Here is a 72,089-nt window from a genome sequence, read left to right on the forward strand (position 1 = left end):
CGAGATGTACCATATCTTGTTTTACAATTGAACTTGACATGACTTACCTGTTTGGGATTTAATTGTTAAACTTGAAAGAATGCCTACATTTCTGTATTGTAAGCCTGTAATTGAACTGTACCTGTAAAGCTCGTCACTACTTTCAGCCCAATAGATAGACTTGTTACTTACTGAGTTGGTTGTACTCACTCTACACCCTACACTTCGTGTGCAGATCCAAGTGTATCCGGACATGGTGGTTGCTGATTCTCAAAGTTTACTGTCATTCGAAGATATTCGAGGTAGCTGCCCTAGCGTTCGTAGACCTTGACTCTCATCCCCTTACCCTCGGTCTTATTTATTTAATTTCAGTTTTCTTAGACAGTATTTAAAACTTATATTGTATAGATGCTCATGTACTCATGACACCTTATTTTTGGGAACTTCTGTATTGAGTTGCGACTGTTTTATCAGTTTTATGAGATTTTTATTTATTTAAACCTATTTTAGCATATCTTAAATTTGAAAGTATTGGAATTGTCTGAGTAGTCGGTTTGCCTAGTACAATGAAAGGTGCCATCATGAGAGGTTGAATTTTAGGGTCGTGACATATACACATTGTGTTTGAGCCGCGGGCTATGTGATATGGTGATATTTGTATCATTGTTCGGGAAAGTTTGTGGCCTATGGGCACTTGTGGTATGAGTTAATATATCATGTTGTTGTGATGTTAGCATATGTGAATTGTGGTGTGGATTGGTTGATGTTATTCTGAGCATAAGGGTGGCATCTCACTGTTGTTGATTGTGCGGAGTAATACGAGTGACTATTGTGTTATTGTCCGAGCGGAGCGATAAAGGTGACTATTATGCGGAGTGATATGGGTGGCTATAAAAGTGATATGGGTGGCTAATGATATTGTCAGGGCGGAGTGATACAGGTGGCTATCGGAGAGATAAGGGTGGCAATGCCAGGGATGATGATATTCGTGTGATGGTGTGATTTTCCTTATGTATGTTATACACCTTACGTGACCTGTTGTGTTGATTCAATTAGCAACTCGATGTCTGTGATATCACTTGTTGATTTGGGCTGTAATATTACACTCGCACAAGCATACACCGTAGTATGCCATTTATACTAGTTCAGGAGTATGAAACTTGACATTTACTGATCATGCCCATGTATTATTTCATTATCTGCTTTCATTGTGATATTGGACCTATGATCATGCCGGGAGGATTGTGATTGTGAGCCTGTGATCATTCTTGGCGAATTCTGATATTGGCACGTGAGTTATTCGTTCAGTGGTGATTAGAAATGTGGGCACAAGGTGTCGTCAACATATGATTGTGGTTTGAGACTCGTGAATTTTGATTATTAGATGAGGTATCTCGGAGTAATTCGTTGTAAGACTTGTGTCAGAACGTCTTGATTAGTTGATTGTCATTTGTTCCCTTATATGTTCTCGGGGGTACTTTAACGGTGTTTTTATTTCTTTAATGCTTATATCATATGTTGATTCTTATTGCCATCCCTTGATTTCTGTTTTCATTATTATCTTTATACTTTTATATTGCACATGTTTTTTTTACTAGTAGGTGTCTTGACTTGTACCTCGTCACTACTCCACCGAGGTTAATCTTGATACTTATTGGGTACCGACCGTGGTGTACTCATACTACACTTCTGCATTTTTATTTGTGCAAATCCAGGTATTTGTGATATCGGACTCAGGCAGAGTTAGCTTATCTGTCGCGAGGGTTCAAGGTAGAGTTACTTGGCCGTCGCAGTTTCTTGGAGTCCTTTCCTTTTATCGTACTGTGAGCTTACAGTATTGTATTCTAAGTTTTGAGATCTTTCCATGTATTCAGCTAGAGTTCGTGACTCTTATTTTATATTCGGACAATATTGTCGCATAGGCTTATTTCATATTTATTTCGGTATTTATATAAATCTCTTATTTAAAATATCATGGTTAAATTGGCTTAATTATTGTAAGTAATTGGCTTACCTAGTCATAGAGACTAGGTTCCATCACGACGCCTAAAGCGGGATTTTGGGTCGTGATAACAACTTCGTAATTTTCTTTGATAGTCTCTTCAATGAACTCATTCAGTCGATTGATTGGAATCATCTCTTCCGAAGAGACTGGTATTTCCTTGGTGGATGTTACTTGTCTTGTGGGAGGATCAATCTCTTGAACCTTTGGGTGCTTAGCAGGTGCATGGTTGTATTCTCTTTCTATCAAGACTTCTACCCTATATGTTAACTTGTAAATTCTAGCATTCTGATTTTGCATGCACTTGGTCAAGCCAACAATTGCTTTTGTCAAGTTTGCTAGTTGCTCCTCCATAGATGAAGCGCTCGTCATTATTGCTTGCATGATTGTCGTGGACGACGTATAGTAGCATAGATTCTCACATTGATTGATCCTTGATTGACTCACGTTATGCAGTGTAAGTGGGGAGGATCTGCCACTTGAAGTACCATCATCTTCCTTCATATCAGAGTTCTTAGATCTAGAGAGGTTAAGCAGAACTAGAGACTCCTTAATATTTTTAGAAACATTTCTTCCTCCTTTCGATACATTGGTAAAGAATATTGCTCCCTTTGAGGATGAAGATCTAAAAATAGGAGTTGATGCGGATGACACTTGGACTGATTGTTGTCCAAGCAACCTTGCTTTGCTCCTTATAACTGGTCCAAGGCTTCCAAAGATAACACCGATGATGTTTTCCACATTAGCATAGAACTTGAAATTAGTAGCCTTAGAGAAAGTTTATTTGAAGTTGATATTCTTTGAAGTAATTTTGATGTTCTTGTCCTTTGATAATGATATGAGGTCCCATTGTGCGTGCCAAAATTTGTAGATAATAAAATTCATATGAAAAAAATAATTAAAACTGAAAAATATATTAAAATAATTGTAGTATTTTATTTCAAATAATTCGAGTGTTACAATCTTTATGATTCCTCTAATTCTTCTTTCCAACAGTAAACAAAATAAATTCAAGGACCTTAGAATATTGATCCTGAATTTGAATTTGATAGATCCATCAGGAATGCCTTGATGGTCGTCATGAATAGTGATTTGGCTATGAACAAGTGGCCTTGATCTTGAACGCTTTGTATTTTATTTGACTTCGTTCTTAATCTTGAATACATAAAATTTGTGTTGAAGTTCCTGGGTGCTTGAAGACTTGCAGTTTGTAGAGAAATATAGCATTTGATCCACGAGCTCCTTGTGTCTTTTTGTTTGACCTTAGCTTCTTCTTCTTAAATGAGAGAAGTAACCCTTCATATAAGTCTGGTTGGAGTGGCCTTCAAGAAAGGCCTTTGGACCATAAGCTTGGTCTTCATGGGCCGACTAGTGAGTAGAAGATATTAGCACTGAAATTGAATATATAAAGTGAAAAGAATTAATTCACAAAACAATAAACAATTTGTTCTGTATTGAATTTTATTTATAGTCAGAATTACATAATTTAAAGCTTGTAGTCACACCTCACATGCTATATGATGAGTGTCTGGCGTGTATAAAATTTAAACTCGTACTCTGTCAAATTATAGTATAGAAAGATGTCGAAACCACAGAGATTGGTTTATCTATTCTACAGACGTTTCTTGTTTTAATTACTATTTGAGAAAATCAGGAAGAGTTGAGTTGTGAATTAACTAACTAAAAATGCATGAATAGAGCAATAAAAAATATTTTATTTTTCACAAATATAATAAAAAGGTGTTGGGATCATGACTTCACTTAATATTTCTATTATATAATAGATAAAATTATCCTTCAATTTCTAATCTCATAAATGTGTAAATGTCTCTCACGATTATATTTATATATTATTACTTAAGTTGAACAATTAATTGCAATCCTCTCGGTTATACAAATTAATCGTCAAAATAGTAATATTAAAGAGCCAGAAATATATGCTTAAACTAAAACTGGCTCTTTTTAGTAAGTCCCTTTCGGTTACCCTACTTGTTATAACTGATTACTACAATATTCGCCTCTTTCGATTACAAATAAGTGTAGAATAAATTTTAACATTTAAGAGTTAGATGTCACTAAATAAAAGTTAACATCTATCAATACCAAAATTAACTATATTAGTCTTCCGCCTCTTTTGATTACAGAATTAGTAAGAAGTTAATATGTAGTACGAAATAGATAGATGTTAACAAATTAAATAACACCTAGCTATAAAGCAGATAAAATTTAAATGGAAAAAAAATTCAGCTCAAACATGTGAAATTGAGGGATAATATCTACTATTATATAGAAATATTAAGATCCGTCATTCTCCAAACATAAGAAAAGTTACTCCATAATGGAGTTAGTACTGACAACGGAAATATTCTTGCCCATTAAATAAGAAAATGGAAAGAAATATTCAAGAGAATAATTCCCCCTATTTAATTAAAAATAGGTTCTAGAATAATTTCCAATATTATAATTTATTCGAAACTAGAAATGAATACATTGTAATAGCTAAAAGAAGAAAAAAAAGTACTGAAAGAAGCAAGGAAAAGAAGAAGCTCTCCTCTTCTGTTTTGTGAGAAGCTCAATGTAGCTCTCCTTTTCTCAAGTTGGCAACTTGCATGTGCTTGTAGTTGTAAAGTTTGCTGAAATTTAATACTCCAAATCGGCAAGTGAGCCATTTGCTTGGATTTTTTCATGTGCACAAATACTTTCATCATTTGTAAAGCTGCATACATCACTTTACTTTTAACTTTTCATCATTATAGTTCTTCTTTGCAAATTTGAAAAGTTAATTTTTTCTTCTCATTGTTCCTTTTTGTTGTTAGTTTAATTATTTCCTGCAAAGAAAAAAAATATATTAGTACTGAAAATTAGATTCCAGCTCAACTTTTGCATGATATTTTTCTCTTATCACTATAATGTAGGTGTAAGTTGCAAGATGATTGACTTAGTCTGATTATTGTAAGGTTTTCTCTTCGTCTCCAAAGTAGAGACTTAATTTAAGTATATGAAAATTGATTAGTTAAAAAATAGAAAATTAGTAAATTAAATAATGAAATATATTTGAATGTATATATTGATTTAGTTAAACTTAAGAAGATATGTAAAATTTTTAATAATAGATATCTCCACCAAAAACTAGATTAATAGGTTAAAGTCAAAATATATATATATTACTGTAGCATTATAAATGTACAAGAGCTAGAAGTAAAAATATGACATATTGAAAATAAAGTATTGCTAACAATTTGAAATAGTAAGATAATTTGCATATTTGTTGTTTAGAATTTAATACCTTTGTTATCTTTGACATATTAATTTTTTATTTGATTACTGATTTACTTAAGATTTAAGTCTAAAGGATGGATTTTATTTATAAAGTAAAAATACGACTCAACTAAGCCAACCAAGTGCATTGACCAACTTGGCCGAGCCTAAGCTTTAGCAGCACGAAACTTTGCTAGGAATAGAACCAAACTCGGCTTGGTTATTCTTAAAGTAAGGTGAGCCACACCGAGCTAAATAAGAAGAAACAAGTTGGGGTGAGCTGCCACGAATAAGTGGCTACCCTTTGTGGGTTTTAAGATTTAGTTATTAACTTAATTTCATCTTGCATTTTAGGAGTATTTTACTCTAACTAAAAACTTGTATATTTGTGATTGAAATATGTAAAAAAAATCCAAAAAGAATCTATTATGAGTAGACTATAGCCTTAGTATTTAGCTCAACCTTAACACTTCACCAATTTCTTTCAACTCCAACAAAAAGAATAATCTTTTATCAGTTTCCATAAACTCAACCAAAAAATTTAATTCTTCTCCTATATTTGTTTGTTATTTTGTGACTTGGGATGGTTGGTTTGGTTTTGAGAAGGTTCAGGAGTCATTTGGAAAACTTAGTGTCATTTTTAGAAGCCTAAGTTATAAGAGTTGACCAAGGTTTGACTTGTAAGTGAAAGACCTCGTATTGGTAATTTGAGGATTTCAATAGATTCATATGGTGATTTTGGACTTGGACGTATGTTCGAATTCGGATTTGGAAGTTCCTAGGAAGTTTTGGTGCTATTTGCCAAACGTTGGCAATTTGGAGGTTTGGAAGGTTCCTAAGTGTGACTGAGGGTTGACTTTGAGGTTATCAGATTCAGATTATTATTTCGGAAGTTGGAATATGTTCATTTTCTCATTTGGGACTTGTGTGCAAAGTTTGGATATAATCTGAATTGGTTAGGCTAGAATCAGACGTGTGGTTTGAAGTTTTAAAGTTAATGAACTTAAGAGAAGTTCAACTTGTATTTTGGACGTCGATTCTTGGCTTTGATATTAATTTCAGTGTTTTGAACCTTTGGATATTTTTGGAGAAGGTATTAGGACTTGTTGTCATGATTGAATGGGGTCTCGGTGAGCCCAGGTGTGATTCGGGGTTGTTTCGGACCATTTTCTCTTTGTTTGAAGTTCCTTGTTTTCGGATGTCTAGCAGTGCTTCGCAATCGCGGAGCTTGACTCGTGATCATGGAGAAGGGGGAGATGGCAAGTGCTTTTTCTTCTTTGCGTTCGCGAGGAAAGTATCATGTTCGCGAAGGGATGGAAGTAGAATCTTCGCGTTCGCGTTCAGAGATCGCGCTCACGGTAGGGATGCGCCAACTAGTAGATTACCTTACTTATTCGAGGAATGAGTCCCACATTCGCGTAGGCTTAACGGGGTAGTGCAACATGTTCGCAGAGTGGGATTCACGTTTGCAGAGAGTAGTTTTCAGCTGGGCAGGTTTTGGCCCTCGCGATCGCGATGAGTCTACCTGGGCAGAGTACTTAACCTGAGATTTCGGGACTTTTGCCTACTTTATCATATTTAGAGCCCAAGATTTCGAGAGTGGGAGATTTTAAAGAAAAAATTCACTACATCATTGGAGCTAAGCAATTTACACTTGAATTTGACTTGATATCACGTTTTTATATAGATTTCTACACCTAAAAGCTTGGATATTAAAGTAAATTTGGAGGGTTTGGCAAAATTTTTGAAAAGTGAATAATTGAGATTTGAACCTCGATTTGTAGTTGATATTGGATGAAACATGCATATTTTGGAATGGTTGTTCGGAATTTGTGAGTTCTATCGGATTTCAAGGTGCGAACCAAGGTTGATTTTGTATGTTTGACTAAAGATTCGAACTTTATCATTTGGGATTTATTTCTATGGCTTCTTTTGGGCATTATTGAGTTGTATTTGACTATATTCGAGTCGTTTGGAGTCAGATTTTTGACGATTTGGCGTTTGGGTGATGTTTAGCTTGTCGGACGGAGGTAAGTCTCTTGGCTAACCTTTTTAAGAGGAAAACCCCTAGGATTTGACTTGATTGCTATATGTTTTAGGTATTCGGGGTTGTGTGCGGGGTGTCGAGTGTATTTGCATTTACCATGTTTTTATCATAAACGGGGTTGTATTTTGGTACTTTATACCTTGCTTTTGTGTAATGACTCGACCGGTCATTTTGAGCTTTAGTACTTAGTTTAGCGGTTTGAGACCTTGAATAGCTTCACATTATGCATTACGGATCGCATACATGGTTGGTTTCGATTTTTGAACGGTTCGGAGTTGATTTGGGAGAGTAATTCTCAATTCGGAAGCTTTAAGTTGGAAGAGTTGACCAAGATTTGACTTTTGAGTAAACAATCTCGGATTCATATTTTGATGGTTCCAGTAGGTTTGTATGGTGATTTTGAACTTTGTCATGTGATCGAATTTGGATTTGGAGGTCTCTAGGTTGATTTGGATCTAATTGTCGGAATTTAGAAATTTGAAGGTTTGGAAAGTTCATAAGTTATATCGGGAGTTGACATTGATTCTATCGGTGTTAGATTATTATTCTAGGAATTAGAATAGGTTCATTTTGGTATTTGGGAGTTGTGTGAAAAGTTCGGGTTCATTCCGGATCTGTTAGGCTTGAATCAGACGCTTGGTTTGAAGTTGGAAGTTTATGAACATAAGACATTGATCTTCATCGATGATTCTTGGTTTTGATCTTAATTATGGTGTTTGGAGACTTTAGATAGGTTTGGGTGACATATTTGGACTTGCTGGTATGATTGGTCGGGGTCCCGCAGGGCTCAAGTGTTACACCCCATATTTTCGTACGTGAGAGTACATCATAAGTCAATTGATGTAAGCTCAGAAATGAGATCGTCTTTGAAAGTACATAAAGTAAGTTAATCATACTACCTTGGAGGTTACAAATCTTTAAGATAATGGATAACAACTACCAAGAGGGTTGAAAGGCTTAGGAGCTAAGCACATTAAAGAAAATAAGTTTCGTCGAATGTCGACAAGTTGGGAATGTTATAACATGTACTTTTGGGGTGATACTAGGGTTCTTAACATGATAAGGAGGTTATGTTATGGGTTATTTTAGTCGTATGATAGTCGTGTGTTACATTTTGAAGTCAAGCAAGTTTTGGAACAAAAGTTGGCAAAGGTCATCACAAGTTACATTCATAATATGCTGAATATTAGAACAAATGTAGCAGAATGTTTCTCCTAATATTCTTGGAATTATAGAATGATCCATATATCAAATTGAATATCTACGAGTCTAGTTTCTAACGCATTAAACCGTTCATCGATACGACATCGGAGCAGAGATATATTTGCAGTTTTGCGAGACTGCGCAGACTGCATAGATGACAAGTAGGTGGGTCACTAAAGCTTTTTGAGAAATACCTTTCGTGTGTTATATGAGGTCTTTTTGGGACATATTATATACCCAATTGAAGTTCTTGGAATTTAGTTTCCAACTCTTATATCTGTTTGTTCATTCGACATCCGAATAAAAAAGTATAAGCGTTGGAAGAAGGGCCAATGCTAGTGTGCCAAGTAGCACCTTTTTTATATTTATATCCCTTGTGTCGTTTCTTTCTTCATTCTTCCAGAGACCACGACCAAATAAGACCCATAAACTTACCCTTAAGCTCTCTACAAGGGTTTCAAAGAAGATTAACATCCCGGGTATGAAATCAAAAAGTGATAACATTAGAACGATCCCTACGGCGTAAGTATCGCTATATCGCCTCTCTTTTTCTTTGTAGTTTGAGTTTTGGAAGGTATTTAATAGTTAAGAAAATTCCTACTTTCTGTATTTAAGATTTTAAATATCAAGGAAGGTTGATAAATTCGTTTCCTAATAGTTAGAGCTCATGGAACGGTGATCGAAAGCCATGAGTTCGAGTTATTCGACTTGTAGTGGACTGTTTTGTGGGCTGTTTCGTGTTGTTTTTGGTCTGTCTATTTTGCTATTATTTAATGGAGTTTTGGAGTAGAAATGGTGTGGAGAAACACCACATAATGGAGAAATGGTGGATTAGTCGTTATTTGTAATATGTTCGTCTTTGTAACATTTTTGGGGTGTTTGACACAATTATAGTTGTCGTTTTAGGTATGAAGTGATTGGGGTGTGTTAGGCTGTTATAAGCTAAATATAACATGGATTTCGACTTGAATCCACTGTAGGAGGTAATTATATTATGTTCTTGTATGTGCTTAAGGTTATCTTAATGTTGATTAAGTTAAATGGATAGGCTAGACAGGAACTAGTGAATAAAGTTGCTAATTGAGGATAGTTGGAATTATGGATTATTTTCTTTGTTATAAATATATGGTATAAGGCTGGAGTTCTTGATGAATGACTTCATTATCATGTTAATGATACTGTTAAGTTAAATTAAGAAGTCTATAAGGGGTGATATGGGGTATATAGGTTTCAATCAGAGCTTGTCGCTCGTCGTGATGTAGTTGTAACTTGTTGTTGTTATATGGTATCTTGTTATTGATAATTATGTATTACTGGATTGCTCTGGTAATTGTTGTTGGTATATGGTATTGGAGGAGGCTCTTATTACAGTGGAGATGCTGCCCAAATTTACATAAGCGAGCTACTAGTTTAAGTTGCAGACTTAGCCTTTACTCAACACTGATTTTGAATCTCTTTATGCTATGGTAGATTGAGTTGAGTTGTTTGAAGAATTCCTTGGAAGGTATTAAGGACTCAATGGAGTTAAGGTATGTTAAGTCTATCCCTTCTTTTCTTTTGTCATGATCCATATGATGCAACGAAATGAGCAAGCATGCAACTTTCACAAATGATTCTATTCCTAGAAGTACTAGGGTTGCCTATGTTCTTGATTCCCCATATGTCCTACTATCATATCATCTATTCATGGGTCTTATGATATTTCAAGAGATCTTATTCACTTACTTTCTTATGCATTGCATTCATTTATACATGTACATTGGCCCATGACCAGATGGCATTATATACGCATATATTATATGTATATGGGGTATAGGGAAAGGTTATGGCGTTATATACGCACCTCCACCTGATCAGTTGGCATACGTTAATGATTTCGCCCACAGAGGCCGAGATGATATGATGGGTTGCCCTCAGAGGCTTGATGATGTTATGTACACATATACCTATGTATGATATGATATTTATATGCATATGCATGATGTTATAAATGTTTCATGATTCACAAAGTTATTCAGACTTACAGGTTGAGTTCTTTACTCCATGTTTCTTTCATGTCTTTTATATACTGCTTTCATGCCTTATATACTCGGTACTTTATTTGTACTGAAGTCCCTTTTGCCTGGGGACACTGCGTTTCATGCCCGCAGGTCCCGATAGACAAGTTGAGAGTCCTCCTAGAAGGCTATCAGCTCAGCGGAAGGTGTTGGTGCACTCCACTTGCTCCAGAGTTGCCTATTTGGTCAGTATGATTTGGACATGTATTGATTAGTATGGCGGGGCCCAGTCCCAACCTTTATGACGTTTAAGCACTCTTAGAGGCTTGTAGACATATCTCATGTATATGGATACTTGTATGGCCTTGTCGGCCTATGTTTTGAGTATACAAATGATCATGTCGGCCTTATAGGCCCGTATGTCACATGTATAAGTTTGTATTCCATGTTGGTTCATCCTATGTCAAGTATTCCCTTATGCTTTATTCTGGTTATATCATGACGGCCCTGGCCCATTTACCCATGATGGTATGATAAAAAAGATACGTTACGTTGGTGCTCGGTTAGGTAAGGCATCGGGTGCCCGTCGCGGCCCATCAGTTTTGGTCAGCAACTTTAACAAATGATTCTATTCCTAGAAGTACTAGGGTTGCCTATGTTCTTGATTCCCCATATGTCCTACTATCATATCGTATGTTCATGGGTCTTATGACATTCCAAGAGATCTTATTCACTTACTTCCTTATGCGTTTCATTTATTTATACATGTACATTGATCCATGACTAAATGGCATTATATACGCATATGTTATATGTATATAGGGTATGGGGAAAGGTTATGGCGTTATATACGCACCTCCACCTAATCAGCTCGCATACGTTAATGATTTCGCCCAGAGAGGCTGAGATGATATGATGGGTTCCCTTAGAGGCTTGATGATGTTATGTACCCATATATATATGTATGTTATGACATTTATACGCATATGCATGATGTTATAAATATTTCATGATTCACAGAGTTATTCAGACTTACAAGTTGAGTTCTTTACTCCATATTTCTTTCATGTCTTTTATATACGACTTTCATGCCTTACATACTCGATACTTTATTTGTACTAATGTCTCTTTTACTTGGGGATGCTGAATTTCATGCCCGCGGGTCCCGATAGACAGGTTGAGAGTCTTCCTAGAAGGCTATCAGCTCAGCGGAAGGTGTTGGTGCACTCCACCTGCTTCGGAGTTGCCTATTTGGTTAGTGTGATTTGGACATATATTGATTAGTATGGCAGGGCCCTGTCCCGACTTTTATGACGTTTATGCATTCTTAGAGGCTTTTAGACATATCTTATGTATATGGATACTTGTATGGCCTTATCAGGCTATATTTTGAGTGTACAAATGATCATGTTGGCCTTATAGGCCCGTATGTCACATGTATAAGTTTGTATTCCATGTTGGGTCATCCTATGTAGAGTATTCCCTTATGTTTTATTCTGGTTATATCATGACGGACCTTCTAGCCCATTTACCCATAATGGTATGATTAGAAAGATACGTTATGTTGGTGCTCGGTTAGGTAAGGCATTGGGTGCCCATCGCAGCCCATTAGTTTGGATCGTGACATCAGGTGAGCTTCTAGGTGGTTTCGGACCATTTTTGGTTGAGTTTTCCATACTTGATATTCTGGTGTTATGATATTCTTCGCATTCACGTCTTGGCTCACTGGTGATTTTTACATCGCATTCGCGATGAAATGGTCACGTTCTCTTAGTTTTGTTGCCAGGCAAGGTTTGGCCTTCGCATTCGCGTGGGTGGCATCGTGTCTGTGTAGGCCTAAGCAGTGTGGTTTATCACGTTTACATAGGAGGCTTTGCATTCGCAAAGCGTAGCTGGAGGCAGTTTGATCTTCGCAGTCACGAGAATACTACCGCGATCACGTAAGGTAGTGTCAGGCAGTGCATTTAAGTTTCCATTTTCGGGCTTTTACCCATTATTTCATATTTTGAGCTCTAGACTTCGAGAATAAGAGATTTTTAAGAGCAATTTTACTACTACATTGAAGGTAAGCCACTTTCACTTGGATTTGGTTTTATATAGTGATTACCCATGGATTTCTACACCTAAAACTTGGAATTTTGAAAGGAAATTTGGGGGTTTATCTACACTTTAAGAGTGTATTTTGTGGATTTGAGTACCGACTTAGACTCAATTTTGGGAACTAATTACATATTTTGACTCGGTAGGTTATGGGTCATCGAATTTTTGTATTGGTTTCGTATTTCGGGGACGTGGGGATTAGTTAACGTTTGTTTACTTTTTGGGAATTTCTTCAAAGATAGAAGATTTATAGAGTGGGATCGCTTCACATGGCATTTTTGACTTCCTTGGATGATGTGGCTTGGATTTGCACAATTGGAGGGTTTGATTAAAGTTTTGACGCGATTCGAGGTTGAAGACTCGCCTGAATGAGGTAAGTAACTTGTTTACATTTGGTTTGATTGTAATTGCCCCATTGGCTATAATATTTAATGCATGTTGGGGGTGACACACGTGCTAGGTGACGGGTGTATGTGCATACACCATGGCTATGCATGATTCGGGTAGACCTTAGGCTATTATGTGCCTTGTTTTGCTATCATGTCCCATTACTTCTGTGTTTTCTCTAATTGTATGACTACTTGAGCTATTCTTGTTACTAGAAATTATGTCTAGGCTATGTGCGTATATGTTTGAGATATGATAGGGATATTCTTGTTATATTGAGATGTTTGCCTTAATTATAGTCATATTCTCAGTCATAATGTTACATCCGCATATTATATCTCCTGTCTCCGTGCATTCTTTATATATTATCTCATATGCAGTTGATTCCCTTATATGTGTGACACAGTTTGAGCTGCGTGTTGTGAGAAGTGAGCATTCGAGACTTGAGCGGCTGATGACTGATCTTGGGCAACATAACCTATTTGATATCGTTAGTGAAGTGACTCGTAGGCCAGGCCCCATGTTGGGATGAGTGGTATTGATTATGAGGTAACATGCACGCCAGTCCCCTTATTGGGCTAAGTGAAATTGACCGTTGACTTAGATCTGATCAGCACTTGGGCAAGGACCCTCCCCTCCAGAGTCAGGTATTAACCGTGGGCGCAGGCACACAAGTCATATATATGTTTGATAAGGAACTTGTGTCAGGCACCCGTACAGTGTTGAGTGTGTATATATGTGTGTGTAAGGGTCCATGCGCTTTGAGTCAGGCACCGTGGGCGTGCCGAGAATACAATTAAAGGGTACTTTGTGCCAGGAACTATGAATATGCTGAGATTATGTACTACTTGATATTAAAAATGTAATTCTTTGTTAATTTGGAATATATAACTGACACACAGACGTAGAGTTGTATTAACCCTCGTGCTAATTGGTAAATTGATGTCTCTACTTGATGTTTAAAGCTTGATATCACAATTTTCTCTTGTTAAATAACTTCTAAGTGAATTATGTGGAAGTTGATGCCTTGACTGTTATATCTAAAAAGCATGCATATTTCTCGTCTTGTTGTGTTAAGTTGAGCTTGTTGTTTTTCTCTATATGCTATTATTATGTTGTTATTGATGATGTTGGCTATGGAAAGTGAGCATCGGACCTTGCTAAGATCGTCACTACTTTCATCGGTGCTACTTATTGAGTATATCGGGTCGGTTGTACTCATACTGCACTCTGCACTTTATGTACATATCCAGGTCTTGTTGTGAGAAGTGATTGCTAAGGAGTGGCACAGGTACCAGTCTTGGAGATTTTTAGGTAGCTACTATTTCCATCCGCGGGCCTTGAAGTCTGCTTTCTCTTAGTTCATGTTATTATTGTTTTATCTTTCAGATAGTGTTGTATTTTAAGATCTGACTCTGTATTTAAATTCTGTAGCGCTTATGTATTCAGTGAAACCAGATCTTGGAATGGTTTTTAGTTGTATTTTTTGTATTAATTTTAGATATTTATGATTACTCTACTATTGCGACTATTACTTACTGTTTTTGAAGTTTATTTTCACATGTTTGTTGATGGCTTGCCTAGCAAGCAGTGTTAGGCGATGTCACGGCTCCAATGGTATTTTTGGGTTGTGACAAGTTGGTATTAGAGCACTAGGTTGCAGAGGTCTCATGAGTCATAAGCATGCCTAGTAGAGTCTTGCAGATCGGTGCAAAGATGTCTGTACTTATCTTCGAGAAGGTATAAGACTTTAGAAAACATTCCCTTCTTTGATTCCTTGTCATACGATATTATCTCGGATTGAAGCATATTTTCTGTTCTTTCCTACTCATTTTTACGCGATATTCAGTACTCGATATCAGTTGGGCACCGATGAGCTTTGATGATGATACATGCATGGTGCAGGATGTTTTTACCTTGTGTATGAGGTCATACGACTATTTCGCTTTATAGATGAGTTGTCATTTACTATAGCCCTAGTATTGTGACAATATATTATGATAACTCGTGCATTGGTCTTGATGTGATATCGATGCAGAAGGGTAGGGTAATCACTTGTGCTTGTAGCATTCCCAGCCCCGAGAGAAGGACTATCTGGTTCATGGTAGGAGCTTGGCATTTGTTCCATCGAAGGCGGGGCAACTGGGCCATGGATGTTCAGGCCTTGAACGATAGATTTGCGAGAATGGGCATTTCTGATTTTAGCAGAGATCTCGCTTGTGTTGTTGTGCGGTCATCCTTGTTTGAGCACATTAAGGATCGTAGTATGACAGTTTTTATTTGTTCGTCCTCAGGGACATGGTGTTGCGAGGTAGTGCTAAGGAGGTGGTCCTTAGTGTGGATGGTGTGTTGCGACTTCCCGTTGCACTCCCAATGTTGATGATTCGAGGTAGATGATCCTTTAGGAGGCTCGTGGTTGTGGTATTCTATTCATCCAAGTGTTACAAATAAGTATCGTTATTCGAGGCGGCATTATCGGGCAAGTTTCAAGGTGTTTGATTGCCAGCAGGTCGAGAATGAGCGTCACAGACCGAGTGGTTTACTCCGGAAGATGGGTATACTCATGTGGAAGTGAGAACGAATAATTATGGGTATTTTGGTAGGGTTACTGTCACGCCCCTTTTTCTCTCAAAAGCGGGTCTCAACATGTGACAACTCTTTTAAATGGGTGTTAAAAGAGAAAAGTCGCCACCTAACGATTTTAAGGTGCGTTAGGGCACCTATTTGCAAATAACTCAGACTTAACTAGTTCGCATCACCAAATTTCGGGTAAGACTCAAATTACCTCAAAGTGAAGGGGTTAGGCACTCTTCGAGGTCCACAACTGTGGGTCCCGGCCGAAGTTTACACTATGTGATATTATCGGATTACTATTGTCCTAAGTGATCATATAAGTGAGGGAAGACAAGGAATTTAAAGGTTCTATTATGAACAGGTGCAAAGAAAATCGGGAAACAATTAAACGATATAGATAATCAACACAAATATTTAGAGTCTACAAGGTACAACTTAATTATTCTACATTCAATGTTTAAGTGCGAACAATAAACATATAAAGGAGGGGGGTCCTAAGTTTTTTAGCCTAAAGGATCACCCGTGCAACATAAATAATACTTCACAACTCCCTTAAGGTAGGGGTTGCTCATATTATTCAGTGGGCACAGACTATCATCTCCTGCAACCTGATTACTATGTTAAAGTTGTTTACCTAAAGGCGCTCTAATTCAATTCTAGGTCGCGTCCTATGCATGCACTACTCGTCCTATGCCTATGGTCGAGGAGGCTTTGGACCTGCTATTTGGGGTGGTTCTAGACTCTACTTAGGATGCTCAAAATGATAAAACTAAGAGCGCATTCAAAACAAATAGGACTTCACATAAAGTCAATAAATGGCTTAAGTTGGCCTCCACACGTAAACAGTAAATGCACGCAGGCAGATTAGGCAGTAGACGGTTTTTAGAAATAAGACGCATTAGACTCGTTAAGTCTTATAGGCATGGTTTCTATGTGATTCTGAATTTCAGTATTCTACAGGCGACATTGCAGCTTAAGACTAATGAATTTGTAGATTAAAGGTATTTCAAACCTATAGGCATGATATCTAAATTGTTCACACAATGAGGTAGTAAGACTGTTCGAAAGTTCAGGGTTAACGACGTTTGATTTATAGACGATGTCTAAGACGAGTAACAATATCCTATAGGCAGGATTTCTAACAGTTCACAATTGGAATCGATTTTATAATACTATATCCCTATAGACATGTCATCTAAGCGTGGCAATACAATGAATCAATAAAAATAATTGATTAGTTGATTAAGATCCTATAGCCATGATATCTAGATGAGCAGTGTACTAAAAGAAATAGAGGCGATTGATTGATTGATTAGTTGGAGCCTTATAGACATGGTATCTAGATTAGCGCAACATGTGTTATTACATCCTATAGGCATGTTGTCTAAGTGTGCACAATAGTAGTCATAGAAATAAGTATAGCAAATACTTAAACTAACATGCTTTGAATGGCGTACGAGTATTAGACAGGTTGAGTGAAGTGTGTGTGATTCCTAGAAGCATGATTTCTATCGGTGTATAAAAATAGAGCACGCTAAACAAAAATAGCAAACAAAGCACATAGACCCTATAGACATGTTCTCTACCCTTTTATCTAAGAATAGAGTATACCTGTTACCCCTTTTCACTAATTTCCCCATCATTCAGTTTTGCAAGCTATTACACATCATTTTAAATAATTACAGGCCCAAATATAAATATAGAATAACCCAGTAACACATCTGGGCCTTCAAATAGGCTTAGGACTTCATACGGACAGCAGGCCCAAACTCCAGGTGCAGACATTATACGAACCCTCGATACCAAAGGCAGGCCCAACATACCAGGCCCAAACAATTCAAATGATTAAGCTAAGGGATGCTAAATTCAGCTATACAGGTAATAGAACTACTCTAAAAACGGTAACTAGAAACCATTCTAATCAGGGCATATAAGCAAGACCATGCTTAAGTTGGGAAACATACAAGACACATATAAGGCAAGTTTATGCTTATCAATCCAGAAATAGAGTTTAAGGGCAACATGATTATTTCAAACAAAGTTTCAAAACAAAGCTTGGTCCAGAACTATCTTAGAGAGCTTTGGGTAGGGGTTTGAATATGAAAGCCAGAACAGGTGAGCTACAACCTTAGCATGGAAGCTTTAACATGAGAGGCTAATGAGAACAACTAACTTGTAGAGCTTAACATGTGAGATGTTCAGGCAAATACCAATCACCCCACAAAGGTTTTACATCCAGCAGATACATGGAAGATGAGAAGAAGCCGACTTTCAGGTAAATAAGGCAAGCAGGCATCAGATTAAGAGGGACAGGACTTATCTTAATAAACTAGACATGTATTGGAATTTACCCTAGGAGTCTTAAATGATCAGTGAGCACACAACATTAAAGCAAAGAAACAAGTCTACCTAGGCATTGTAATAATATTGGCATATGGAATTCATATAATCACAAGTTGATTCCAGGGAAATAGCATGTGTACATGAAAGACTCAGCAAAGATGCATTCCAATAAGTTCTGAGCATGCATTAGTTCCCTAGGAGATTCTAAGTCATGGATTCATGATAAGCAACAGTCTTTATGTAACCAACTATACTTAAACATGAAGATAAACAAACAATCAAGTTGGACATCTACAATGGGCATGCATTAAAGCTAGTAATGTGAAGGAAGAGCATATTAGGCTAAGCACTTAGACAATGTCATCACATAATTTGCAGAAAAATAACAGGTAATACATAAGGGATTCAACAGGAAGAAAGCAATTCTGAACAACATCAATCAGGTTTAATTGCAAACCAAGCAAACGTCATGAATCAACTTAGCTAACTATGTGAAAATCAAAACTAGAAGAAAGTAGAAACTACAAGTTGGCATTAAGACAAGCAGGCTTGCGCACGAAGTGGCATAACATTAAATATCCAAAGGAATCCCAGTAATGCTAATGCACATAACATAAACACAATCAGAGTGAAGTAGAATTACGATAGTATAAAGTACTAACCAGTTGCGAACAAAGTAAACAAAGAATAAAGAACTCAAAATCTCAGGAATAGCTGTAATTACTGGAGAACGATGAAACCCCAAATCCCCAGTGCTTTAGACTTCACAAGAGCCTCAAAGTGGACTCCGAGCAGTGCTTTCACTGGAGGAGGTTAATGAACAGAATCCGTTGGCCTTGGTTGTCAGCCGGCCAAAATCAAAGTCTCAGAATAATATAGAATGAATGAGAGGGGAAATTAAGCAAACATAAATAAGGAAAGAAGAAAATACACATGCAATCAGTAAAGTAACCGGAAAGGAAAGAAATTGAACTCTAAACACTAGTTAGGGTTCAATGCTTAATATCGGCCAACTGGTATGAAGAATCAGGCCTTTCTTCATGTATATGGATGAAATATTATCCAAATATTCAAGATTGAGGTCGATTCCAGTCCGATCTAGGAGATGGTACTTGCCAAAATTGGGCAAGTACCTAGGTAATATCACAAACACGTGACCAGTAGCGGAGGAACATAGAGAGGGATTTAAGGGGGAGGCGGCTAGGGATTTTCAGAGAAAGAGGGAGAGTGGAGAGCATTCAGAGGCGACAGCTTATAGGGGAAACGGGTAGGGTTTTTGGAGATAGTTTATGGATCATTGATGAGATCAACGACCAAGATTAAAAGGGAGGTGGGGCGGGTCGTTTAAACAGGTCGCGACCGGGTCGTTTTAAAGAGGGTTATTTGGTTTGGGATGGGAGCTATTGGGCTGAGGTGCGGGGTTTTGGGCTATTGATTTGGTCTAAAAGATGGCCTGGCTTGGGCCAGCCTTTAAAAATATCTAAAATTAATAAAAATAAAATTATTAAAATATCTAATAGATAATAAAAACTATTATTTATGAAATAAAATACTTAAAAATGATAACTAAATATTATAAAAACACATAATGTTATTTTTTCATAACTAATATAATAAATGCAAATATTTGTAGAATATAGGTTATTATTGCAACTAATATAGATAATAGGTAAAAAATACAAATGTAATTATGTAAAAATTAGGCAAAATATTATAAAAATGCATGTAGGTGCAAATAGTAAATTTAGAAGATTAAATCACCCAAAAATAATTTGAAGGGATAATTAATAAATATTGAACAATTTAAATGCAAGAAAATTAATTTTAAAAATTATAGAAAATACTTATTTGGCTCTTGTAAATTAAGTAATGACGCAGAAAGTGATATTTTGAAAGAATATATAATATTTTACAAAATATGAGGGCAAAATTGGGTATCAACAGCTGGCCCTCTTTACCCGGGAATGATGATAGAGTTTTTCGAGTAATGAAAATGATGACCAATTTTGTTTGAAATGATGAATGTGAATTTGAATGTTACGGATATTCGAGATAAATGTTTGAGTACTCTAAGAGCGTGAGTACTTGAGGTTATCATTGAGATGCATTACATGTGACATGTACATTTGACATGTAGATATAGAGATGTAACATTCCTCGTATCAGTCATACTTGGCATATTTTATCAGTGTTGAGCTTAAACTATTAAACTTGAAAGCATGTCTATATTTCTGTACTGTGTACAAACTGATTATGAGATTTCTCTGAGTTATTACTGTCATTCTTCCTGTCATATCTGTACTGTTATGAATCTGGATTTGGACTGTACCTATCTGAGCTCGACACTGCATTCAGCCCAAGGTTAGCCCTGTTACTTATTGAGTACATTGGGTCGGTTGTTCTCATACTACACTCTTCACTTTGTGTGCAGATCCAGGTACTTCTGGATATGACAGCTGCTAGCTGTGGAGTTTCATTTGCTTGGAGACTATTGAGGTAGTTGTCTTGGCGTCCGCAAACCTCGACTCTCCTCCTTTTTAGTTTATTTGCACTATTCTATCCTTCTAGACAGTTGTTTTTAGTAGTTAGACTATATTGATATTTAGATGCTCATGTACTCAGTGACACCTAGATTTTTGGGGATTTTGTATTGAGTCGCGGTACTTTCTTATTAAGTATTTATGAGATTTTCACTACTAATGTTATTTCATTATGTTTTCAATTTAAAGATACGTGGTTAATTGTGACTTTCGGCTTCCCTAGTATTACGATAGACGTCATCATAACATATGAGATTTTGGGTCTTGACAAGTTGGTATCAGAACCTAGGTTACATAGGTCTCACAAGTCATGAGCAGATTTAGTAGAGTCTTGCGGATCGGTACGGAGACATATGGTGACATGTCAGGGGCAGCCTTTAGATGATGAGAGGCCTATGAGTTGATCAGGCCAGCCGGTGCTGCACAACTTATGTGGCACGAGTTCTCCGTTCTCTTCTTGGAGAAGTTTGTTCCACAGACCCGCATGGAGGAATTGCGTAGGTAGTTTGAGCAGCTACGTCAGGAGGGTATGTTCGTGACCTAGTATGAGATGAGATTTTCATAGTTGGCTCGTCACGCGATCTAGTTGGCTCCTAAAGAGAGGGAGAGGATTAGGAGGTTCATTGATGGCCTCAAATATGAAATGCCCTTTGTCATGACTCGAGAGATTGCATTAGGTGCTAGGTTCGACAAGGTGGTCGATATTGCTAGACGACTAGAGCAGGTTTGTAGTCAGGAGCGTGAGGAGAGGGAGGCCAAGAGGCCTCGTGGTGTGGGTGGTTTCAGCGGTGTTTCTTCTGAAGGGCAGTTCACCACAGTAGGGGTCATCCTTATAGGCCCGCTCAGATGGCTCGTCTCTTTTATCGTAGTGCACCGGTTAGCGACGGTTCATATAGTGCCTGTCCGGGTCAGTCATCTCTTAGTGCCCTCCCAGCTTAGAGTTTATCTTGTGCTCCATCAATTCAAGGGTAATCTGTGCCAGGTCCCTCTAGTAGTTATTCTGGATCTCGAGGTCCGCTTCAGTACCTGCTGCCATTGTCAGAGCGGGGGTTGCTTTGAGTGTGGAGAGTTTGGTCATGTAAAGAGGTATTGTCCCCATCTTTTGGGAGGTCCAGTTCAGCAGTGGAGTGAGGCTGCGACTTCCACACCATTTACTTCACCACTCGCTCAGCCAGCTCGGGGCGGGGCTCATGCAGCTATATGTCGCCCTAGAGGGTAAGGCCAATCAAGTGGCGGTCATGCTCGATGCTATGCTTTCCCTGCCAGGCCAGAGACTGTTTCTTCATAAGGAGTGATCACAAGTATTGTCTCAGTATGCCACAGGGATGCTTCTATATTATTTTACCCTGGTTCCACTTATTCGTATGTATCATCATATTTTGCTCGTTATCTGGATATGCCCCGTGAGTCCTTAGTTTCACATGTTTATGTATCTACACCGGTGGGCGATTATATTATTGTGGACCGTATGTATCGGCCGTGCGTGGTGACCATTGGGGGATTGGAGACTAGAGTTGATCTCTTATTGCTTAGTACGGTTGATTTTGATGTGATTCTAGGTATGGATTGGTTGTCCCCATGCCATGCTATTCCGGATTTTCACGCTAAGACCGTGATGTTGGCTATGTCGTGGTTACCTAGGATCGAGCGGAGAGGTTCTCTAGACTATGTTCCCAGTAGGGTAATTTCATATATGAAGGCCCAACAGATGTTTGGGAAGGGATGTTCGTCATATTTGGCTTTTTGTGAGGGATGCTGGTGCCGATACTCATACAATTGATTCTGTTCCGGTAGTGCGAGACTTTTTGGATGTGTTTCCTGCAGACCTTCCAGGCACGCCACCCGATAGGGACATTGAATTTGGTATTGAACTGGTGTCGGGCACTCAGTCCATTTCTATTCCTCCGTATCGTATGGTACCAACAGAGTTGAAGTAATTGAAAGAGCAGCTTCAGGAGCTTCTTGATAAGGGGTTCATTAGGCCTAGTATGTCACCTTGGGGTCCACCGGTTCTATTTGTGAAGAAGGATGGTACTATATGGATGTGCATCGACTATAAGCAGTTGAACAAAGTTACAATTAAGAATAAGTATCATTTGCCGTGCATTGATGACTTATTTGACCAGCTTCAGGGAGCTAGAGTGTTCTATAAGATTGATTTGAGGTTTAGGTATCACCAGTTGAAGATTCGGGACTCGGATATTCTGAAGATGGCATTCGGGGCCCGCTATGGTCACTATGAGTTCCTTGTGATGTCTTTTGGGCTGACCAATGCCCCAACAACATTCATGCATCTGATGAACAGTGTATTCCAGCCATATCTTGATTCATTTTTCATAGTATTTATTGATTATATCCTGGTGTACTCACGTATCTAGGAGGAGCATGCACAACACCTGAGAATTGTACTACAGAGGTTGAGAGAGGAGAAACTTTATGCCAAGTTCTCCAAGTGTGAGTTTTGGCTCAGTTCGGTGGCGTTCCTGGGACATGTGGTGTCCAGTGAGGGGATTAAGGTGGATCTAAAGAAGACAGAGGTGATTTAGAGTTGGCCCAACCCGTCTTCAGCTACTGAGATTCGGAGTATTCTCAGCTTGGCTGGATATTATAATCGCTTCGTGGGGGGTTTCTTGTCCATTGCAGCGCCTTTGACCAGGTTGACCCAGAAGGGTGCTCCATTCAGGTGGTCAGATGAGCATGAGGAGAGCTTTCAGAAGCTCAAGACTGCCTTGACCACAACTCCAGTTCTAGTTTTGCATTTGGCATCGGGTTCTTATACGGTGTATTGTGATGCTTCTCGGATTGGTATTGGGTGTGTCTTGATGCAGGAGGGTAGAGTGATTACTTATGCTTCACTTCAGTTGAAGCCTCATGAGAAGAACTACCTCATTCATAATTTAGAGTTGGCAGCCATCGTCCATGCATTGAAGATTTGGAGGCATTATCTCTACGGCGTGTCATGTGAGGTATTTACAGATCATCGAAGTCTTTAGCACTTGTTCAAGCAAAATAATCTAAATTTGAGGCAACGAAAATGGTTAGAGCTGCTAAATGACTATGATATTACCATTTTGTATCATCCCGGGAGGATCAATTTGGTGGCCGATACCTTGAGTAGGAAGGCGGTGAGTATGGGTAGCCAAAGTGAACAAATGTCAGAACATAATGTTAAATATATATCAGAGCCTAGTAACTCGGGAAACATGGATGATCTAGTATAAAAATTATAGTTTTCCATGATAGTACATGAGAATGCTTTTGCTTGAAAATTTTAAGCTACAAAAGGCATTCCAATTAAAATCCGAACAAGGGTTAAAAGAAACCCACTTAGTTGATGGTAGAATTCTGAAAAGAATTAATATACGGCGAGGCTGGTTGATTTCTAATAGGAATATTTGAGGACAAACATTCTCCTTAATTATGTAATGGTAGGAAACAAAACACTACGAATTTTGTTTTTTGACATCACAAGAATTCATTATTTTTAAGGCTCTAATTGAAACCCATCTTCAAAATACTACTAAAAGAAGTGGATAATCTGTTCTTGAAATTTTAGTTACTCTCTTTATATGAGTTAGTGGGTGTAAATTTATGTGATTTTCTTTATGGGACTCTAAATGGGGTCTTTTGAAATGGGATTTCATTGAAGAAAGATCAAAATTTGCTTATTGAAAGAAATGGATTTGGTCAAAGAACAGTGAGATTTATTTGAATTAAGATCATTGTATGTCAAGAAGATTATATATCTACAATAGATTTGTAGTGTAGTTATTTTCTTCCTGTCTGTTGTTCTGGAACCAGATGTCATCTATTTCTTTGTGTCGCCTCCTCTCCGGTATACTCACCTCCGGTATGTCGTTGTCTTTTGGGAGAAAAAGCCAAATCAAAAGGAATCAAGAAAGAGAAAAACAGAAAATAAATTAAAATTGGAAAAGGAGAAAAAGAAAAAAAGAAGAAACAACTAATACACTTCAAAGGCGTTTCACATGCTGAAAAAGAGTGGAACACACTCACTATGCCATGTCACTCATTTGCGTTCAATAGACACATTTCCCACTAACATTATGTGCTCTAGAAAACAACTTCAGTTGAAGTGTCTAATTGAGAAAATATGATAACTTTAAATGGCAGTCTATGTATTTGGTCAATACTATAATACTCAATTCGTTTTAATTTATGTGAATCTATTTCTTTTTTAGTCCGTGCTAAAAAGAATGACCCCTTTTCATGTTTAGAAATAATTTATATTTATGCAATGATTTATAGCCACACAAAATAAATGTGTCTCGTTTTACACCACAAGTTCAAAAGTTTTCTCTCTTTTCTTAAACTCCGCGCCCAGTCAAGTGAGTTCACATAAATTAAAATGAAGGAAGTATGAATTCAGTGGCGGAGCTAGAAGTTTTATTAAGGGGAATCAAAATATAAAGAAACAAACTCACCAAAAAGTTAAGGGGTGTTATTATATAATATATATACATATTGTTTTAAAAATTACCGAGCTAAACAATGTAATTTTCCCCTTGGGTGCATGTGGCTCCGCCACCGAGTATGATATACATGCAACCAAGCTAGAAAAAATGTACCCGTGACGTGCTTGCTGAGTAGTCGAGGAGGATGGGTGTGCATGCAATTGCATTCCCCTATATTAATTCCTAGATTGTTAAATAAGAAAAATAAAGTAGAACCCCTAACAAGAGCAAAAGCATTAAGCCACTGTGTTATTTTGGCAAAAGCAGATTTTGCTTTACCATTACTATTTGAATCCAGTGTCTTTATTCTTTTATAGAACAAGTTCTGAATCTTTGGGACTGCAGCTTGAGGGGACTATATCAATCTTTCAGTTCTATAATTAGGAGGCGTGACATGACTTCACATCAAAAATGAAAATTTAACCTTACCAGCTTAGGAAATATACCCACTGATTGCTTGCTACAACACATTTTGGCATCAATGAGGGTAGTCTTTTCATGCTTTTGCAAGCTCTACTCCTGTTTCAAATTATTCTAATAACATTTTTTTCCTTTTTCCACACTTTCCTTTTTAAATTTATTTTACCAGGAGAGGAGGATAAAAGAAGTGGAGAAACGGAAAGAAGAAGAAAGAAAAAAAAAGTACTTTTACTGAAAAGATTAGCTGATGTTTGATTTGCCCCCTCTTTTTACAGCCTCTCTTTGCCATATCACATTCCATTATTCTTTTGTTACAGTGGAGAAATATAAGAGAGGCTACAGAGAGCCCAAAGAACCTTTACTCTATTTTCCTTAGTTCTTTTTTCCTTTTTACATACTTCACTAGTTCTGCACTTCACTAGTCTTGATAGTTGAAAAAACTTTTAATACTCTTTCTAAGTCCTTTGCTTCTTGAATTCCTTTGATGTCAATTCCCTTAGAAGAGCATGATTACATAGGCCTATCTGAGAAGAGTAGTTGTGTTTCCTCAATAGAAATTAATGAGAGGAAAAGCAAAAAACACTTGAACTTGAACTTGAAGGCCACTGAGCTTAGACTAGGCTTGCCTGGTTTTGAGTCCCCTGAGAGGGGCCCATTTGGGGTTTTGAAAGGTTTAGTTTATGGAACCAAAAGGGGGTATTCTGACACCATGAATGGTACTTCTCTAAAGTTGGCTTTCTCTAGATCTGAGGTTGATTCTGCTAAAGGTCACAGTGGGTTGTTGTTCTCTCCTAAGGGTGGAAGCAAGATTCTTGGTGCTGTTGTCTCTGCAGAGAGTAATCTTCAACCATCTTCTATGGCCAATGTTGTGAAAGATCCTGCTCCAAAATCGCCAAGTCCAGCACAGGAGAAAAAGCCTCTGATTCCAACTAGTAATGGACATGGGGTTGCTCCAGCCACTAAGTAAATCTTTGAGAACCTCCCCTTAAAATTAAATACTACAGCATGAAGCTAGAGTTTTTGTGTTCTTTTTCCTTCTTTTGTAAATAGTAAGATTATATCTTAACTGAATCTTACCTCCCATAGGTTTGTCTAATTATCTTCTTGAACTCAACCTTAATAGTTAACAGTATGGTTTGGACTTCCGGTGTTGCTAGAAAAGTTTTCTCTTCTTTATTTGCTCAACCTTCAAAGAGCTACCATGTTTTGTCACATTCTTTTGAATCCTCCGTAAGCTTGTTCTGCTGTTACTTCTTTCCTCTCTGTTTGATCAACATGTATTTTTTTTCCCTAAAGAGAGAGGGAGAGTTGGGGTTTTCAAGTTCTTGAGCTGGCTCTCGAGCCGAGGGTTTTCGAGGGTAGGGGTAAGTTTTGCGCACACATTACTCTTCCCATGCCCCACTTGTGGGAATTCACTTGGTTGTTGTTGTTGAGCTGGCAAATGTTAAATTAGTAAGGAAATTAAGGACCTAGCTCCTGGAACTACATAGTAACTGGAGCTACTTTTGTTTTCTGGTCAGGACACAGGTAGTAGGATGGCCACCAATTCGATCTTTTCGGAAGAAGTCAATAGTCAGTAATCCTCCCAAGACTGAGGAGGATGTGGATGGTAAGTTAGGATCTGCTTGTGTTTATGTCAAAGTTAGCATGGATGGTGCCCCTTATCTGAGGAAGGTTGACCTTAAGATCTACAAAAGCTACAATGATCTGTCTTCAGCACTAGAAAAGATGTTCAGCTGCTTTACCATTGGTAATGCCTTGATGACAGTTGTCTGTATTCTTTTTCTTTTCGGCTTAATGATTTTAACTCTTGAAGGCATTTCAAATGATTTTTTTTTCTTTTGAGGTTCGTTGTGCTGATTTAATCCTATAGAGGTCCGTTGAGGAGGTTTTAACTGCAAATAGCTTTATAGCCTGTTTGGCTCTTTTGAGGCAAAATCGTTATTTTTGGTCAAATTAAGGTGTTTGGCCAAGCTTTTGAAAGAAAAAAAAAAGTGATTTTGAGAAAAATCAGAAGCAGTTTTGGAGAAGCAGAAAAAAGTAACTTCTCACCAAAAAAATACTTTTTTGAAAAGCACTTTTGAGAAAAATACACTTAGAAATACTTTTTTAAAGCTTTGCCAAACACTAATTGCTGCTCAGAAGTGTTTTCAAATTAATTAGCCAAACACAAACCGATTCTCATCAAAAGTACTTTTGAGAAAGTACTTTTGAGAAAAGCATTTTTGAAAAAAAACACTTCTCAAAATAAGCTGATTTTTGCAGCTTGGCCAAGTGGGCTATTAGTACAGTACTGCTCGAAACTTCTTTGTTGTTAATCTAGCATGTCCTGTTGGACTTTATCGTTATATGTTGTCTTTGAAGTGATTTGCTTCTTGTTTCGTTGAGATATTCTTCTTAATTCCTTCAATCTCTCTCTTTTTTTTCTTTTGAACCATGGTGTGCGGGCAGCTTGCATGCAACTCGACTAATTCCACGGAATATCTGCCACTTCCCACCAGCAATAGGTATCAGGTAACTCTATCCCCAAGGCTTGGATAGAAAGGAAGAAATCACGTAGTGTTTTTGTCTCGGCTGATGTTCAAACTTGAGACCTCAAGTTTTCAACCCACTTCATTTATCACTATGCCACACCCCTTCGGTGCAAAGATAAATAGGGATAAAAGCACAAAAATTTCCATCGTAACATCCAGTTTAGATTATGCTCAAATTGACTAGTTGATCAGACAACAGGTTACAAGAGTGGTTTGCTGACAAAAGTGGGTTGCTCTAGTGGTGAACACCCTCCACTTTCAATCAAGAGATTGTGAGTTCGAGTCACCCAAGAGCAAGGTGGAGAGTTCTTGGAGGGAGGAAGCCGAGGGTGTATCGGAAACAGCCTCTCTACCTCAGGGTAGAGGTAAGGTCTGCGTACACATTACCCTCCCCAAACCCCACTAGTGTGATGATACTGGGTTGTTGTTGTTGTATCGGACAACAGGTTACAACCCACAAGCACAAGTACCGGGTAAATCTACCCATTAATGATTGAGCAGAGGGCCTCAAACTGAGCGTTGTTGCTGTGATTGGAACTTAGATTTCCAGTAGTAAAGTTTGTTACTCCTGTCTCAAGCACTTAGTCATCTCCTTGAGGATTAGTTTTATGATTATTGGCTCTCTCAAGGGAATTAGTAATTTATTTCTGATCTTAAGAACAGTATCTAATATGCTGATTTTTTGGTTGGAACGCCTTGATCTTAAATCTTAAAAAGCATTCATTTTCTAGCTCAAATAAAGATAAGTTGCTAAATGAGGTGGAAGGCAACAATTGACAAAAATTGTTTGCTTGCTGTGATGCTGTCATGAGTCTAGGTAGTGAACAGTGTACTTTTCGGTGTGAACTGTTGATTAAACATACACGTGCCTGTTTCTTTCTGCTTTAAGAATCTACTGAATTTCAACTTTCATCTGTGATTATTTCAGGTCAATGTGGAACTGAAGGCATTCCGATTCGTGATGGACTAACTGAAAGTAGATTGATGGATCTTCTACATGGATCTGAGTATGTTCTTACCTATGAGGACAAGGATGGTGATTGGATGCTCGTTGGTGATGTTCCATGGGAGTAAGTTTGATGTCTAATCTGAGTTGTCGGATGACCACTTTCGTAAAGTTCATATATGTTAAGTAATTTAATCAAATGCATTCATCCTATCTTAAACCTATCAGAAATACCTGCGCGTGAAACTTGTACTTTTCCTCCAAACTTCGGTGTTGCCTCCAAACTTCAGTGTTTCCTGAGAGTTCATATTTCACTGAATCATTGTATCCATCTATCTGTCATGTGTATATATATATAAAGCTTGTGATTAGTGACAGTAAAAAAGGATGGACATTTGGAATTACTTAATATCATGGAGGATTTATGTGTGATAGTGATGCTTTAGTCATTGAATTATTAGATCTTAGAATTGTGAATACTTCTAGTCTTTTCCCTCTCTGTTCATCAATCTGAATCCTGATCCTACATAGGGAATCCTGTCCTGTAGGCCATTTTTATGAGTCTTACTTGCCATGAATTATTATATGTAGGATGTTCACAGGGTCTTGCAAGAGGCTGAAGATCATGAAGAGTTCAGATGCAATTGGTCTAGGTAAGTTAAAAGGGGCTTTTCCTTCTCTTCATATTCAGACAAGGCCTATCACTTTGTCCACTAGGGCACCCGGTGCACTAAGCTCCCGCTATGCGCGGGTCTGGGAAAGGGCCGGACCACAAGGGTCTATTGTACGCAACCTTACCCTGCATTTCTGCAAGAGGCTGTTTCCTCAGCTCGAACCCGTGACCTCCTGATCACATGGCAACAACTTTACCAGTTACGTCAAGGCTCCCCTTCACTTTGTCCATTACTATGTGAAAAAAAAATCTAGTGCTGCTTCTGAAATGTATGTTAATTTATATTGTAAGTTTACCAGTTCCAGAATAAATCTAGGATGAGTCTATCTCATATGATATTTGACCTGCATCAATTTTTTTTGGGCAGCCCCAAGAGCCATGGAGAAATACAAAAACCGTTAAACAAGTAGCACTCTCGCTACAAATGTTGCAGGTATCTTGAAGCAAATGGATGATGGAAACTGGAAAGTGAAGTGTCTGCTGATATATGTTAGTAGTAGAAGCCTTAATTTGGATTTGAAGTTGTGTACCACGCTTTTAAGTTTGTGTGTGTTAAGTCTCTATTTGATGTAAGGGAAAATAACCCTCTGATAGAAACATATATTCATATCCACAAGTATTCTTACTGGTTGCTTCAGCAAGGCTTCTGTGTCTCTATTGTAAATGGTCTCATCCTTTAATAAATCACTCATGTCAGTGTGGCTAAAGTTGTCCATCATTTGGCGTTTATTTTCTCCATTTACATAGTTATTTAATTACCTTGAGGGGTATGTGTATTTGTTTTTCCGACTTTTGCGGATGATCATCCTTCAGCCACTAGCACCCATAACAGGGGAAAAAAAATAGAAACTCAAAACGATGTATTGTTTTATTAGTAGTAAGCAAGAAGAGACAATTTGCATTGCATGTGGTCATGTTACAAAAGATCTCTCTTTTAGAACATATTGCTCATTGATCAACTTGGTGGTGGTTAAGGGGACATCATTCAACTTGATGTTCGTTTTTCAAAGGGTAACATTGAAGATGTATTAGGCCTTACTGTCCTTAAATGTGCAGTTGAGCACTGGGATTGCAGTCACTCGTTAATAATTTGTTCTAAGAGCCATAAATGTGGTGGGAGCTTACCAAATTGTTATTTCATGAGAAAATTTGACTGCACATCTGTTTTCTGTGGGCTCTTCTGTTTATTTGTTTGCAGCTAAAGAGATAGGAACTCTGCCACGGTGTGTGAATACTAGTTTAGTAGAGCGGACTTCTACACCAGCCTTTTCACCCACTGCAACGAGTTAACATGTGGTCGTTGTACGTAACCATTTGATCAATATTTTTGTTTAAACAAGAAAGAAATAAAGAAACTCATCTCTCCTTTTCCCTCACTTGAGTGGTAGTTCAGCGTTAAGAGTTGTTAATCTTCCTCTTTCTCACCCAAGAATTATCGGTCGTGTGATGGCGGTAATCCTGGCCTATAGACTTTTTGGAGTCACAATTCTGACAGAGAGTCAACTAATTCCTATCCAAGAGCGGTGTATACGGTAAAAACCCGTTAGTCCTTCGTACGGACTGGTTTAAATGGTAATACATTGGATCGGAGAAGCGTCTTTATAGTATCAGGTTGAGGTCCGAAGTCGGGCCACCAAACTTCGAACCCGAAGAACCGATCAACGTCGAGCTCGATGTTATTATCAAGCTCGAATCCAAACCGAACTATGATGCAAAGTAAAAGTTATCGAGCTTATGATTCAAAGTAAAAGTTATCGAACTTATGCCAGAAAAGTCTAACGAATCAATGTTCGGTGGCCTTGGCTTTCAGTCGGCCACAAAGCTAGAACACCAGTAGAACAAATAGAATCAAGAGAAAGCACAGAATATAAAAATATATGCAAGGTGTGAGTCTGAGAGCATGAATCACTAGGTCTGCCTCTAGGGGGACAAAGGAAGGGTTTATATAGAATCGATAACATGTAAACAAATAAGCAAAAGAATAAATTACACGGAATAAGGGAGAAGACTCATGCATATCGATTTCAAATCGGATTTAGGGCAAAATCGCACAAAGAACCCCAATCACGAAGAAATCGTCGGAGACATGCCAAAATGGGAAAATATTCTTCCTTCTCCGATGTATAAAGCCAAAATCGCATCCCAATCCCTAAGGTCGTAACCGTGTCCGCCTGATTTTAGGAAGATCATGCTTTCCATAGATAGATTGGTAACGAAAATTACAATAACTGGGAGAGTAAGATAAATACATGGTAACGAAACCGCGTATGAACGCATATAAGGAAAGGGGTGGGGAAATCTTCAGGGAAGGGTAACCAACTCCTAAATGCCCTGTAGTGCCCTGCTTATATAATGTGGTGCACAACACATCTATAAACAAGACTCTACTAGACACGGCTTGTAGACTCCCTAGGATAGAACTGCTCTGATACCAAGTTTGTCACGCCCCGAACCTAGGAGCGAGACAAGCACCCGGTGCCTCACCTAACCTGGCATACCAAATTGCGACTAAGGGACTCTGAACATATAATGTCATACTTTGGCCATGGGGCCACCTTGCAAGACAATTTGCGAAGCAAAATATAAAACTGAATGGAAACTAGCGCTAACTAAACATCAATATAAAGCTAGGCCGAAAAGGCCGTCATAGCTACTACAGCTGACAAACCACCAAATTATACATACCAGGCCTACAAACCCAACATACTGCACTAACCAACATGATATGTCTACAAGCCTCTACTGATAGATATATTGTGATCGGAACAGGGCCCCGACCTACCCATAACATATATACATATATACATAAGATGTACACAAAACTCTAGACCTGGAAACTCCGAAAGACGTGGAGCTTACCGATCAGGCTAAACTCGGAAAACACCTACTGAGGAGGTCTACCCGTCTGTCTGTCTGAACCTACACGCATGAAATGCAGTGCCCCCAGAAAAGGGACGTCAGTACAAAATAATGTACCAAGTATGTAAGGCAATAAAATAACTGAAATCTAAAACTGAACTGATAATATGATAACTGAAATTAACTGGGTGTCAAAGATGGTCTGGAGATATACTTACCTGCTGATAGTGACTAAACTCCTTCAATATAGTAAGTAAAATAAATGTCCGGCCCTATAAGGCTCGGTACGTGTAACTGCTCGGCCGTAGTAGGCTCGCTCATAGGCGCTCGGCCATACTGGGCTCTGTACCTCGGCCATCCTGGGCTCGCTCATAGGCGCTCGGCCACAGTAGGCTCGGTATATATAACTTACCATCTGATCAGAGGTTGCCCAATAGGGGCCTGCCCACCGATTATAGCTCGATGGTGGTGAAAATAGTGTAATACTGTATATATATATATATAGACCCTCTGCTCTCTTGATATATATATATATATATATATATATATATATATATATATATAGACCCTCTGCTCTCTTGACTGAATAAAGACAAAACTAAACTGAATATGAAGTCTCGATAAGGAATAATATTGTAACTTATGAGACTAGAATAATGTGAATAAATTCATGAATACGAACTTCTCTTTATGTCTCATTATTAACACATGTAGCTATGAGATCATGCCAAAATGAAGGAAGGGCTTAGCCTTAACATACCTTATCACAATCTTTCCAATCACCAAGTTGAACTCACCTCTTTGCACCTTAATCTACAAGAATGATAATAATAGTATCGTTAAGTTACGAAAGGTACAACTATCGCACAACGAACGACAAACTTATTTTGTATTAAAATGGGCAGCATCTCCCCTATAATCCTTACTTCCTCCAAATTCAAGATAACACCAACAATACAAGAACAGAACAATAACAACATATATACATCATTTTCCAGCCCTATATACGCCATCAAATACTACAAAACAGCCCAACACACCCCAATCTCTTCATACACAAAACGACCACCGTAGTAGTGTCAAACGACCCGGAAATGTTATGACGAACGACCAGCCAACCACCCTACATTTATATGGTGTTTCTACACCCCCTTCCTCCTCCAAAACTCCACAAAACAATAATAAAACACGCAGCTCAACAGCAACACAAAACAGTCAACAAAACAGTCCGCTACAAGTGAATAACTAGAACTCACGGCTTCCGATCACCGTCCCGTGAGTTCTTACAAGTATAGAACGACTTACCATGAATTTACAGCAGAAAAAATGGATGAAAGAGATCAGTAAACTCATCTTATTTGTTGGATAACTCAGCTCCTATCTTGGTTCTTCAAACTCTAGGTTTTACCTCCAATTAGGACTTGAAAGGGAGAGAAAATCAATTAGGGTTTGTGGAAAATATTTGGGAGGATTCTTTGCAAAGTTTATGTCTGGTTATTATGCTCTATTTTAAGTCTAATATATGAAGAAAATAGTCCTTTAAAAGTCCTCTTTGGACGACCCGAAATGGCCCATTTTTGGGCTTTCATTTAAGCAAGTGGGTGACACACCTACTTGACACCTAGCAGCTTGTGCAGTATCGCAAAAATGCCCATATCTCTCTACTCCGATGTCGTATTGACAAACGGTTTAATGCATTGGAAAATAGACTCATAGATATTTAATTTGATGGGTGGAACACCCTATAACTCTAAGTATATTGGGAGAAAATTGCAGTTACATTTGACCTAAAGTTTCAGTAAAACTTATGAATGTAACTTGCGATGACTTTCATCGACTTTTGTTCCACAACTCGCTTGACTTCAAAACATAATACACGGATGTCATACGACTAATATAAATCATAACATAATCTCCTTATCATGTTAATCACCCTAGTCTCACCCCAAAGGTACATGTTATAACATTCCCAACTTGTCAACTTTCGACGAAACATTGTTTTATTTAATTGCTTTAGCTTCTGAACTGTCCAACCCTCTTTGTACTTGTTGTTCATGATCTTCAATATTTGTAACCTCAGAGGTAACATGATTAACTTACTTTATATACGTTTAAATATTATCTCATTTTTGGTCCTACATTAGTTTGCTTACGACGCATTTTTACGTACGAAAATATAGGGTGTAACATCACTCCCCCTTGGGAACATTCGTCCTCGAATGTTTACTCTTAGAGACTTTGGAAAATTTTGCCAAAGTATCCTTCGTACACTAGGTTAAAACCAACCTGCACATAGCCAGAAAATATACTATGCATGCCACACATGGCCAATCTTTATAAATAGCAGCAATTTGCCTCACCGACCGTAAATCATAAATATTAAAAGTGAAAAATAAAAGCTTACCTGATGACCTGCTAGCCTACATAGAGCTATGTTGTAGCGTCCCATCTCGAACCATATCTTCAGTTTGAAATAGGTGGGGGTATTTAGACTTTATTTCTTCCTCCGATTCCCACGTCATCTCTTCTACATTCTTGCTCCTCCATAAAACCTTCACGGAAGCTACCTCCTTATTTCGTAGCTTGCGGATTTGTTGATCTAGGATGGCAACTGGAATTTCCTCGTATGACAAGTCCTCTGTAATCTGTACATCATCCGTGGGCACCACTCGGGTAGGATCGCCAATGCACTTCCGTAGCATAGATACGTGAAAAACCGGATAGACAGACTCCAATTCTGAGGGCAACTCTAACTCATAAGCTACTTGGCCCACTCTCCGAATGATCCTATAAGGCCCAATATACCGTGGGCTAAGCTTGCCTTTCTTGCCAAACCTCATCACGCCCTTCATAGGTGATACCTTTAAGAATACCCAGTCATTAACTCTGAACTCTAAGTCTCGTCGCTGCACATCAGAATATGACTTCTGACAACTCTGAGCTGTCAACAGTCGCTCCCGGATAAGCTTTACTTTCTCTATGGCCTGCTGAACCAGGTCTGGCCCATGTAACCCAGATTCTCCAACATCAAACCACCCTATAGGAGATCTGCACTTATGCCCATACAAAGCCTCGTACGGAGCCATCTGGATACTGGAGTGGTAACTGTTATTATATGCAAACTCGATAAGAGGTAGATGTTCATCCCAACTTCTTTTAAAATCCAACACACATACTCGTAACATATCCTCGAGCATCTGAATTGTGCGCTCGGCTTGTCCATCAGTCTGTGGATGAAAAGCTGTGCTGAGATTCACCTGAGTCCCTAGACCTCTCTGAAATGACCTCCAAAAATGTGCTGTAAACTGAGCCCCACGGTCAGATATAATAGAAACTGGTACTCCGTGTAGCCGCACTATCTCCTTAATATATAACTTTGCATAATCTTCTGCTGTATATGTAGATCTGACCGGTAGGAAGTGAGCTGATTTCGGGAGCCTATCGACTATCACCCATATGGAATCAAACTTACGATTAGAACGAGGTAAACCCATGATAAAGTCCATGTTTATCGCCTCCCATTTCCATGTCGGGATCTCTATAGTCTGCATTAGCCCTCCGGGCTTCTGGTGCTCTACCTTCACTTGCTGGCAACTAGTACATTGGGCGACAAACTCAGCAATGTTCTTCTTCATATCGTTCCACCAGTACATATCCTTAATGTCATGATACATCTTCGTCGATCCAGGATGGATGGAATACCATGAATAATGTGCCTCTGACATAATCTTGTCTCGTAGCCCTGCTACATCTGGAACACACAAACGACCCCTGTATCTGAGAACCCCATCTCCCTTGAGCTCTAACAATGGCTTCTTCTGCTGCAGAACTCGCTCTCTCAACTCGACCAACTCTGGGTCCTCGTACTGCCTTTCCTTGACTTCAGCTATGAGGGATGATTTTGCAGTGTTTTGGAGTACAACTCCACCATCCTCAGAATCTACTAACCGAACCCCCAACGAAGCCAATTGATGAATCTCTCTAGCTAATTGTCTTTTCTCGGGCTCTACATGTGCTAAGCTACCCATAGATCGGCGACTTAAGGCATCTGCTACAACATTAGCTATCCCTGGATGGTAGAGAATGTTAACATCGTAATCTTTCAATAACTCAAGCCATCGCCTCTGTCGCAAATTCAACTCTTTCTGCTTGAAGATATATTGTAGGCTTTTATGATCAGTAAATACATCAACATGAACACCATATAAATAATGCCGCCATATCTTAAGTGCATGGACAACCGCAGCTAACTCGAGGTCGTGGGTCGGATAATTCCTCTCGTGCTTCCTTAACTGCCTTGAAGCATACGCAATTACCTTCCCATGTTGCATCAGGACACATCCTAACCTGACACCTGATGCATCACAATACACGGCATGACCCTCTAGACCCTCTGGAAGTGTTAGAACTGGAGTTGAGGTCAACCTGTTCTTAAGCTCTTGGAAACTCCGCTCACAAGCCTCTGTCCATTGAAACTTAGTTTCTTTCTGTGTCAACTTCGTCAATGATGCCGAAAGGGAAGAAAAACCCTCTACGAACCTCCGATAGTATCCTGCTAAGCCTAGAAAGCTACGAACCTCTGTCGGAGTGGTAGGTCTAGGCCAAGATTTCACTGCCTCAATCTTCTAAGTGTCCACCTTTATACCTTCATCTGATATAATATGCCCCAATAATGCTACAGACTTCAACCAGAACTCACATTTAGAAAACTTAGCATACAACTTACGATCACGGAGGGTTTGGAGTACCGCTCGCAGGTGGTCCGCATGCTCATCCTCTGAGCGGGAATAAACCAGAATATCATCAATAAATACTATCACGAACAGATCTAAAAATGGCCGGAATAGGCTATTCATCAAGTCCATAAATACAGCGGGTGCATTAGTCAACCCGAAGGACATGACAAGGAACTCGAAGTGGCCATATCGAGTCCTGAAGGCTGTCTTCGGAATATCTTTTTCCCGAACTCTGACCTGGTGGTACCCCGACCTCAAATCTATCTTTGAAAAGCATCTAGCCCCCTGCAACTGATCAAACAAGTCATCGATCCTTGGAAGTGGATACTTATTCTTAATAGTTACCTTGTTCAGCTGCCTATAATCGATACACATCCTCAGCGAGCCATCTTTCTTCCGCACAAATAGTACCGGTGCACCCCAAGGTGAGGTACTGGGCCTGATGTAACCTTTCTCCAGCAAATCTTTTAACTGCTCCTTCAACTCCTTCAATTCGGCAGGTGCCATTCTATACGGAGGGACGGATATTGGTTGAGTTCCTGGAAGAAAATCGATGCTAAAATCAATCTCTCGCTCTGGAGGAATACCTGGAAGCTCATCTGGAAACACATCTGCATACTCTTTGACTACGGGAATAGACTGAAGTGTAGGTATCTCAGCATCTGCATCTCTAACTCGCACAATATAATAAATGCACACTTTTGCGATCATTTTCCTCGCCTTCAGATAGGAAATAAACCTACCTCTGGGTGTTGCTGTATTACCTACCCATTCAAGGACTGGCTCACCCGAAAAATGAAATCTGACTGCCTTTGCTCGGCAATCAACTGTGGCATAGCAAGCTGCCAACCAGTCCATGCCCATGATAGCATCAAAATCCATCATCTCTAGCTCAACTAGGTCAGCTGAGGTCTGACGACTTCAAATTGTCACTGTACAACCTCGGTAAACCCGTCTAGCAATAATCGATTCTCCGACCGGTGTAGATACCGCAAAAGGATCACTTAGTATTTCAGGCACTATACCAAACTTCCTCGCGACAAATGGGGTAATATACGATAAAGTAGATCCTGGGTCTATCAAAGCATAAGCATCATGAGAGCAAATGGTTAATATACCTGTCACAATGTCTGGTGAAGACTCCTGGTCCTGTCGACCCGCTAAAGCATAGATACGGTTTTGATTACCACCTGAACTGGAACCTCTTCCTCGACCTCTACCAGCTGAAGACTGAGACCCACGCCCTGAAGGATGCACGGACATAGATGATCCTGTTGCTGAACTCGCTGGTTGTGCCATTCCCCCAGAATCTCTATTTGGGAAATCTTGCATCATATGCCCCGGACGCCGACATGTATAACAAGCATCAGAACCTGCTCGGCATTGGCCCAAGTGTCCTCTACCACAGATGTCACACCGTGGAGGAAATGACCATGTCTGCGCAGAACCTCGCTGTCACTGCAAACCCGACGCCCGTGAGCTCTCACCTGGTCCTGACTGAGTATAGCGGTTATACCTGTAACCCTGTAACTGAGGTGGCGGAGGCCTAGGTGGCCGTCCGAAGTACTGGGTCCTATAACTACCCTGAGATTGCTCCTGAGACCTGGGAAATCTCATCCTCTTACGTTGCCCTTGCTCAGCCCTCTCTGTACCCTGCTACCGATGCCTACCCCTTTCTATATTCTGGGCAAATGCCTGAATCTGGGAGATATCCATACTATCCTGCAATGCAGCGGTGGCACATGCCTCGGTTAACTCTGGGCTAACCCTGCTATAAACCTGTGAATCCTGTCCCGCATAGTAGCAACTATGGATGGTGCATATCTGGCCAATGAGTCAAAATGGAGACTATACTCTCGAACACTCATATTACCCTGCTTGAGGGCTAGAAACTGATCGACTCGAGCCTGTCGGATCTCCCGTGGTAAGTACTGGTCAAGGAAGGCATCTGAAAAATTCTCCCAAATAGCTGGAGGTGCATCACGTCCCCTGGACTTCTCCCATCCCTCGTACCAAAGGATGGCTATAACTCGGAGTCGAAAAGCTGCTAGCTCAACTGCCTCTTTCTCTGTGGCATGCATAACACGAAATATCTTGTGAAGTTGATCTATGAAATCCTGCGGGTCCTCCCTCTGATCTGTCCCCGTGAACTCTGGGGGACTCAAAGCAATAAACTCTCGGACCCTTGAACTCCCAGACCCCTCAGAAGTTCCTGCACTAGCTGATGCCCTAGCCTGTTGCTGGGTAGCTACCAACTGTGTCAACAAATGCACCGCACTTCTCAAGTCCTGATCTGATAGAAGTGGGGGGGGACTGGATGTGCGGTTTCCCTAGGAATCTCCGCAGTTGGTGGAGGAGCCGGTAATGGCTGAGTAGGGGTCTCGCCTTGAGCCTCAGACTGGGCCCCATCTACTGGGGGTACCCTGCTGGTCCCCTCACCTACTGCTGTATCTCTCCTCTGGCTAGCCGTAGTCTTCCTAGTCACCGTCATCTGTGCATGCAAACACCAACACATAAGTTTAATTCAAATTTCCTATAACTCAGTTCTATAGCACGATTTAGATTTCAAAGAAGGGTAACCAACTCCTAAATGCCCTGTAGTGCCCTGCTTATATAATGTGGTGCACAACACATCTATAAACAAGACCCTACTAGACACGGCTTGTAGACTCCCTAGGATAGAACTGCTCTGATACCAAGTTTGTCACACCCCGAACCTAGGAGCGAGACAAGCACCCGGTGCCCCACCTAACCTGGCGTACCAAATTGTGACTAAGGGACTCTGAACATATAATGTCATACTTTGGCCATGGGGCCACCTTGCAAGACAATTTGCGAAGAAAAATATAAAACTAAATGGAAACTAGCGCTAACTAAACATCAATATAAAGCTAGGCCGAAAAGGCCGTCATAGCTACTACAGCTAACAAACCACCAAATTATACATACCAGGCCTACAAACCCAACATACTGCACTAACCAACAGGATATGTCTACAAGCCTCTACTGATAGATATATTGTGATCGGAACAGGGCCCCGACCTACCCATAACATATATACAGATATACATAAGATGTACACAAAAGTCTAGACCTGGCAACTCCGAAAGACGTGGAGCTTACCGATCAGGCTGAACTCGGGAAACACCTACTGAGGAGGTCTACCCGTCTGTCTGTCTGAACCCGCAAGCATGAAATGCAGCGCCCCCAGAAAAGGGACGTTAGTACGAAATAATGTACCGAGTATGTAAGGCAATAAAATAACTGAAATCTAAAACTGAACTGATAATATGATAACTGAAATTAACTGGGAGTCAAAGATGGTCTGGAGATATACTTACTTGCTGATAGTGACTAAACTCCTTCAATATAGTAAGTAAAATAAATGTCCAGCCCTATAAGGCTCGATACGTGTAACTGCTCGGCCGTAGTAGGCTCGCTCATAGGCGTTGGCCATACTGGGCTCTGTACCTCGGCCATCCTGGGCTTGCTCATAAGCGCTCGGCCAATAGGGGCCTGCCCACCGATTATAGCTCGATGGTGGTGAAAATAGTGTAATACTATATATATATATATATATATATATATATATATATATATATATATAGACCCTCTGCTCTCTTGACTGAATAAAGACAAAACTAAACTGAATATGAAGTCTCGATAAGGAATAATATTGTAACTTATGAGACTAGAATAATGTGAATAAATTCATGAATACGAACTTCTCTTTATGTCTCATTATTAACACATGTAGCTACGAGATCATGCCAAAATGAAGGAAGGGCTTAGACTTAACATACCTTATCACAATCTTTCCAATCACCAAGTTGAACTCACCTCTTTGCACCTTAATCTACAAGAATGATAATAATACTATCGTTAAGTTACGAAAGGTACAACTATCGCACAACGAACGACAAACTTATTTTGTATTAAAACGGGCAGCATCTCCCCTATAATCCTTACTTCCTCCAAATTCAAGATAACACCAACAATACAAGAACAGAACAATAACAACATATATACATCATTTTCCAGCCCTATATACGCCATCAAATACTACAAAACAGCCCAACATACCCCAATCTCTTCATACACAAAACGACCACCGTAGTAGTGTCAAATGACCCGGAAATGTTATGACGAATGACCAGCCAACCACCCTACATTTATATGGTGTTTCTACACCCCCTTCCTCCTCCAAAACTCCACAAAACAGTAGTAAAACACGCAGCTCAACAGCAACACAAAACAGTCCACAAAACAGTCCGCTACAAGTGAATAACTCGAACTCACGGCTTCCGATCACCGTTCCGTGAGTTCTTACAAGTATAGAACGACTTACCATGAATTTACAGCAGAAAAAATAGATGAAAGAGAGCAGTAAACACACCTTATTTGTTGGATAACTCAGCTCCTATTTTGGTTCTTCAAACTCTAGGTTTTACCTCCAATTAGAACTTGAAAGGGAGAGAAAATCAATTAGGGTTTGTGGAAAATATTTGGGAGGATTCTTTGCAGAGCTTATGTCTGGTTATTATGCTCTATTTTAAGTCTAATATATGAAGAAAATAGGCCTTTAAAAGGCCTCTTTGGACGACCCGAAATGGCCCATTTTTGGGCTTTCATTTAAGCAAGTAGGTGACACACCTACTTGTCACCTAGCAGCTTGTGCAGTATCGCAAAAATGCCCATATCTCTCTACTCCGATGTCGTATTGACAAACGGTTTAATGAGTTGGAAAATAGACTCATAGATCTTTAATTTGATGGGTGGAACACTCTATAACTCTAAGTATATTGGGAGAAAATTGCTGTTACATTTGACCCAAAGTTTCAGTAAAACTTATGAATGTAACTTGTGATGACTTTCATCAACTTTTGTTCCACAACTCGCTTGACTTCAAAACATAACACAAGGATGTCATACGACTAATATAAATCATAACATAATCTCTTTATCATGTTAATCACCCTAGTCTCACCCCAAAGGTACATGTTATAACATTCCCAACTTGTCGACTTTCGACGAAACATTGTTTTATTTAATTGCTTTTGCTTCTGAACTGTCCAACCCTCTTTGTACCTGTTGTTCATGATCTTCAATATTTGTAACCTCAGAGGTAACATGATTAACGTACTTTATATACTTTTAAATATTATCTCATTTTTGGTCCTACATTAGTTTGCTTACGACGCATTTTTACGTACGAAAATATAGGGTGTAACAAACGAATGGAATTTAAAGGGTACTAGATCGTAGACGGGGCAGGTTATTGGATCGTTTGATTTTAGGCTTCCGATGGGTCAATTGGGGTGGGCTTAATTATTTGGACCATAATTGGTCCGCGTTTTTGATCCTGTATTGGGCCATAATTTAAAAACAAGAAAATAAATTAAAGAAGTAAATAAATAAATTATGAAATGATTAAAAACATTGTTTCATTTTAAAAAAAACCTTTAAAATAATAGATTATGATTGTAAAAGTATATAAAATACCATTTTGGCCTAAATAACATAATAAATATAATTATTTGTAAACATAGGCTATTATTGCAAATAATATATAAATAGTGTAAAATACAAATATAATTATATAAAATAAATTAAAATATTATAAAATATATATGTTGATGCAAATAATAAATTTGGATGATTATGTCCTCCAAAATAATTTGAAAGACTAATTAATAAATATTTAATAATTAAAAATGCAGAAAATCAAAATTAAAAGCTTAAAAAGGATAAAAAATTATTTGTATGAACTCTATAAATTTGATAATAATACAAAAATAATATTTTGAAAAATATATGAAAAAATGTATAAAATATGAGGGGAAAATTAAGTATCAACAGCTGCCCCACTTTACTTGGAAATGATGAAAGAATTATCGGGTAAAGAAAATGATAATCAATTTTGTCCAAATAAATGAGGATGCGGGGTATGAGATGCTTAAAATATGGGTGCCTAACCTAGATCCTTGAGTTGCCTACATATCCCTGATTTTACGGGAATCAGGCCACGTGTAGTTCTGGATCCAACGGCGGACGAGACCGATAAAGTTTGTTATGAAAAGACTATATGCTTCGAAAAATGATTTTCTCTGGGTAGAACGGTGTCATGAATAGCTAATACTTCAAGTAAAGAGTGTGAATGGAAATAATCCTAGAGTTTCGTATGCTACAGCCCACGCCTTCCGCATAGGCCTGGGCCCCAGGATACAGATCGCCTAAAATTTTTCAGGCCATCAAATACCACCTAAGGAACCATAGTCACTGCCCCGCCATGACCATTCCTCATTTTTTGGCGTTTTACGGCCATAAAACTAGAATTCTACCCGATTCCCAGATTTTCGTGTGCTATAGCCCACGCCTTCCGCATGGGCCCAGGCCCCCGGACCCGGATCACCTAAAATTTTTCAGGGCCATGAAATACGACCTAAGAAACCATGCTCACCGCCCTTCCATGACCGTTCCTCAATGTTTAGCGTTTTACGGTCATAAAACTAGAATTCCGCCCGATTCCTAGATTATCGTATGCTATAGCCCATGCCTTTAGCATGGGCCCGGGCCTACGGACCCAGATTGCCTAAAATTTTTCTGGACCATCAAATACGACCTAAGGAACTATAGTCACCGCCCTTCCATGACCGTTCCTCATTTTTTGGCGTTTTACGGCCATAAAACTGGAATTCCACCCAATTTTCAAATTTTCGTGTGCTATAGCGCACGCCTTGGGCATGGGCCTGGGCCCCCGGACCTGGATTGCTTTAAATGTTTTTGGCCCATCAGGTACGAACTAAGGAACCATCGATGCATGGGACACTATTTCTGGGGACGGTTACGGGAAAGAAGGTAATTAATTGTCGATTATCAGTTACTTTGGGGACAATCAAGGAATGTGAATGTTTGAACAAAAATCGGAGCGAGTTGCTCTTGTTTGTAGAACGGTTACCTCCCGAGTTACCTGCAAAACTTAAAACATGATGCACGGGAATAAATATTGTCATTGCGAAAAATTAAACATGATGCAAATTCTCTTTGGACCATGAGATTTGTCTTCAGACGATGAGAATGGTGTCCTTGGACCATTATATCCTAGGCCATGGAGCGTATGGTAAACGATTCGCAGGCCATGGCGCCTTTGAATAATGATATGCAACTTCGGGATCCTTAGGCCATGGAATAGTGTCTTCGGGCCATGAAAATGGTGCTTTCGGACTATGTCGCCCTTGGATAATGATATGAAGTTCTGAGATCTTTACGCCATGGAATGTTGTCCTGAGGCTATGAAGATGGTGCCTTCAGAGTATGACGCCTTTGGACAATGTGGTGATATTTCATCCCATGAAATGCAAAGATGCGGTGATATTGATCGTTTGATAAAGGAAATAGGCAATGCTTAGTCATATGCGAGAATGAAGGAAAACAGTGCTTAGCCTTGTACGAGATGAGGGAAATGCTTAGCCCTATGTAGAGAAAGGCAACGCTTAGCCTAATTCCATGATGGAGGCAATGCTTAGCGTCATGCAATGTAATAAGGGTAGTGTTGTGCATGGAAAGGCAATGCTTAGCCTTATGCAATGATGAAGGCAATGTTTAGCCTCATGCAATGCAGAGAAAGGCAACGCTTAACCTTATGCAATGATGGGGGCAGTGCTTAGCCTCATACAATGTAATGAGGGCAGTGCTTAGCCCTATGTAGAGAAAGGCAATGCTTAGCCTTATGCAACGATGGAGGCCGTGCTTAGCGTCATGTAATGTAATGAGGGCACTGCTTAGCTCTATATATAGAAAAGAAATGCAAAGAATGATGATGGAGATAGTGCTTAGCCTCATGCAATGTGTGAGGGCAGTGCTTAGCCCTATGCAGAGAAATGCAACGCTTAGCCTTATGCAACGATGGAGGCAGTGCTTAGCCTCATGCAATGTGGTGAACGCAGTGCTTAGCCCTATGTAAAGAAGGCAATGATTGGCTTAAATTAAATGCGAGAAAGGAAAGTAATTCTTAGCTTGACACATTTGGGCTTGGTAGCATCTATCTATGTGAAGATAATGGTCTTGTTGTATATCCCTTGCAGATACATTTGATAATGTTGTATCTGTTATGCCTGCATCCAAAGAAAAATTGTAGGGGGGGTTAGTTCGTGCTTTCGATTCCTCGTTTTGTCCTTGCTCCTATCTTGACGCTTTGTGCTTGGGCTATCCTGGGTAGCCTTTGGCTATTACAAAAATGAAGTTTTTGAAAGTATGCGTTTGCAATTGATTAGTTGTACGGAATGCAGTTGTTTAACCTGTGATTTCTTCCAAGAAAGGAGTCATCTTCATATTTCCAAACTGAAAGACGACTCTCTTTTCATCCCAAAACATAGTGGTACCTCAATTAGTTCTCTGCTTGGCCAGATATCCATCAAGGATGGTCAATTACCCAGTACCATTCTTACATGATTCCTATCACATGGCGCAAGGTCGTTCCACCAATCAATCAACAAAGGTGGGACGTTTTGGACCATGCCGAACCTGGGAATTTCGTGCCTTATCTTTTGCATCAAACAAAAGAGTTAGCCCTTCCCCCTCCAAATTTTATTAATTACACAATAATAGTCAACATGTTTGCACATTTTATCCAAGTAATGCACATAGCATGAGTGTGTCCCTCAGGATTATAGATATCCCTTTGGACTTTGACAGGGTCTATCTAAAGAGATTTAATATGCCATGGGTATTTTATCCATCCTATGTTTATCTGATGCATGTACAGTTTTATCAGAGTAGGTTTCTAGAAGGGTCTAGACTGATACTCTCAAGCGGACTACTTGAGAGGGAAAGGCATGGGACCGTCGACTACACTACTGATCGACTAGTCTACCGCTAATAAGCTTTTCCGTAAGAACCTAAGTACATCCCCAGCAGAGTCACCATGCTGTCACACCCCGTTTTCTCGCGAAGGCGGGTTTTGACGTATGACAACTCTTTTAAATGGGTGTTAAAAGAGGAGAGTTGCCACCAAACGATTTTAAGGTGCGTTAGGGCACCTAATTGCAGATAACTCTATTTATAAATAGTTTGTTTACTAGAGATCGGGTAAAGGCTCAGATTACCTCAAAGAGAAGGTGTTAGGCACTCTTCGAGGTCCACAACTATGGTTCCTGACCGAATTTTAAACTATGTGTGGATTCTTATAACTACCTTATGTGATCATGCAGATAAAAGTAAAGAGTCCAAGTAATTGATCAACTATGTAAAGTAAGGAAATGAGACGAAATAATCAATTAAGAGAAATGCTATACTTAGGGGGGGGGGGAAAATAACTCGTCTATTAATACTAATTGGTACAACTCTTTGAGAATTACAAGATATATCCTAGTCCAGTCTAGGTTTTAATAAGCAAGTATACAAGAAATAATTACATATGGGGGGGGGGGGTTCCTAAATTATTTAGCCCAAAGGATCACCTCGTGCAACATAAATAATAGTTTGCAACTCCCTTAAGTATAAGGGTTTCTCATATTATTTAGTGGGCGCAGACTATCATCTCATGCTACCCGATTACTATCTTGAAGTTGTTTACCTAAAGTGCACTAGTTCAATTCTAAGTCACGTCTTATGTGTTCCTACCCGTCCCATGCCTATGCCCTAGGAGGCTTTGGACCACTATATAGGTAGTTCTAGACTCAATCTAGGCTCCTCAAAAATTAGAAAAACTAGGCGTCACACAGTTGAAACAAGTAGGAATTCATACAAGATGCAAGTAGTACAAAAGGGCTCAAGTTTACCTCCACTCATGAACTCATATGCACATATTTCACACTGTGTCAACATGATTAATTAAATGAGCACTCGTTGTTCAAGTTAACAGAGTTACTAGGTGGGTAGGCAATTATAAATAGGAAGTTCTGGGAATGAAGCATGCTGTGTTGCTTAAGTCATATAGGCATGATTTCTACGTGATTAAATTTAGAAGATTAAAACCAAGCATTTGAGTAAAATCGAATCTTAGCCATGATTTTTAAGTAGCAGTACGATTAAAGAGGATGTCAGCGTAAACAGTTTCGAACATTCAATATGGTGCCCTATAGACATGATTTCTAAATGGTCAAACTTAGACAATTTTAGACGTGAATTTGTTGACAAGCACAAATTTGTTTCATTGATCCTATAGCCATAATTTCTAGACGAACTATACAGTTGAAAGATATATCAATGTAAACAGCCTCAATTAATATAGGCATGCTGTCTATAGCAGAAATACGACAAGTTAGACAAGTAGCGAGCACATTTAATTTAAATCCTATAGGCATAATTTCTAAACATATTACAAGCCTCGTTGACATGATTGTTATTAAAAATATTTAAGGCCTTAAGTCACGTTTTCTAATTGAATGGCCTATAGGCAGGATAGAGCATGGCAAGCAAGATAACAAATAAAATATTTTGGACCCTATAGGCATATTTGCTACCCGATCATGCGATAATTATAGTACCCTAGCCCTATTTTACTAATTTCCCCCATTAATCTTTATAAATTATTACAGACCAAAAATAGCTACAGGCCCCATAGGGGCTGAAATACCGTGGCCACATGCCCAAATACATAATAACAAACTACAATGTGAACCCAAGTATATTTGGGCCTTCCAAATCTTTTAGAACACGACTTGAACCCATAGATTGCACCACAAGCCTTAGCAGAAGAAGTACTATACGACTGATTTTAGAAGCACGCCTTACCAAGTAACATGTTTGATGAATTAAGGTAAACTAGTCATAATTTCCTAGAGGCAGACCTCCTATTTGCTTGTGCAAGTGTATGTTATGACAAAAATTCAATCAATATAATGCAAAAGAGGTGGATTCCATACCAAACAATACAAACAAATGGATCAATGCATGTGTGCTAATTCCTATTACTCTTGTTATTAGCTGAAACGAACATTAAACCAAAGTAAATTCAACTTGTTTGAATGAGTAGCTAAAGTTAATACCTAAGTTTATTGTCAGCACGTAAGAAGAAGAAAAATATCAGAGGGCCTAAACACACACCAATATCCCTAATTTTCAGTTCCACTAATGATTCAAGGATCGCAGGGGAAAACATATCATAGCATAGCACCCAAGTGAGAATACTTATCGAATAACATGATGTTACATCCTATATTTCATCAATTTGAGTTGATCTTCAGGGATGATAGTATGGTAGAAGAGACTCAAATACGGTCCAACCAAAGAAAAGCTCGAATGAAAAACACTATGCAGTTGATTAGTTAACCCTAATTTCACAAGAACATCATATAGTCACAATCATCCGAGGCATCCAACAGTAACATTTCATGAGAAATGAGTCAACAATGAGAATTCCGCTATAAGTATGCTTCGACTATTCAATCAAAAACTCATAATTCAATGAGAGCACGGATGGAAGGTACTAACCAGGAAAAGCAGTAACAATGCAAAGTAAAGAATGAAGGAAAACCCTAAATCGTATCACCAAGATCCCATATTCCGGCATGTAACAATTCACAAGGACCTCTTTAGGATCCTGACTGGTGCTTATGCCGGAAAGGTCTAACGAATAAATATTCGGTGGCTTTGACTTTCAACCGGCCACAAAACCATAACAACAGTAGGACAAATAGAACCAAGAGAAAGCACAAAACACAAAAATATATGTAAGGTGTGAGTGTGCCAGTATGAATCACTAGGTCTGCATCTAGGGGTAATGGGGAAGGGTTTATATAGAATCGATAACATGTAAGCAAATAAGGAAAAGAATCAACTACACGGAATAACGGAGAATACCCATGCAGACCGATTTCAAATCGGATTTAGGGCAAATCGAATTTAGAACACCCATGAAGAAATCGTCGAAGACATGCCAAAACGAGATTATATTCTTCCTTCCCCGATGTATAAATCCGAAATCACATCCCTTTCCCTAAGGTCATAACCGTGTCCGCCTAATTTTAGTAAATCATACTTTCCATAGATAGATTGGTAAAAAAATATTACCATAACTGGGCGAGTATGACGAATACGTGGTAAGTAAACCGCGTATGAACACGTATAAGGAAAGGGGTTGGGGAAACCTTTAGGGTCGACAAGGGTTTGGTATGAGAGACGAGGAGAGAGCTTGAGGGCGGCTGTGAGCGAGTGAGGAGTGCTATGGTTCTGCCTGAATCGGGTCATAAAGGGGGGGGGGGTTATATATGGAACAAACATGCTATTAAGAGCCGTTGATCATTCGAGATCAACGAGTGGGATTTAAAGGGTACTAGGTCGGGTATAATGGGTCGCAGACAGGGCAGGTTATTGGATTATTTGGTTTTGGGCTTCCGATGGGTCAATGGGGGTGGGCTTAATTATTTGGACCATAATAAGTCAGAAATTTTGACCTTGTATTGGGTTATAATTTAAAACACAAAAAATAATTAAAGAAATAAATAAAAATGGTTAGGAAATAAACAATAATAATTTATAATTGTAAAAGTATAAAAATGTCATTTTGGCTCAAATATCATAATAACTATAATTATTTATAAACATAGGCTATAACTGCAAATGATATGTAAATGGTGTAAAATGCAAACATAATTATATAAAATGAAGAAAAATATTATAAAATATGCCCGTGTGTATAAATAATTAATTTTGATGATTAATCACCCAAAATAATTTGAAAGAGTAATTAATAAATATTTAACAATTCAAAATGCAGATTAGATTTAAAATATTAAAAAGGATAAAAAATTATTTGTATGAACTCTACAAATTTGATAATAACACAAAAATAATATTTTAAAATATATATGGAATACTTTATAAAATATGAGGGCAAAACTGAGTATCAACAAGGAGCATTTGTAAGAGTTGTTGGATAAACGGTTCATTAGGCCTAGTGTATCACCTTGGGGTATACCAGTGTTGTTTATGAAGAAGAAGTATGGGTCTATGAGGATGTGTATTGGCTATAGGCAGTTGAACAAGGTGACCATCAAGAACAAATATCCATTGCCTCGCATCGATGATTTATTTGATCATCTTCAGGGTGCCAAGGTATTCTCGAAGATTGACTTGAGATCGGGTTATCACCCGTTGAAGATTAGGGCTTCAGACATACCTAAGACGGCTTTTCAGGCCTCGTTTGGTCACTATGCGTTTTTGGTGATGTCTTTTAGTTTGGGTAATTAACCAACAACTTTCATCCATTTGATGAATAGTGTGTTCCAACCTTATTTGTATTCTTTTTTCATTGTGTTCATTGATGATATATTGGTATATTCCCGTAGTGTTGAAGAGCACAAGCATTATTTGAGAATTGTGCTCCAGATTCTGAGGAAGAAGGAGTTATATGCTAAGTTCTCCAAGTGTGTGTGTTTTGGTTGGAATCGGTGGCATTCTTGGGCCATGTGGCATTTAGTGATGGGATCAAGGTAGATCCGAAGAATATTGAGGTAGTTCACAGTTGGCCCAGACCTTTTACCACTACAGAAATCAGGAGTTTCTTAGATTTGGCGTGTTATTATCGTTGCTTTGTGGAAGTGTTTTCATCTATCGTTGCTCCATTGACCAAATTGACTCGAAAGGTGCTTTATTTAAATGGTTTGCCGAGTGTGACGAGAGCTTTCAGAAGCTCAAGACTGCTTTGACTACAACTCCAATTTATGTATTGCCTTCAAGATCGGGGATGTATACTGTTTATTGTGATGCTTCGCGTGTTGGTATTGGTTGTGTGTTGATGCAGGATAGCAGGGTGATTGCCTACGTATCATGCCAGTTGAAGCCCTGTGAGAAGAACTATCCGGTACATTATTTAGAGTTAGCATCTATTGTGCACGCGCTCAAGATTTGGAAGCATTATTTGTATGGAGTGTCTTGTGAGGTTTTCACGGATCATCAGAGTCTTCAGCATTTTTTCAAGCAAAAGGATTTGAATTTGAGGCAGTGGAGATGGTTGGAGTTATTGAAGGACTATGATATCACTATATTGTATCATCCGGGAAAGGCTAATGTGGTAGCAGATGCCTTGAGTAGAAAGGCAGAGAGTATGGGGAGTTTGACATTTATTTCAACTATAAATAGGCCTTTGGCTGTGGATGTTCAGGATTTGGCCAATAGATAAGTGAGATTGGATATTTCTAAGCCTAGTAGAGTTTTCCTTTTTATTATTGCGCGGTGGTCCTTGTTTGAGCGCATCAAGGCTCATCAGTATGATGATCCGTATTTGCTTATCCCTAAGGATACAATGTTGCAAGGTGGTGCTAAGGAGGTGGCTATTGGTGATGATGGGGTATTAAGGCTTGAGGGTAGGATCTGTGTCCCTAATATAGATGTTTTGAGGAATTTGATTCTTGAGGAGGCTCACAATTCATGGTATTCTCTATGAAGATGTATCATGACTTGAAGTAGCATTATTGTTGGCTAAGGATGAAGAAGGATATTATTGGACATGTGTCACGGTGTCTAAATTGTCAGCAGGTCAAGTATGAGCATCAAAGGTCCGCTAATTTACTATAGAGGTTAGATATACCTGAGTGGAAGTGGAAGCGCTTTACTGTGGACATTGGGGTAGGATTGCCACAGACTTTGAGGAGATTTGATGCTTCTTGGGTCATTGTGGACAGACTGACCAAGTCTGTGCATTTCATTTTGGTCATGACTTCCTACACTTTGGAGAAGTTGGCTAAGATCTAAATTAGAGAGATTGTCCGCTTGCATGTTGTGCACACATATGGAGTTGAGTACTGTATTTCACCCTCAGATGGATGGGCAGTTAAGGCGGACCATTCGGATCATGGAGGATATGTTGAAGGCATGTGTTATAGAATTTGGAGGCCAATGGGATCAGTTTCTACCATTAGAATAGTATGCCTACAACAACAACTACTAGTCTAGTATCCAAATAGCTCCATATGAAGCATTATATATGAGGCAGTGTCGTTCTCCGATTGTGAGGTGTTAGCTGGGTTAGGCTAAGCTTCGTGAGGCATTGGAGAAGGTGAAGTTGATTCAGAAGTGGCTTCATACAGCGCAGTCCATGCAGAAGAGTTATGCCAATCAGAAGGTTTGTGATGTGGCTTTTATGGATGGTGAGATGGTTCTTCTTAGTGTTTCATCTATAAAAGGCGTGATGAGATTTGGAAGAAGGGCAAGTTAAGACCTCAATATATTGGTCCATTTGAGGTGTTAGAGAGGGTTGGTGAGGTGGCCTATAGACTTGCTTTGACACCTAGCTTGTCGGAAGTTCATCCGGTGGTTCATGTTTCCATGCTTTGGAAGTACCATGAAGTTTAGCCACACGTGTTGGAATCTAGATCAGTGCAATTTTATGAGAATTTGGCTTATGAAGAAGAGCCAATAGCCATTTTGGATAGGAATGATCAGAAGTAGAGGTCGATAGCGACTGCATCAGTGGAGAGTTCAATCGGTTGAGGAAGCGACTTAGGACACCGAGCATGATACACGAAGCAGATATCCTCACCTTTTTAAAATTCCAGGTATGATTCAAAATCCATTCGAGGACGAACATTTGTTTAAAAAGGGGTGAATGTAATGATCCGGTCGATTATTTTATGTATTTGATCCCCATTTCCCCTATTTGATGCTACCAATATGTTGTTTGTTGTTTGGTGACTTGGAAGTGGTTGGTTTGGCTTCAGGAAGGTTTGAGAGTGAATTGAGACACTTAGTCTCATTTTGAAAGTTTATGTTGTAAGAATATACCAAGGTTCGACTTTTGAGTAGACAACCTCCGATCAGTGATTTGATGGTTCCAATAGGTTCATATGGTGATTCTGGACATAGGCGTATACTCGAATTTGCCAAAATTTATCAATTTGAAGGTTTGGAGAGTTCTGAGGTTTGACTGGGAGTTGAGTTTTATGTTATATGGGTCTGGTTCATGTTCTGGGACTTTGGTTAGGTTCATTTGGTTGATTGTAACTTGTGTGCGATGTTTGGTAGTGATCCAAAATGTCTAAGTATGATATGGACTCGTTTGGCGATATTAGAATGTTTGAAACTTAAGAGAAGGATTTTGATAGTTGATTCTTGGTTTTGATGTTATTAGTGGTGTTTCAAGACCTTGGATAAGTTTGGATTAGGTATATGTACTTGTTGTTGTGATTGGACGGGGTCGAGGGAGGCTCGGGTGTGATTCAGGGTGGCTTCAGACCATTTCCCTTTGTTTAGGAGCTGCTACTTTTCTGGTGCAGGTTGATGCTTTACGATGGCAGAGAGAGTTTTATGATTACGGATCAGGGGAGGCTGGCAAGTGGTTTTGCTTATCATATTTTCAACATAAGGATCACATTCACGTAGGACTGGGCAAGAGCATAGGGGCCGAGCCTGGCTGAGGAATGTTAGTCTTCACGTTCACGTAGAGGGGACACGTTCATGGAGAAGCGACTGATTAGCTTATATGATCGTGGAGGCTCAGACACGATAGCATAGAGTGTTAGGGAAGCAGGGGATTTGTGCTTCGCGATTGTGAGCTTTGAACCACGATCAAGAAGAGTATGCCTGGTCAAGCCACTTAAGTGACTTAATTCAGGATTTTAACCATTCTCTCAAATTTTGAACCCTAGATTTCGAGAGGTTTCAAGTGAAATTTCATTACACCATTGGAGGTAAGAAATTTTAACTTGGATTTGACTTTATATCTTAATTTCTCATGGAATTCTACGTCTAAAGAATGAAATTTAAAGTGAAATTTGGATTTTTATCTACAACTTAAAAGGGTATACTTTGGGGATTGGAAGGTCAATTTTGACTTGGATTTAGAATATAATCACATGTTTGGATTGGTGAGGTTAAAGGTAGTCGGGATCTACCCCTTGACTCAGGTTTAGACTGTGTAGGCTCTGGTTGACGTTTGTTGGATTTTAGGGATTTGATTACAAATTCGAGCTTTATTGTTTGGAATTGATATCTATGGCTTTGTTTGATATTATTGGGTTGTATTTGACTAGATTCGAGCTGTTTGGAGTTGGATTTTGTTAATTTGGCAATTCTTTGATGATGTTTAGCTACCAGGTAGAGGTAAGTCTCTTGGCTAACCTTGTTAAGAGGGAAACCACCTAGGATTGACGTGATTGCTTTGTGTTTGAGTTATTGGGATGGTGTATATGCGGGGTGGCGAGTGCGAGTGCATATACACGTATCGAGTTTATATTATGTCCATGGTAGTGTCATGACCCCATTCTCCCTCCATAGGATGTCGTGATGACACCTAGTCTCTAAGACTAGGTAAGCCTAACATACATGCAGAACATAATTGAGATTATGTTAAAACTCTCAAATAACTCAAAAACTATCATAGAAGATATCCGCAACTCAACGGAAACAAACTCCCCAAAATCCGGTGATATCAAGTCACAAGCTCTACAAGAGTATACTGAACATCCCTATACAATAAAATCTATAAAAAGGAAAATGAAATAGAACTAGATAGAGGGTGACTCTGAGTCCTGCAGACGCCGGCAGGCATACTTGAAGCCTCCAAATCCGAACTCGACTCACTAGTGCCTGGGCTGGTAAGAGGTACCTGGATCTGCACAAAAAGATGTGCAGAAGCGTAGCATGAGTACACCACAACGGTACCAAGTAATTGCCAAGCCTAACATCGGTAGAGTAGTGATGAGGTCAGCTCAAGGCCCTACTAGAATAAATAAGAAGCCCAAGTATATGACAGTGTAATAATGATAAACAATGGAAATGAAACAATGAAGAAATATACCAAGAATATCTACACTAAACTAAGGAAAATAAGGCATCACAGAAGAAAACAAGGAATATTATGCCAAGGAAACAAATCAACCAAAACACAAGTGATGTAAAAGAAAAATATCAACAAGAATCACTACCGAGGTACCGCCTCATAGTCTCATATCACAGAACAATTTGCATTCTTTCCTTATATCACCGCGGGAGCCTTGCATTTAGTTTAAAAAAAATCACTTCTCCCGAAATAGCTTCCCGTGTTTTAGCCCACCTTATCACACCGCGTGGCTTCAAGTAGTTCCTCTACTAGCAACACGTGTATCAAGCCCACCTTATCTCACCGTATGCGTTTCAACCCCAATCATTTTACCACCGCATGCATATCAATATCACATCGTATCACAAATCGCACCTCAAGTGCCCAATATCACAACTTGCCAAAGAAGTCAACAATAATAGTGTTTCCACAATAGATTGCCCATGGATCAACCACAATATGTACAAGAGTCTCAACAATAACAATCGAGAATGAATAACTCAACAAGAATAGTATTTCGACAATTTACAACTTTTCCTTAATGTGAATCACAACCTTTATAATTCAATACCAAATTCAACAATAAGATATTCCAAGAACTAATGACTTCAAGTAAGGAACTCAACGGTTAAATAATGAATAAGGAATAGAGAGAACAATAACTTCAACTAAATATGTAAAGACAATTAGCAAGTAAGAGTTAAGACAAGTATTACCGATGACAAGTAAAGCATGTGAAGATAGACTAATGATGATGAATATAACATATTATGACAACTCAATTAAAGGCATGAAAGGAATCTACATAGCCCGTGTACACACTCGTCACCTTGCATACACGGCTTCGACATATCAAAATTAACACAAAACAACACCAATCCTAAGGGGTTTCCCGCACACAAAGTATGGCAAGACAATTACCTCAAAACACGCTAACTCAATCCACTAGTAAGCCTTTCACGGGATTATCCAACTCCGAATGGCTCAAATATAGCCAAAACAACTTCATACCATAAATATAAACTATAGGAAGCTATTCCGAACAATAAAGTTGCAACCTTTAAAGAGAAATAAAAAGACAAATCAAAAAGTCAACCCCAAGCCCGAGTCTCGGAACCCAACCAAACATACAAAATCCGAACACCCATTCGATAACAAGTCCAACCATATAAGAATTACTCAAATCTGACTTGAAATCGCCTTTCAAATCCCTAAATTTTAGTCTAAGAAGTTTCATAATTTTCCCCCAAATTTTCCAACTTAAATCACTATTTAAATGACACAAATAACGATGGATTCATGTAATATAGACAAATCCAAGTTAGAATCACTTACCCCGATGATTTCCTTGAAATATCCTCGAAACATCGCCACAAACCGAGCTCTCTAGGTACAAAAGATGAAAATGAGATAAAACCCTCGACCTAAGCCTTTTTCGCTCAGCGATCTTCACTTCTGCGGGGTCACTGTCGCACCTGTGGAAAAATCCATCGCAGATGCAGTTCCAACTAATGTCATGAAATTCCGCTTCTGTGGACCAATTGCTAGAACCTGCGAGCTGGTTCTGCGGAGTCATGACAGCACATGCGGTCCTTCCCAAGCTCCTCACTGTTCGGCTTATGCGGAAGGAATCATCGCGCCTGCGGATGCGTATCTGCGCCCAGGTGTCCGCACTTGCAAACCCAGGCCTGAGCTACTCCTTTCCACTTTTGCGCTTCTCTAATCACACCAGCGAGTCTGCACCTGCGATTCCGCACCTGCGGCCATTCCCACCGCAGGTACGATGACACCAGAATAGCTGAAGCTTCAACAAAATTGATTAAGTCCAAGTTGGTTCCGTATTCAATCTGAATCACTCCCGGGGCCCCCGGGACCGCATCTGAATATACCAACAAGTTCCAAAACACATAACGGACCTACTCGAGGCCTAAAATCGCATCAAACAACATCGATTCTACGAATCGCGACCAAATTCAAGCCTATTGAAACTATGAACATCCGACTTCCAAAACTAATGCCTATTTATACCAAAACAACTGCGATTGACCTCAAATTTTGCACACAAGTCATAAAAGACACAACGGACCTATTCTAACTTCCGAAATCAGAATTCGAGCCCGATATCAATAAAGTCAATTCCCGGTTAAACTTCTGAACCTTCTAAGCCTTCAACTTTATAACTTTCGCCAATTCAAGCCAAAATGACCTACGGACCTCCAAATCAATATCCGGACATGCCCCTAAATCTAAAATAACTTTACGGAGCTATTATAACCGACAAAACTCCATTCCGGAGTCGTTAACACAAAAGTCAAACTACGGTCTACTCTTTCAACTTAAGCCTCCAACTTAGGATCTATGTGTCCTATTTCACTCCGAAACCCACTCAAAACCAAAACCAACTACCCCGGCAAGTCACATAACCATAATACAACATAGAGGAGGAAATAAATAGGGGATCGAGGCTAAAATACTCAAAACAACCGGCCGGGTCGTTACAAGTAGAATTGAGATACTTTATGCCTTCTTTTGATTATATGCTCATATTGATTCATGATATTTTTGGCTTATATGACTACATTCGCTCCCTTATTCATGTTAGAGATTATGCCTATGTTTATGGTTATTTATGAAGGCATGGGAGTTTATTCTTGATATGTTAAATTACTTGAATCATCCGTAGTCATATAGAAATTCCATGAGGACATATCCGTATGATTATTATTATGTGCTTGTGCATATTTTATCTGTAATTCTTTGTCAATACACAAAACCACCAACAGGTCGTGATGGCACCTAACTCACTTGTTAGGCAATCCAAACATCACAAAAGTAGAACATGAGCTCTAAAATAGAAGTACAAGTCTAGAATACAAATGGAAATGCTGTCTGAATGAAAACAACAACACTTAAATGAAAAGAGATGCCATAGACTGCGATCGAGATGCAACTCTACCTCTTCTTCTCGAAGATACTCTTAGCAACAAATCACAACGACTCACCGCTCGGTAGAATACATGTATATGCACACTTAAGTAAAGAGTGTAGTGTGAGTACAACCGATCCCATGTACTCAGCAAGTATCATAACTAACCTCGGCGATGTAATAGAGGCAAGAATAATAAATGATACTCGCTAATAACCTGCTCACTCTATAAATTTCACAAGTATACAATAATAATAATATTATAACGTCATAGATCACGGATAAAGTCATCTCGGTACACATGAGATAAAGTGCCTAGATCTGTATCAATTAATAATCTAACAAATAAAGGAGATATGCACAAAAACCATATATACACTTTTGATCTAGCATATAGAGAAGATATGCGAATAAAACATATATACATCCAAGGAAATTCCAAGTAGATAAGAAATGAAATAACCAAACCAAACATTGGCTAGTTTTCCTCATACCCCATATACACCATCAAGAGAGAAACATGAGAGTGTGACCCTAAGGGGATGGATCCTTATCCACACACTGCACGAACAACTTGTGTTCCATATATATCAACCTCACGGACAACCACGTGCTATCATATCTCAAACGCACAGACAACTCACGCGCTATCATATCTCAACTGCATGCACAACTCATGTGCTATCATATCTCATCTGCACGAACAAATCACGTGCTATCATAACTCAACTGCATGGACAACTCAAGTGCTATCATATATCGGATCCACACGGATGACTCACGTGCTATCATAACTCAATCACACGAACAACTCACGTGCTACCAGTTCAACCCATATCACACAAAGAGAAGATATACAAGATTATATGTATATGAATAAGGGATACTGATTTATATACTCATGAACTGGCATAAGTGACATGCTAAGGTGTATGCATATGGGAATTGTGCTGGCATAGCTCAAATTAGGCAATTACATCATAAAAGTAGCAATTATCATGTTAAATCAAGAGATTAACCCATTATGTAACCTCGAATATGATTCAAATAGATCACAAAGGGGTACAAACATAAGAAACATAATAGCATCAAGCTTAGCAATCAATTCAAGGCATATCATTATCTAAGCACTATCTTGAGCATGGATAAATTATCCCGGCACACGCACATAGGCTCAACCCCGCACATATGCGCCACCTATATCACGTAGCCATCACTAGCAATGTAGGAAACTAGTGCCTCAACCAAGTTTAGGTAAGATACTTACATCAAGCACGCCAAATCAATACTCTAGAAATGCCTTCTCGCGTGAATCAACCTCCGGACGCTCGAATTTAGCCAAACTTAATAACATCAATAAAAGCCATAGGAAACAACCCAAACAATAAAGCTATGATCTTGATACAAATAGACAAAGTCAATTCAAAATGTCAACCCCAGGCCCGGACCCCGGAATGCGAAAAACTCACAAATCCCGAACACCTAATTCCAATACAAGTCCAAATATATGTGTTTCATCCAAATCCAAACTCAAATCGACCCCTAAAACACAAATTTTCACTCTCCAAAAACTATGGCAAACCCCCCCAAATTCCTACTTTAAATCAGATAAACTAGGTGTAATAATCCATAGGAATCAATAGCTAACATCAAAATCAAGTAGAGTTTACTTACCCCTTCAATAGTAGTGAAAAACTATCCAAAAATCGCCCCTAGTCGAGATCCACAACTCCAAAACCCTCTAGCAATTTTGCATTTGTGGACAAAAAATACGCTTTTGCGATATCTTATCTACAGGAAATACATCATAGATGTGGAAGTCACTAATCTACCGACTATCAACTTCTGCGAACTCCCCCATCGCACCTGTGCATCTACTTCAGCGGAAGATTCTTCGCTTCTGCACAGGCATATATGGGCTCCTAGTGCAACATCTGCAGGCTTAGCCTCCTCCATCCCAACTTCACATCTATAACCCAAATGTCTGCTTCTGCGGACCTGGACCTGCGCCCAATCCATTGCAGGTGCGAATGCAGTAGAACAAGTCTGCCCAAAATATGAAAATGATCCAAAACATATCCAAGGCCCCTGAGACCCCGTCTAATCACACCAACAAATCCCAAAACATAAAACTAACGTACTCGAGGCCTCAAATCACACAAATTAACATCAAAACCACGAATCATCCCTCAATTCAAGCCTAAGGAACTAATCAACTTCCAACTTTCCAAAACTAATGGTGAACCATGTCTAATCACTCGTACTGAATTTTGCGTACAAGTCCCAAATGACATAACAATCCTATTACAAGTCCCATAACCACAATACGAATCTGATATCAATAAAGTCAACTCCCCATCAAACCTATGAACCTTCAAAACATTCAAATTTCCAACCTTTGTACTAAGCTCGACCTCTGTGCCCAATGCACGTTGCACTGCTCTCCAAAAATACAATGTAAATTGAGTGCCTGGATCTGAGCTAATCGACACATGCTCACCATGAAGGCAAAAAATCTCTCAAAGATAAATTCGAGCCAGCTGCTCTAAAGTATAGGTAGTCATGACTGGAATGAAGTGTGAAGTCTTGGTCAGTCTGTACACAATGACCCACATCGCATCAAATCTCCTCAAGGTCCGTGGCAACCAAACTACAAAATCCATAGTGATACACTCCAACTTCCACTCTTATATGTCTAGCCTCTGAAGCAAACCACTAGGTCTCTGATGCTCATACATAACCAGCTGACAGTTCAAACACCGTGCAACATACTCAAAAATATCCTTCTTAATCGTCCGCCACTAATAATGCTGCCTCAAATCACGGTACATCTTCACAACACCCGTATGAATAAAATACCATGAATTATGGGTCTCCTCAAGTATAAACTCTCTCAAACCATCCATATTCGGAACACAGATCCGAACCTGAAGCCTTAACACCCTATCATCACCAATAGTCACCTCCTTAGCATCATCGTGCTGCACCGTATCCCTTAGGACAAGCAAGTGGGGATCATCATACCGACGCGCCTTGATGCGCTCAAATAAGGACGACCATGATACCACAAAAGCAAGAGCAGTGCTAGGCTCTGAGATATCCAACCTCATGAACCTGTTGGCTCACTCCTGAACATCCAAGGCTAATGGTCTCTCCCCAGCTAAAATAAAAGCAAGACTCCCCATGCTCTCCGCCTTCCTACTTAACGCACTGGCCAGCATATTGGCCTTTCCCGAATGATAAATAATGGTGATATCATAGTCTTTCGATAGCTCTAACAACCTTTGTATCCTCAAGTTCCAATCCTTCTGCCTAAATAGATGTTGGAAACTCCTGTGATCCTTGAACACCTCGCAAGATACACCATAAGATAGTGCCTCCAAATCTTGAGCGCGTGAACAATGGCTACTAACTCCAAATCATGTATTGGGTAGTTCTTCTCATGGGGCTTCAACTAAAGCAAAGAATAAGCAATCACCCTGCCATCCTGCATCAACACACATCCAATACCAACCCGTGAAGCATCAAAATAGACTATATAAGAACCCGATCCCGAAAGCAAAACCAGAACTGGAGTTGTAGTCGAGGCAGTCTTGAGCTTCTGAAATCTCTCCTCACACTTGTCGGACCACCTGAATGGAGCACCCTTCTGAGTCAATCTGGTTAAAGGTGCAACAATGAACGAGAAACCCTCCATAAAATGGCGATAATATCCAACCAAACCAAGAAAACTTCGGAACTCCGTAGCTAAAGACGATCTGGGCCAACTCTAAAATGCCTCAATCTTCTTCGGATTAACTTAATCCCCTCACTAGATACCACATGACCCAAAAATGCCACCGAATCAAGCCAGAACTCACACTTGGAGAATTTTTCATATAACTTCTTCTCACTCAAGGTCTGGAGCACGATCTTCAAATGCTGCTTATGCTCCTCATGACTGCGTGAATACACCAATAAATAATCAATGAAGGAAATGGTGAAGGAATCCGGATAAGGATGAAATACGCTATTCATCAAATACATAAAAGCTACTGGGGAATTAGTCAGCCAAAAGACATTACCAAGAACTTACAATACCATAACGGGTCCTGAAAGTCGTCTTAGAAATATCCGAAGCCCTGATCTTCAGCTGATGGTACACCGATCTCAATTCAATCTTCCAGAATACCCTAGCACCCTAAAGCTGATCAAATAAATCTTCAATACGCGGTTGTGGATACTTGTTATTGGTAGTAACCCTTTTCAATTGCCTATATTCAATGAACATCCTCATAGAACCATTTTTCTTCTTCAGAAATAGTATTGGCGCATTCCAAGGTGACACATTAGGCCTAATAAAAACCCTTATACAACAATTCCTATAGCTTTTCCTTCAATTCCTTGAACTCCGATTGTGCCATGCAATATGGTGGTGTAAGGCCCCGTAAAAATTTCACCCAGAACCTGGGGTTTCGTGATGCCAAGATAGATTTATGTGTTGATGATTGTCCGCAGTATGGACTTTTTGGATTGAACAGTGCGTTGGGGAGTTGAAAAAAATTTTTGGCAGAGCAGGACATTTCTGTGGTCCACTATGCGATCGCAGAATCACTCTGTGGGCTGCAGATCCGCCACAGAGTGAAGCAGAGAAGTGGACCATTTTTGGAGTTTATTTTGTAGTCCATTATGCGGCCGCATAACCATTTTGCGGGCTGCACAATCCATCGTAGACCCAGCATGAAGATTTATGAAGGGAAGTTCTGCGGCGCATTGTGCGACCACAGACCTACCGCAGACCTGACCCGAACCACCTAGTTCTTACCATCACTTCTGTGACCCATTTTACAGACCGCATATCCATTTTGCGGTCCATTCAACGACCGCAAAGCTGTGTTCGGAGGGTCCATTTTCTGGTTTTTATAACCCGACCCTATTTTGATATATAGATGTAAATGGCCATTTTTGAAGCAAAAATCTGATATTTGAGAGTGAGGAAGTGCCATAGAGTGAGAGGGTAAGGTCATAAGATAATTGTTCACCAATTTTTGCTCAAAAGTAGGAAGTTTTGCAAGGAGAACCTCACAAGTTCTTCATCCAAGAGATAAGGTTCCACATCCTAGTCTCAATTTTGAATTTGGGGTAGAAGATGGTTAATGGGGAGTGTGATTCTTAGGTGTGAGAGATTAACTATGCATGCATGTACAATCATGAGTTCTGGGAAGGCAATTAATCTCAAATAGGTAGACCTTTGGTTGTGGGGTGAATGAAATCCACCATAGGATAAGCTATAAATCATAATGCCCACCTAGTGTTTGATAAAATGCTCAAATGAGCTGGAACCATGAACTCCTTCCTAATTTGTGTTCAATTTTGTTATATTTCTAAACAGATCGAAGCATCTAAGATTTTGGAACATTGTAGTAATTTAAGTAAGCTCAAGGCGAGGTATGTTGGCTAAACTTCTCTCTTAAAATTAAATCCCACGAAGTTCGTGTAAGTTCCGCGTTGTTCATTTTTAAACTTGCTATTCCGAAGAAGCTTGGTGTTGAAGGGTGTCCCAAATATTCTTAAAATTTTATGTTGTTATTCGGGAGCATGTTCAAAGCATGAGTCATGTATTAAACTGTTGTGACTTCCAGTCAAGTTCAAATGGAAGCTGTTATGCCAAATTGTGTAAGAAATATCCAAGTGCCTAACACCATTATTTTCTAACATGTATACTTAAAGTCTTATTTGAAAAGCCTTGTTGTTGATTATCCATGATGAAGTTTGAAAGTGAAAGAAGAGAGCATGAAATATGATGTGCGACCAACGTTCCAAGAATGATATTGCATTATAGGTACTGGTGCCAATGAAATTATTGATATGTAAAAGATTATGAAATGAGTGGTAAATCCTTTAATAATAAATGCTTTGGGAGTATCGTTTAGTCACCGAGGAAGGGTAGATCAAAATAACCTAATCCCAAACTACACGTGCTGGTGTAGGCGTTATTGAGGGGTAAATCTGCGTGTTAATGTGATGAGGTTGTTTCCCCTTATATGGGATGAGATTAATGTGTTGAGATGTTTCCCCCTAAATGTGATGAGATTATTTCTAGCGAGATGTGATGTGATGTCAACCCACATGACATTGTGGTGAGACGGCTTAGCCGATCGGGCTGAGATCAGACGCCATGCCGTGCACATGGTGGTATTGTGAGTGGATGTCTCGGGGCGAGACGACTTAGCCGATCGGGCTGAGATCGGACTCCGTGCTAAAAACACGGTGGTGTATCATGATAAAGATCTACCAACTTAAAAATATTGGAACTTACTTGAAATTTACCTTTCCCCTAACTTGACACCTTAATACAGTTTTAGTCTCTTATTGATTTCATATTTCCTTCTCCGTTTACTATTACTCGTTCTATTGAGACGGTGTTTAGTTTTACATATTAGTACTATTACATACGTACTAACGTCCCATTTGATCAGTGATACAGGTGATTCTATAGCAGGTGGTATTGATCAGTGATAGCAGCACACCCTCTCCTCAGCTTACTTGGTCATCCCCACTTCATTTCGGGGTCCTATATCCCTTGTCCCTTGTACATAGTATTTTGAGGTATAGACGGGGCCTGGTTGCCAGCACTGTCGTAGTACTCTTTTGTTTATGTTAGAGGCTCCGTAGACATGGTGTGGGTTGTATCTTGTTTTGGGAAGGTTGAACTAAAAATATTGTAATCGTATCACATGTTCCACTTCAACTATGATTGCATAGTACACTATTTTGGAGACTTGTTAATGATATAACCTATGTAAATGAACGGGTCTTGATCACATGACCTCTTATTGTCTAAGTAATAGAATGTATTCTTCTCTTTATTCATGGTTGAGTTGAGTATACAGCATTGTGCAGGCTTGCTCGACTGGGGTATCTCTGCTGAGCTCCAGTCGTGCTCCCCAACTTCGGGGCGTGACAAGCTTGGTATAAGGTTTTAAAGTATCGTAGGATGTCTCGGAGCCATGTCTAGTAGAGTCCTTCTTATCGGTGTGTTGTCGACTACATCTATAATTAGGAGGCTACTTGGGTATTTAGGAATAACATCTTTCTTAGATGTTCTAGATCGTGTAATAAAGCTGATTATAAGACTGTTCCTCCTTTAACTCGTACATTGCTCTAATTTTCAGTACATGGCACATAGGAAGAAGGCAAGAACTTGCTAAGGAGCCAATGCCACCTCAGGAGTGGCGGTTGATTCTATACCTGATGATGTGGGTTAGAACCCAAGGGGTGAGGATATTCCCCCAGCTACCACACTGCCTGATTTTACTACTCCTGATCAGACTGCACCAGTTCCTACACCTACTGAGGGTGCAGCTATTCCACCTCCAGCCCCAGCTTCTGGTCCCAGTGTTTCTGATGGGGATCGTAGGGGAGCCATATAGATGTTGGCTCAGATAGTGGCTTCCCAGGCCTAGAGATTGAGTGTTGCACGCACTACTTCTAGTCTGTCAGGGGATTCTGCTAGTTCCAGTGTGAACAGGTTTCTTCAGTTAGATCCTCCAGTGTTCACAGGTACTGATCCGAAGAAGGACCCCCAGGACTTTATTGATGAGATGCACAAGACCCTCTGAGTTATGCGTGCTACTTAGACGGAGGGAGTGGAGATGGCCTCCTACCGCCTGAAACGGGTGGCCTATTCTTGGTTTGAGATGTGGGAGGACTCTCGCGAGGAGGGGAGCCCTCCGACAAGGTGGGGTGAGTTTGGCGATGCCTTCATCGACCATTTCTTGCCTGGCAAGACTATGGCAGCCCATTCCACCTATGTGGAGAGCTTGAAACAATGTAGCATGAGTGTGTGGGAGTATCATATGAGGTTCGCGCACCTGTCCAAGTATGCTATATATATGTTGCCTACTATGGAGGCTAGCGTGCGCCGGTTTGTATAGGGCCTTAGCCCCTTAATTATCAATGAGCCCGCTACAACTGCCTTGAATTATGATATAAAGTATGGTAAGATGGTGGCATTTGCTCGAGCCACAGAGACCCGTAAACTGAAGAGTAGAATAGAGAGAGAGGGTAGCAACAAGGCCCGATCAGCGGGCAACTTTAGTGGTACTTCTGGTGGTGGTGGCGGCGGGTCAGTGTTTAGGGGAGGGTCGTCAGGGCCATCCTAGTTCTTTGCTCAGTCTTCGATTAGTCCATATCCATTGGGGCCCAGTCAGCAGCAGTGGAGTCATTTTAGGGCCAGCCAGGGCAACATGGGATCCTACTAGTAGGGTGGGCCTAGTGGGAGATTTCGGCAGCGGAGGCTCCCATGCCCTAGGTGTGGGAAGATGCACTTTGGGGCATGCTTTATGGACCAACCCATATGCTATGGGTGCGATATCAGGGTTCACATTTATAGGGATTGCCGTTTGTCCCGCCAGAGTGTGGGCAGGGGTACGACATAGCCAGCCAATTTTGCAGCCACTACATCCGCAACACCTCCTCCGGCTCAAGGCACTCCAGCACCCGCAGGTCGTGGTGCAGCTAGGGGTGGTGCACAGTGTTTGGGAGGACCCAACCGTTTCTATGCTTTGAAGGGTCGCTAGAGTTCAGAGGCTTCTCCAGATGTTTTCATAGATATATTGACTATCTAATCTCATGATGTATATGCTCTTATTGATCCCGATTCCACCTTGTCATATATCACTCACTATGTTGCTATGGAATTTGGGAGAGAACCGGAACAACTTCATGAGCTGTTCTCGGTATCTACTCCGGTTGGTGAGTCTATTGTGGCAGCGCGAGTTTATAGGGATTTGTGTTGTCACGGTGCGTGGTCAGGACACCATGGCCGATCTCATTGAATTGGGGATGGTTGATTTTGATGTAATAATGGGAATGTACTGGCTTTATTCATGTTTTGCTAAGCTTGATTGCCGAACCAGGACCGTTAGATTTGAATACCCAAACGAGCCAGTTATTGAATGGAAGGGGGATGATGGGGTGCCGAAGGGTAGGTTTATTTCTTACCTTAAGGCACCTACACTTGAGTCTGTGCCTATTGTGAATGAATTTCCTGGAGTGCTGTTGATACCCAATATTTCCCTCATATTTTAAAAAAATGTATATATACTTTCCAAATAGCATATTTGCATCATCATTTAGTTTACAAAACCATACAAGCAATTTTCATAATTTTTCATAATTTTTAGAAGCTCTAAATTAATTTCTTGCTGCATTTTATTACATAAATATCCAATAATTACCCTTCAAATTACTTTTATGATGTTTAATCATCTAAACTTATTATTTACACCAACATGTATGTTTTATAATATTCTACTTCATTTTTGTATATTTGCATTTGCATTTTTAGGCTAATTGCACGTTTTTGTAATAATAGCCTATATTCATGTATAATTACATTACTTGTGCCAAAATAACTTTTTATATTAATGTTAAGTTATTATTTCCCATCATTTTAGTTCACAAATAATATTTTTATTTATTTATTAATTACTTTTATAAATTATATTTTTGATAAATATTGGGTATTTAAACAACGACCCATTTTAAAACCAATTTCGGACCAAATAAATGGCCCAAAACCCTCAAACATCTAGCCCAAATACCCCATCCCAAACAAAATGACCCACTAATCCAAAACCCGGTCGGTGCCCCATCTCCATGACCCGCCCGTTCCAACTTTCAATCTTGGACATTGATCTCTCAAGATCAACGACCCTTATTCACCCTTCCCTTTTAATTAACCCAACCCCCAAACCCTAACCTATTATCCCTTAACCCCTCGCCCTTACACTCTTTGAACCTCCCCTTATCTCTCTGAAGAACCCTAAACCGCCGCCCCCCTAAATCCTTCTCCTAATCCCACTAAATATGGGATTCGACTACCATTTCTTGCCATATCTGACCCCCCTTTCCTAAACATGGCAAGCAAATCTCTTCCAAAATCGAACCAAAATGGTTCAAATCTCTGATTTTGAACGCTATTCTATCTATATACGTTATATGCTACTATGTGAGTCCGATTTTTTGGTTAGATTCTGTTGATTTACACTTTCCCTAAAAATTAGGGTTTACAGATTTCTCTCTTAAATTAATTTTCAGATTGATTTGCATGTTTATTTTCCTTGTTTGTTGCTTAATATACTCTGTTTCCTTGATTATTTCTCGATTTATTCACTACTCTATAACCCCCTCCCTCATCCCTTTTGGACAGACTTTGAATCACCAAATTCCCACTAAAAAGCTAAAGATCTTCACTATGTTGTTCGCTTATTCTCTTGTTCTACTCTGGCTCTTGGCCGGCTGAAAGCCAAGGCCACCAGAATTCCTATTTTTCGAACTTCCTTGGGTGCGAGCATTGCCCGGGTTCCTCGAAGCCCTTGGGAACTTGACACATCTAAGGTCCTAGGTTATACTGTTGTGTTTACGTTCAAAGTGTTGTGGAGTCTGTTCTTACTTGTTTTGTCTACTTGTCAATCAGTAACTGGTGAGTTCTTTAGCCTTTGCAATATTCATTCTTTTGTGTTCATGATTTTCATATTCACATCTCTGAAATTTCATAACCCTATGTGATTCTAGACTATCTCTATGTGCAACCGTGCTAGTATCAAATCTGTTTGTGATATGAACCTCTCTAGCATCTGCTTATGCCTAAACTGCCAGTTAAGAAATGTGTTTATGTTTAATTGGAATAATTTAGACTGTTTAAAGTCGTTTAGCTTAATATATTGGTACTTTGAGTGTCTACATTGGTTATATGACATCAGTTTGTTTCTTGCCTTGTCCTGGATTTCTGTAGTGATTGATTTGTATCAGTGATATGCACCAATCCATGTAAAAACCCTGCCTAACTCTGCACTCCCTAGCAACTAGTTGGAACCTTTTAGAATAGCTTTCCAACTTGAGTTTCCCTCATGACATTTGACTTTGTTTTTCCTTGTTGCTATGAGTTGGTCTGTTTAACTTCTGGTGTGCATCATAATTTTACCCTTAGGTTTGAACCTGTTAGGTTAATGTTCCATTGTTTCTCTTACTGGCCTAATGCACCTTTGCTTATTAGTTTGCAATCCCAGAAGTCATAATTCCCCCTGCTTCCAACAAATGTCCTCTGCCCCAATATGCTAAGTGTGGACTTGTGATATCAACCTGCCTTTTAAGTTTGTTTACCCTCTTTGCTGATATGTTCATTGTGTGATCACCTCTGCAATGCATGTTTCTAAAAATGTAAATGCACTTCTACAAATTCTACCAGTTGATCACTATTTTTCATTCTCATTGGTTATTTACCCTATTCTGAACCTATAATTCTTGGCCGGCTGAAAGCCAAGGCCACTAAAGCTTTCTCTATTAATCTCCCTAGTGTGAGCACTGCTCGGGGTCCATTTTGAGACCCTTGTGAACTCTGACACACTAGGACCTGAGGTTATTTGGTCACTTTCTTTACTAAGCTCTGCCCCTCTTTCTGTCTGCTGAATGTGCAAATTGATTTGTGTGAGTGATTGATTTTTGGATCCTCTTATCAAACCATGGCTGTTTGGTTTGGTTTGAGTTCTCCTATGGTTTCTGGGCTATGTTGAGATCCGTGTGTGCTAAAGGGGGAGAAAGAGATTAGTTGAAGGCCTGGCAGTGCTGGGTATCTCTTTGGGCCTGTCTTGGGCCTACTGTTATTACAGGTACCACTTTTTAATTTATTCATTATTGGGTTTGTAATAATTCTTTAATAACAATTGGGGTAATAGTGAAATTGGAAAATGAGTATCTCCTAATACTTGCATGAAAAGGGTAGAAAGCATGCTCATAGGATTTGTGTGGTACATTTGCTTTCCGACCTGTTATATTTAAATCTCTTTGTGCACTATTAGAGATCATGTTATTAGGGCAATCACACACTCACATAACTGGTGTACTGTCAAAGCATGAGTGCTCTATTTATTGCCATGTCTACTGCTATATGTTGCTAAATAGCATGCCTATAGGAAATAATTGCTAACAACTGTTCTTTAATCCGCACCATGTTCATTAGATACCATGCCTATAGGATTTTAACTAATTAATTCGCTTCGTTCATCTAGACAGCATGCATATAATAGCTAAAGGTATAAAATCAGTTCCAATCGTCAATCTCTAGAAACCATGTCAATAAGACAACACTGCTCGCTTTTCAAACGTTGTTTCATTGCTCATCCACGCAATTATTAGGAAGCATAGGTAATTTTGAGCATTTCCAATAAGTTTCACAATCTGCGCAAACCATTTAGAGATCATGCCTATAGGTCTACTAACTTATAATCTATAATAAGCGACTTAGCAGCAGCAGGTATTCACAAGCATAGGTCTAAAATAGCCTGCATATCTGAATCAGATCATCTAGAATCCATGTCTATAGGGCTTAACGACTTCAATCTCCCTCAATTCTGAAACTGCCTAATACCCTATACAGAAATTTTTCTGCGTGCCTTTGTTGTCTAATTGCGGAGGCTAACTTGAACCTTTAATTGTATTTAACTGCAGTCCTATCTGTTTTAAACTGTCGCCTAGTTTTAACATTTTTTGAGCAGCCTAAGTCAAGTATAGAACCACCCAAAATAGAGGTCCAAATGCCTCCTGGACCATAGGTATGGGACGGGTAGTGCACGCATAAGGTACGACTTATAATTGAACTAGTGCGCTTTAGGTAATATCTTAAAGATAGTAATCGGGTAGCAGGAGACGATAGTCTGTGCCCGCTGAATAATACAAGTAACACCCCATCTTGAGGGACTTACGAAGTATTATTTATGTTGCATGGGGTGATCCTTTAGGCTAAAAAACTTAGGACCCCCTAACTTATTCCTCTTTTTTTTATTTGAATCAAATATTTGTATTTCCTCAAAGCCTTTTAATAATATAATTTCTCAAACTTCTTGCTTCCTCTATCTTTATATATCTGACTAATTCATATAATTCAAGTTCAGCTGGTACCCATAGTTGTGGACCTGGAAGAGTGCCTAACACCTTCTCTTCGAGGTAATTTAGCCCTTACCCCATCTCTTATGATGCAAACTAGTCAAACCTGAGTCATATGCGAATAGGTGCCCTAACGCACCTTAAACCGTTAGGTGGCGACTCTCATCTTTTAATACTTCCTTAAAAGAGTTGTCACATGTCGAAACCTGATTTCGCGAGAGAAACGGGGGCGCGACAGCATGGCTACTCTGCTGAGGATATACACTTAGGCTCTTACCATAATGAACTTAGCTTATGTAGATTAGTTTTCTCTATTATAAATGCACTTTCCTTTTCTATCTTTAGTTGTTAGATTTGCTATAACACGCACATCCCTTTTCCGTTCACCTTTACTTGTCTAAAACCGTTATAACATGTACGGCCTTTCCCTTATCCATCTTTATGTGCTTAAATTTGTTATAACATGCACATCCCTTTCTATATCCGCCCTTAGTTGCTCTAACTGCTATTTATTAGCTATATCATATCTCTCCCACCCCTACTCCCTTGCTCACTTAATTATATTCCTTATGTTCCACGAACTAACTTCTTCTTTTGTCTTTTTTTTACGTCCTTTATGTTTTATCTTAATACTGTGTTAATTGCTTTCACATATTTATCATGCAAATACTTGACAATGTGTTATTATCTTTGCATAAAGCATGCTCCACATCATATTCAACGCGTTCCCAACTAATACCATAGTGGCACTTGATGAGTGTCCGCGCTCTTCCCAAAATTACCCTTTTAATTTGGAAAGACTTATTTGCGGTAAAACTAGTCGATCAGTGGTGCAGTCGACGGTTCCGTGCCTTTCCCTCTCAAGTTGTCCACTTGAGGGTACCGGTGTAGACCCTTCTAGAAACCTCACTCTAATATCAACTCTGCATGCATCATGTCAAATCTAGTATGGATTAGGATGTTGTCCATGTGATAATCCACTATGATAAGCCTTCTCCAAAGTCCGGCGGGATTTACATAATCTCAATGGACGCCATCACATTATGTGCAGTACTTGGATAAAATATGCCGATATGTTAATCATTAATGTGTATATAGTCAGACCCGGAGGAGAAGGGGCTAACTCTATTTGTTTTGCAGAAAATGAGACACAAAGTTCCCAGATTCGGCATGGTTCAAAACATCCCACCTTTGCTGCTTGATTGGTGGAAGAACCTCTCACCTAGTGACCAGAATCATGTGAAAAGGGTCCTCAGAAATTTACCTTCCTTATTCGACATCCCGCCAAATAACGCATCGATTGAGGCCGCCACTATGTTTTGCGATGAGAAAAGAGCTGTCTTTCATTTTGGTAATGTAGATATGACCCCTCTCTTAGGGGAAATAGGAGGCTTCGCTAGGCTGCCAT

The 72,089-nt window shown here is 39.4% G+C and overlaps 1 protein-coding gene across 3 annotated transcripts; it reads left to right on the top strand.

Annotated features, from left to right (window-relative positions):
- The first annotated feature begins 25,658 nt into the window (after positions 1-25,658).
- LOC107789101 (auxin-responsive protein IAA14) lies at positions 25,659-30,193 on the top strand. Of its 3 annotated transcripts, none has more exons than XM_075221636.1 (5): positions 25,659-26,285; positions 26,843-27,072; positions 28,785-28,926; positions 29,394-29,674; positions 29,843-30,193. In XM_075221636.1, the coding sequence occupies exons 1-4, from the start codon at positions 25,807-25,809 to the stop codon at positions 29,650-29,652; spliced, it is 1,110 nt and encodes a 369-aa protein (XP_075077737.1). In that variant the 5' UTR covers positions 25,659-25,806; the 3' UTR covers positions 29,653-29,674; positions 29,843-30,193. The 3 variants fall into 3 exon arrangements, with proteins under 3 accessions (XP_075077737.1, XP_016466354.1, XP_075077738.1); XM_016610868.2 differs by having other exon boundaries at positions 29,394-29,455; XM_075221637.1 differs by having other exon boundaries at positions 26,843-26,931.
- The last annotated feature ends 41,896 nt before the right edge of the window (positions 30,194-72,089 follow it).

The sequence above is a fragment of the Nicotiana tabacum genome, chromosome 9 (genome assembly GCF_000715075.1).
Source record: "Nicotiana tabacum cultivar K326 chromosome 9, ASM71507v2, whole genome shotgun sequence".
In the NCBI taxonomy this organism is placed as follows: Eukaryota; Viridiplantae; Streptophyta; class Magnoliopsida; order Solanales; family Solanaceae; genus Nicotiana; species Nicotiana tabacum.

Coding starts and splice junctions, on each gene's coding strand:
- LOC107789101 (XM_075221636.1), top strand. CDS start 25,807: ATGTCAATTCCCTTAGAAGAGCATGATTACATAGGCCTATCTGAGAAG. Junction 26,286..26,842: donor GGGGTTGCTCCAGCCACTAA/GTAAATCTTTGA, acceptor TTTTCTGGTCAG/GACACAGGTAGTAGGATGGC. Junction 28,927..29,393: donor GTTGGTGATGTTCCATGGGA/GTAAGTTTGATG, acceptor TATTATATGTAG/GATGTTCACAGGGTCTTGCA.